The following is a 72089-nucleotide window of genomic DNA, read 5'->3' as shown; positions in this document are numbered from 1 at the left end:
CTTATGGGGATTTCTTTGTATATTATTTTTTGTTCTTCCCTTGCTGTTTTTAATATTTTTTTCTTTGAATTTAATTTTTGTTAGTTTGATTAATATGTGTCTTGTGTGTTTTTCCTAGGGTTTATCCTGTATGGGACTCTCTGTGCTTCCTGCACTTGGGTGACTATTTCCTTTCCCATGTTAGAGAAGTTTTCAACTATGATCTCTTCAAATATTTTCTCAGAACCTTTCTTTTTCTCTTCTTCTTCTGGGACCCTTATAATTTGAATGTTGGTGCATTTAGTGTTGTCCTAGAGGTCTCTGAGACTGTCCTCAGTTCTTTTCATTCTTTTTTCTTTATTCTGCCCCTCAGCAGTTATTTCCACCATTTTGTCTTCCAGCTCACTTATTCCTTCTTCTGCCTCAGTTATTCTGTTATTGATTCCTTCTAGTGTAGTTTTCATTTCAGTTATTGTGTTGTTCATCTCTGTTTGTTTGTTCTTTGGTTCTTCTAGATCTTTGTTAAACATTTCTTGTGTTTTCTCAATCCATGCCTCCATTCTATTTTTGAGATTCTGGATCATCTTTACTATCTTTACTCTGAATTCTTTTTCAGGTAGATTGCCTATTTCCCTTTCATTTATTTGGTGTTGTAGGTTTTTACCTTGCTCCTTCATTTGTGACCTATTGTTTTGCTCTCTCTTTTTTAGTTTTTTTTATGAGTGGGATTGTGTTCCTGTCTTACTGGTTGTTTGGCCTGAGGCTTCCAACACTGGAGTTTGTAGGCTGTTGGGTAGAGCTGGATCTTGGTGCTGTGATGAGGACCTCTGGGAGACCTCACTTCGATGAATATTCCCTGAGATCTGAGGTTCTCTGTTAGTCCAGTGGTTTGGACTCAGAGCTCCCACTGCAGGAGCTTCACTCAACCCCTGGTTCATGAACCAAGATCCCCCAAGCCATGTGGGGTGGCAAAAAAAAAAAAGAAAGAAAAAGAGAACAATAACAAAGTAAAAAATAAAATTAGACTAGGAAACTAAGATATATATTGGAAAGCGTATAAAAATAAAAATATAGATAAATCACTAACTGGGAGGTACAGCAGTACCACAATAGTAAAAAAAAAAAGAAAGAAGAAAAGGGGGGGAAGGCCTTGGCTGTGGAGGGTGGGGCCTAAGCAAGGGTGAGGTTTGGGTGGTGGGCGGAGCCTATGTTTAGGGCCCACAGGGCTGGAAAAGGCCCTGGGTGCTGTGGGGGGTGGGGCTTAGGCTCAAGGAACAGAGGGCCCCAGGTGTGCCCCCCACCCCTGTCTCAGAGAGCAGGGGAATCTCACCTGGGAACCCAGCAGGCTTCCTGGGCTCAAGTGGGTGGGGTAAACGCCCTCTTCTCCTCTTCTGCTCCTCCTGGAGGGCCTTTCCCACCTGCCTCTCCTGATCTCCCTGGCCTCAGGGGTGCCGATCCTGTCTGCCCTCTACTTGTCCTCCCCCCTCAGTCCCCCCATGTCCTACTGGTTCACTTGGGGGTTCCCCCATCTCCTTGGGCATCAGGGTCCCCCACCAGAGGCCGGCAAGCACCCTAGCCATGGGGAGATGCTAACTCGGTGTCTTCCCACACCGCCATCTTGACTCTGCCCCGTTCTCCTATGTTTTTTTTAATTTTAATCTTTGTACCTGGGAAAAATTAAGGAAAGATATTCGAGGGAAAAGAAAACAGAAAAGGGGCTCTGAAGGGAGTGCATCAAGGTGGAGCCATACAAGGAGTTAAGTGGTGGTGATGATGATAATGGTGATGGTGATGGAGACTTAGAGAATAATTGTCTGGATATTTTCTGCAGGACCTTTGTACCAAGAGTAAATAGTTCTGTCACCTGGCTCCCGATTCACTGCCAAGTGCCAGGATTGAATTGGTAAGTAAAGGTAATAAAACGTGGAGGGTATGGGTATTAAGACTGGTGAATGAACAAAGTAAAATAGGAAAAAAGGCAAAGCTACAATCCTGGGTGAGTGTGGGTGAGAGAGATGGGCATTTCATGGAGTCAGTGTTCTAGAGGACTTATGTCTTATTTTAGAAAAATAAGAATACATTCATAGGTTCCTTATGAAATTAATTTATTTCAAGAGCAGATGTCTACAGCGCAAGCTTTGTGGCTAGGATTTCTACATCTTAAAAGTTCACTATATCGCAATCATCACATAAGTAGCAATCTAGTAAGAGCCTAAACTTATTTTCTCTCAAGTCCTCAGGCACTTTAAATCTTAAACTGATTATCATCAATTTTCAAAATAGGATAGCTATATAACTAGGCCTTCTAAAACTGAATGACACCTAGTGAAGGAAAAACAAAACAAACCCTGATCTAAGGTTAGTTTTTAAAGCAGATGCTAGATTTTGGCCAAACTCCTCCACAATGGGAGATTTTAAAAGGCTATATGTTGTTAACACAAAGGAATTCTCTTAGAATCTCCAAACACAAGAGAGTGTCCTACCAGTTTAACACAGAGGAGAGAATTTGAGTTTCATGTGAATATTACACCTGGGCTAATTTCACTGTTTAGTTTTATACAGAGATCTAAACATCTGAAAAGAAGGAAAAATCAGGACTTTCTTCAGTTTATTTTATATGGATGTGTGAGCAAACATTGACACTATGGAGGATTTGGTTTGGCTCGCTAACAAGCCCAAATGGAACCACTCCCTTAAAGGGGACATGTCAGCTAATGGTTTCCACCAAATCAGGTTACTCATAACAGCAGAAGGATCAAGAAGATAGGAGAGAAAACAGTGGGTAACTCAACTCAGGGAAATTCCTCTATGTTACTAGTTCAATCAACCGTTAAATCAATACTTAGTGAACGTGTATAAAAGATGCTGTGGAAGGATTCTAAGGAGAATACTCACTGTCCATACCCAGGCAACGTCAGTCAGGACTTTAGTCTTTAATTTTAGTAATGGCTTTAATAATTTTAATAACAATTTAAATCCCTTGCCAACTGCAACATAAATTGCTTATATTCTTGGAAGAAGTGTGCTACTCTTTACTCTGGTCATGATGGGGAGATTCATAATTCCCTTCCATCTTTAATATACTATCTTATCCTATACTACAATATAATTCAATGATTCTAATTCTTATAGAGCATTAAGTGGGCCGGCCCACTTTTAAATCTCTCCAAGTGTATTTCTCTGCTAAAATACATCTTGTTAAAGAAGGCCTATGTTTTTAGTGTATCATAATTTGTTTCATTGTTTATTGAACAAATACATATTGGGTACTCATTTTACATTAGATACTGTGTTAGGTGCTGGGGATTTGACACCTAGGGCTCATGGATCTTACAGTTGAGTGGTCTTTATTACAGCAATTCACTTGACAAAGTTTGGGAGGCTTCACCACGGAATTCAGATTTAGAGAACTATGCTCTCAAGAAGCTAGTTCCACTTTTCTTAAAAATTTTTTTTAAATTTCTTTAACTTATAAAAAGAGCCGATACTCTTCATTTAGCCTCAGCAGTACACTAAGGTGCTGAGAATGTCATCAGGAGAAGTAAAACTATGGTGAGTGATACACAGTAACTCAAGCAACTACATTGGGTTAAAAAAACAAGAACTATGAGACAGTGAGAAAAAAGCAGGGAGGATGAAAAATTACAGGTACGCGAGCCAGAAAAAAGTCACTACTGTGTAATTATCTGTTACTTAAGGATGTGGTCCCTGTGGTTTCAGATAGACTTGTTTGAGGCATGTTTTTCTTCAGGGTTGGCAGGGTTATAGGCAGAGATTGGAGGACAAAGAAAGAGAAATCTTTTAGGGGAACAAACACAGAAGAAACTGTACTATGAAGTCTCCTAGCTCCTGAACATTGCCACCTGTCTCCTGGACTAACTTGTTGGCAGCTGTAGAAGTTACATGCATTTTGAAGAAACAAACCAAAAACGTCTTGATGATATTTTCCCATGAGAACAATGGCAGAATTTTACTAGCAGAGGATATGGCATCACCCAAAAGGCTGGGCATTGAAGTAAGCATGAGCCATTTTCATGTCTCTTAATCTTTATTCATGTGTGTACAGTTGACCCCTGAACCCTCAGGGGTTGGGAGTCATGTTAGGGGTGCCCACCACCTGAGACAAAAATCCTGAATAACTTAACAGTTGACCCTCCCTATCTTAGTTCCACATCTGCAGATTCAACCAACTGCACACCTTGTAGCACTATAGCAATTTACTGAAAAACAAACAAACAAAAACTGCATATATGTAGATCCACACAGTTAAAATCCATGCTGTTCAAGAGTCAACTATATTCATGCTTTTAATTATTCATTCATCAACCTAAATTTATTGAGCATTTATTAGGTTCCAAGTGCTGAACTAGGTAAGGACACACATTAACCAAAGAATTATAGACAAAAATATAAGTTTACAGCTGTGATTAGTGCTAAGAAGGAGGGGCACACGGTGCTATGAGAGTGTGTGATGGGGAAAGTGGCATTGTTGCCAGGGTTAAGAAGAGCTTTCCTGATACAGTGCTAATCATGCAAAGATCTAAGAGAAGTAGATGAATAAGCTCTAGAGATCAACATTGTACCTCTAGTCAACAGTACTACATTGTAGACCTAAAGATGTGGTAAGAAGTGAATCTCATCCTAAGTGTTCATTTCACAATAAAAGAGAAAGAAAAGAGAAGAAAGAAAGAAAGAAGAGGAAGGAAGAAAAGTAAGATATTTTTGGCAAACCTATGTTTAGGTATTATTATATCCCTCTCCTAGGAGAGAGAATTGAGTCTCAGCTATATCTAGCAATGCAGAAGTGGATGAGCCAAGATTTGAACCTGAGTCTCTGTGAATATCTACGACACTGAGGTGCATATGCTGAGCTCATGATGCCACCAATCATGATGCTGAGGGTTAGAAGAGATCTTGCTGTGGGAAGTCTTCATCAGCCTCCCCTCCAGACAGGTGGAAGCTTGTTTGAGGACTCCAGTGCTTCCCTCAATGTCTTTCTGATACTGTTTCCCATTAGCAAGTTCTTCTTTGAAGCAAAGTATAATCTAATTACATTTTCTGTTAGCTTCTATTATTTATTTCCTAAGCAAAAATGAAAAATGTTGACCACACTGTCTCACAGTTGAATAATAACAGCAGAGCAACAAAGCTGAATTCCATGAACCACCTTTGAAAAGCAAGTCTTGTTACTTCATTTTCTTATCCTGAAATGACATGGATTACTTGAAAGCAGTAATGAGGTTACTTTTCATATTTAGAATATTCTCATTTTTCTTAGGTTTATTTTATAATGAGGTCTACTCTGGGCCCTTCTACTCACTCTTCTGTTTGAGAGGCCTGATTCCAGTGTCAAGTTTTGCATTGTCCCTCTGAAAATGTAGTGCAAGGTGAGGTCAGTTTTCCTGAAGACTTTCTTCCTTATTGTTACCTCCCACTCCAAGACTGAATATATTTTCTTAAACATAATTGCTTACTTTTTTCACGTATTCACTTGGGGTCATATTAAAAATGTCCTAGATTCTTTTCTTATTTTCTCAAATACAGTTAATTATGTTCTATATTCTATTTTTATAGTTTTCCATCCTTCCCTCCCCAGCTCTATGTTTAACTCAGCACATGTTCCTGTTAATTTTAATCTCTTGGCTTTAGATGAGCATAGTCCTCATTTGTTCTCTTCCTTTCTCCTGGGGTGGGCTAGTATCAGCAGAGAAAATATGGAATGTTAATTTTGCAGTTCATTCAATAAACACATATTTATTGAAAGCCTATTGTGTGTCAGAAATCAGCCCAGATGTTTGGTTAAAGTGATGAGTAAGACAGATATGACCCCCTTATACTGTGATACATCCTATGATACAGGAAGTGTCATAGATCCAGATAACAGGAACATCTAACCCAACTTGTAATGTCAATGGGAATATACGTGGATCAGTAATATCAGAGTTGAGACTTGAAGGGTCAGAACGAATTTGCCAGACAACTGTGGCCATCCATGGAAAGAGAGAAGAGTCTTTCTGGCAGAAGGAGCAGCATATGTGAAAGTCAGAGAATATAACAGTGACATGCTTCTTTTCTTTTTTCCTAATTTTCATGCAAACTAAAGAATGCAGAAGATCATACATTAATAATTTACTATTTTGTTTGGGAGAAAAAAAGCTTATATCTTATATATATATAGTATTATATAAATAATTTCCTTGTAGAATTATTGCCTATAAGCTTTGGGATCAGATTATGACCCATTTGGAGGGTCCATTTTGAGGGACAACTCGTCCATGGACTGTGACAGTCATTGATTTAGGAGAATTTAAAAAAGATCCTTAACACTGGAACAGACCACAGGAGGGGAGGGAACCAGTGTCTGGGAAGAGAGCAAATGTCCTAAAAAATGAGACTCAATGGATGAGCCAGGAGCAACAGGGGCTGGACCTTATAAGCTATGTAAAGATAGCAGAATATGATCATAAAAGTAATGGGGAGCCACAGTTTCAAGCTGATTTCTGTTGTTTCACCAGGGAGGGTAGCACGCATTGTATTCTCTCCATCCCTTCTTCTCCCATAGCTTCCTTTGCTCTCCATTAAACTAGATATAGTAGAAATAAAAATAAATTAAAATGATACTTTCTCCTATCCCAGTTTTATGAGAAACGACACCATTGATAAATTTAGAAGGGGAGGTTTGATTAGAATAGACCCATATTTAAATTATCACCGAAAGGATTTCTAATTGTGGGCAGCCCTTAAATGGAGTAACACATACAAAAAAGCAGAGATCTGGGGTCTGCTGTCTAGAAGCTTACTATGTACTACTCTGCCTGTGGTCTCTCACAAACTACTATTATTTCTCTACCTTTCTTCAACCTGTTTTGTGTCGTTAGGGAACTGGAAATCCAACCCAATTTTTCTCTTGAGTGATGTCAAGAGATGCCAAGGAAATTGACAACATTCTATCCAGAAAGCTATTTTCTTCCCACCTTGGCAGGACATCAGAGAGTGATAAAAGTAACCATGATATGAAAGGGCCACCTAAGTTTTGGTTCCTCTTGGCTGACAGCTTCGTTTCAGAATCTTGCTTTGCCAACAATATCCCAACCCGTGCAGCTGAAAGATTTACTTCAATGAATCTAGATAATTCTTTAAGAATAGAGGCAACCTATTCCTTTTCTTCCAGACACCCATTTCTTTATAATTAAGTCAACATTATAGGTATTTCCCACCATCTTCCACTTAAAGCTGTGGAGAGAATGAGTAACTCCTGCCTAAGTTGGGTTTAACAGACCCTGGGGTGAGCATTTTGAGAGTCTCCCACAGAAAAATGGCTTGGTATGAGAAGGAAAGATGGCACTTTCATTATCCCTTATTATGGACTTAAGGATTTGGATTTGGATTTGAACTGCTGAATTCTGTTCTTTAGGACAGCTCAGCTGTTATTGCTGTTCTGCTCTTGAAGTTAATTGGTCCTACCGTATATATCAGTATTCCTCTTTGTCTAGAGACACACTCACACCATAGTGCTTATGTCTTTATTAAGAAAACATGTCACTCCTTTTATTACTGATTATGAAAAAGAAATACCCTCCATCTTCTGCACATGAGATCAGGAGAACACCTGAGCCTTCTCCCTTTTAATTTCAGGAAACGTATGAGTTTGCATGTGGAGGACAAATAGAGACATTGCCTTCACTGACAGAACTGGACTCGTTGTTCTCCATCGAGTTACAGAGAGAAAAAATAGCAACCATTTGCAATGTGATCTCTTCTTTTTTGTCCTCTAATACTTCTCAGACTCTGTCTTTGAGATTTAGGACGTGAGCAGAGGACTTCAATAACAATAATAATTACGGAGAGAGAAGACTGTTTATACTTCCCCAAAGTTACTTATCACTCTGAATTGTGGTTTTATTTGTCTTTGACTTTCTCACCCACTAGACTGGCATTCATAAGGACAAGGACAGGGTCTAATTCACCCTTCTCTATGCCCAACACAGAACTCAGTGTCTGACACATGGAAAGTACTGAAAAATTATTTGCTGACAACATCAATGACTGGGTCCACAAAAGCAAAGGGCATCACTTAAACAGTGATCTCCATTGTACTAGTTTTCACTCTTGGAGAAGTTCTGTTGCATTTGCCAGCAGTGCCACAACTGGATTTGGAAGAAACCATATACTCTAGTTCAACCAAATGGGAGATTCACAGTGGCTGGGCCTCCTCATGCAATGGTCTGCTCACTGGTCAAGGTCTGGGAGAACAGCCACTCAGGAGGCCCGCTGGTCTCTGCCATTAGCCTCTTTCTAGTGCAAGTCCCTGAGTGTAGCTGGTCTTCCATTTCTCTTGTTTGTAGACCAGAGGAGTTGGACACAGGAACTTCTAAACTGGAGAGCACAGATTCACGGATGAATAAATACCATGGCAAGCCTGCAAGCTTCCTGAGATTGTGTGTGACATATTATGGTTTTATGGATATGTGTACTTACACATATTTTTTGAGAGAAAGGGTTGATAGCGTTCATCAAGTATTTTTTAAGAAAAATAACTTTTATGAAAGGTTAATTAAAAAAAAATAAAATTTAAAAAAAGGTTAAGGGCTTCCCTGGTGGCGCAGTGGTTGAGAGTCCGCCTGCCGATGCAGGGGACACGGGTTCGTGCCCCGGTCTGGGAAGATCCCACATGCCGCAGAGCGGCTAGGCCCGTGAGCCATGGCTGCTGAGCCTGCGCATCCGGAGCCTGTGCTCTGCAAGGGGAGAGGCCACAACAGTGAGAGGCCCGCCTACCGCAAAAAAAAAAAAAAAAAAAAAAAAAAAAAAAAGGTTAAGAAACTCCTGAATAGCTAACTTTTGATATCCCTTTCCCCTATACAATTTCTATACTTCTAAGAAAACTTCTAAAATTCCTTCAGCCACAGCATTTTTTTCCCCTCTGATTGTCCATTTGCCCCTAATCATTCACTGCCTCATGATACTTTAACTATCTACGTATGTCCAGGTTAAACTTCATCTACATTGTTTGAATCTGGCGCTCAGTCTTTTATTTCTCCAAATGCCCACAATAAATGGTGATTGAAAATTTTTGTAAATTTATTTTATCCCCGAACACTGACTATTTCTCCTCAAATCCTCTATGTCTTCCAGGATCAGGGCTATAAGTATCATCATCCAAAAGGAGTTCAAGAGAGAGTAGAGGGATTGTTTGCTAAGACTGTCCACATAAGAGGCTAGGGGGGTGAGATCCTAGTCCAGGAACTTCTGGAGACACTGAGTGAAGAGAGAGTGAAGATTTCTGACACTCACTAGGAATGGCAAGTAGGCAATTCCTAAAAGGAGTAGTTTGGGTCTGTGGTAGCAACTCCGTGAGCCAAGGCCATCGCCTCGTCATCTAAAGAAGTCAAATGTAATGCATGAAGGAAGAGGACAGTTTTGGTTAGCCTACCTGTGTCAGTTTCCGATTGCTTCTGTAACAAATTGCCACAGACTTAGTGGCTTAAAACAACATAGATTTATTATCTTATAGTTCTTGAGGTGAGAAGTCTATTATATGTCTTCAGGGCTGCATTCCTTCTGGAGGCTCCAGGGAAGAATCCCTTACCTTGACCTTTCCAGCTTCCAGAGGCCAACTATATCCTTTGGCTAATGGCCCACTTCCTGTGTTCAAGGCCAGCAGCACAACATCTTCAAATTTCTTTCTCTGACCCTCTGCTGAGTCTTTCATCATGTTGCCACTGTCTGACTCTGAGTCCTCCTGCATCCCTCTCACAAAGATTAGTAATTACCTGGGGCCCACCTGGATAAGCGAAAACAATCTCCCCATCTCAAGATCTTTAACTGATCACAAAGGCAAAGCCCCTTTGATAAGGTACCAGATAAGGTAACATTCACAGTTACTGGAGATTAAGAGGGAGCCATTATTTAGCCCATCATTATACCTTATGTTTGCTTGCATCTATTTGTTTATTATGCTACAGTTTTGTAGGAAGAGTCATGTTCACGGATATTATGTGCAAAGGGAAAGAAATTACTTGGCTAAGTACATGAACAAGCAGTAAGAAAAGAGGGAAGAACTATGTGCCTGGAGCTGAAGGGAACCTAAAATTTTTAACAAAGGAAATTAAGGAATGAAGGAGTCTTCTCTCACCAGCAATTTGCCGTATCTTCCACTTCTATATCATTCATGTGGAAGACTGGTAAATTGGGAGGATTTAAAAATAATAATTATAGTATTAAATATATACAATTATAGTATTTTATATGTATATATATATATATATATATATATTTTTTTTTTAATTTTTGGCTGCATTGGGTCCTTGATTCTGCGGCAGACTCTCTCCAGTTGTGGTGAGCCGGGGCCACCCTTCGCTGCGGTGTGCGGGCTTCTCACTGAGGTGGCTTCTCTTGCTGAGGAGCAGAGGCTCCAGGCACGCGGGCCTCAGCAGTTGTGGCACGTGGGCTCAGTAGCTGTGGCTTGCAGGCTCTAGAGTGCAGGCTCAGCAGTTGTGGCGCACAGGCTCAGCCACTCCACGGCGTGTGGGATCCTCCCGGACCAGGGCTCGAACCTGTGTCCCCTGCATTAGCAGGCGGACTTCTAACCACTGCGCCACCAGGGAAGTCCCTATATTTTATACTGTAATAATATTATAATACAGTTGACCTTTGAACAGTGTGGAGGGTGGAGCTCCCATCCTTGGTGCAGTTGAAAAATCAAATACAACTAACTCATAGTTGGCTCTCGACATCCACGGCTCCCCCATACCTGTGGTTCCATATCTTTGGATTCAACCAACCATGGATTGTATAGTAATGTAGTCCCCTTTTGGACTTCTAACCAAGCACAAAGATCTGAAGTCCTTATACAAATTCTACATTGATGATGGGCATCCATCATTCACATTCACATTGCTCTTCCATAGTCACCGTAAATGGACCTCAGCCATTAGGATGCACTTGAAAATTCCTTTTGCACCACCATATCATAGCATTCTAAGTGTGGTGTAACATGTGGCTATTTCATTGGTACCTGGTTACATATTGGAATGTTTTCCACCAGCCACTATCTATGACTCAGTTAATATCCATGGAGGTCTCACCTGGACATGGTGCATCATGGTTTGTTTGTGACTGTCTCTCTCTAATCTATTATAAACTCCCTGGAACAGAGATTTTGCTTTGGTCATGATTATGGGCCAAGCCTAGAAATGTGGCAGGCAAATAGTAGGCACTCAATAAATATGTGGCCAATGAAAGGACAAAAATAAAAACTAGGAGATTTAGAACAGAATGCTAATGTCAAAATAACCCATAAAAAAGGACATGCAGGGCTTCCCTGGTGGCACAGTGGTTGAGAATCCACCTGCCAATGCAGGGGACATGGGTTCGAGCCCTGGTCTGGGAAGATCCCACGTGCCGCGGAGCAACTGGGCCCGTGAGCCACAATTACTGAGCCTGCGCGTCTGGAGTCTGTGCTCCGCAACAAGAAAGGCCGCGACAGTGAGAGGCCTGCGCACCGCGATGAAGAGTGGCCCCCACTTGCCACAACTAGAGAAAGCCCTCGCACAGAAACGAAGACCCAACACAGCCATAAATAAATAAATAAAATAAAATAATAAAAAAAAAATAAAAAGACAATATTTAAAAAAAAAAAAAAAAAAAAAAAAAAAAAAGGACATGCAGCTTTAAGAGTTTCAGGAGTCATAACGGATGAGGCGATTCTTTTTTTATTCCTTCTAATACAAAATAACTCCCTGGGTTATTTCTAAATTTGCAGTTAAGGCACATTTAGAAATAACCAGAATCTTCTAAGCAGCTATTCCTGTTCCTGAAAAAGATTAATAGAAGAGAGGCACAATTAAACTCTTACTCAGAATTTGAAAATCACTTTTTGGTATTTAAAGAGGCATTAATCATGATCATTAATCAATAGAAAAGAATGTTCACAGAATGCCTAGAAGAAATGTTTGCTGAAGCAAAAAGTCAGAGGAGAAAAGGAAGGCATACATGCCTAGGGCTGAAGACCAACTTTTTTCTTTTTGGTTTAACAAATTAAAGCTGCTGGAAAAGAACAATTCACCAGAGGGAAACATTACTGTACAACCTATAAAATACCGCCAAGGTCAGCAGAAACTCAGCTGTTGGTTTTTTTCTCCTGTGTCGGTCATTGTTGAGAGACGAGTTTCTTGCAAGTCTGATTTAGATATTATGCCTAAGAAGTTACTCAACATCAAAGATTAAGAAGGTACTTTTATTTCCTTTACTACATGCCGGCAAGAATGAGTTACAAATATTTTCAGTAATTCTGTGCTTTTTAAAATTTTTTATAAGACTATCCATAATGTCAATGTTCTTTAACTCATTCACTTGTGCTAGATCCTCGGTTTTCCCTCTGCTTTGTGTTTCTGAGAATTATTCCCAAGCAAGTCACTGTACCTCAGACTTTGAAAGCCATTTAAAAAAAAGCAAGGATGCAGTTTTTATATGAAGGGACTTAGCTGTGTAGAAGTAGCTGAGTTTTTCTGAATAGCTGCGAGATACTCCACGTGGAGTACCTTTGGACATTTCTGTAAAACTTGTGTGTAAGTGTCTTAGCTAAAGACTGGGTTTATGGGCACCCAGGCCTCTCTTGATCCTAAGCTATTCCATGCTGACTTTATAGCTTTCAGGCCACTGGGGAAGCCTGTATTGTATTGTCCTGTGTTATTTAGAGATGCTGCTACAATAAACAAGGTCATTTTTGCTTTCCTTTTTCTTGTGCTGCTTTCCCTTAATTGTGGCAATAGCTGGGTCCTGGGTCACCTATACAATAGGCTTCTGCGAACAACAGCATGCGTTGCAAGGTGGATGCTGGTTTAGGAAGTGTGGCTTGAGGCTCCGGCAGGCAGGCTCATCATCAGAATTAAACCTGTGACCTGAGACTGCACCATACTGTTTTATTACTTAAGTGTTGAAGGAAAGTTCCACATTTTCTACAAATTAATCCTAGGCAATGTCGTGGCTCTTTTCTGTTTACGGTCAAATCCCTTAGTCTAATTACACTCCATTTCCTTCTTGGGACCTGAAATCATCATGAAAACCTTTTATATACACAGATTTATCTTCCCCTAAGAAACTCTGACTTCTGCCAGAAATCAAAAAATTCCAAGGCCTTGGGCTTCCTTGGTGGCGCAGTGGTTGGGAGTCCGCCTGCCAATGCAGGGGACACGGGTTCGTGCCCTGGTCCAGGAGGATCCCACATGCCGTGGAGCAGCTGGGCCAGTGAGCCATGGCCACTGAGCCTGCAGGTCTGGGAGCCTGTGCTCCGCAGCGGGAGAGACCACAACAGTGAGAGGCCCATGTACCGCAAAAAAAAAAAAAAAAAAATTCTAAGGCCTACTCACCCAGGAAATGTTAGGTCAGATCTTGCAATCATCTCTATTAAAGAAAACTAAACAGCTACATCAGGAAGTAGGTAATAAAAGGCAGATCACATTTAGACAAAGACATGGTTACTTTTTTATTTGAAGAAAAAAAAAGTATGTTTTAATAAATACTGCAGAAACATTGACCAAACAAACATACAAAGTGACTTCAACATTTAAAAAACTGCAACGAAAGTTCTGCTTTATAACAGTTATAACTTATTTTCTTTTTACAATATTTAAATACAGAAAGCACTTGCCAGCTATTTCGTAATACTGCCCAAAGCATAATGCTGCATCAATCAAAGCATAGCATGTTGGTAAAATATCTGTATTTCGTGGGAAATGACTGGAATGGTATTTTCTTGCAGAGACAAAACAAAGTGCTCGTAAGACACAGACTGAATGTTGTAATTACCTTAATCTCCTTCCTGCCACAATTGAATGGGAGCACAGCTTCAAACACTTCAAAAATGAAGCTTTATCATTGGAAAGAAAGCTCGTTTCAACAAGCGCCAACAATAAAAAGGTCAGATCTGGTTTCTTCTCTGAAAGAAGCTCTAAAAGTAACTGGTCAAAAAATATCTGTAAACTATTTTAAATGCTGACTCTTTTATGCAACGATAGTGATAAAGTATCAAACACGGGCCTTGGTGGAATCTGGTTAAGTGAGGTTTAGCAATCACTCTCTAGAAATACCCTAGGATAGTGTCAGGACTGACATTACATAATTTTCCTCTAAGGATTCTCGAAAGCTTGGATCAGAGGGTCCTTCTGCATCATGTTCATTGAAAGAAAGTGAAATAAACAAACAGATCATCAGATATTGCCAACTTCGGAGCTTCATCCCAAAAGAGGTTTTTTGCTTTGTACTTTTGGTATCTTAATTCCAGACGGCTTAACTCACAAACTGTGCTTTCTGCTACTATCCTTCATTCGTTATCTCTTCAGGTGAAAATAGTACCTACATTTTTTCCCCCTTGGACCATTCCTTGACGTCAAACCAAGACACCTTTTATTTGACTTTGCATTTTTATCAACGATGGCAAAAAAAAAAAAAAAAATCACACACCCTCTTTTCTAAACAGCACACAAAAATATCACATTGAGCAATTTACCACTTTTTAATGACAATCACAAGGATGAACAGAACCATCAGACTGAATAAAAATTGACACTTTTTTTCTAGCTGACCTATTCGATCTTGGTAGTGCTGGTCTGCATATCTTGCAAGACTGCAAAAGCCTTTCTTGAGAACCATCTCGCTCAGCTATCTTCAGGATGGCAAGATTTCAAAGCCTCACCAACTTTTCCTCTGGATATCCCATGGGTCCTGATACAATTTCCATTTTAATGATGAGCTAGGAGGAAATTAGATCACATCCTCTAGAAAACTAAATGCTAAGGTCACAGTGCCAGTTCCCCAATGAGGACGGTGTATTAATATATACTTTTTGTAAAGGAGATTAAAACACTTAAAAATTAAATCAAAGTAGAGATCCATGAATAGATTGTAACAAAGAAAACAAAAACGCAAGCACCAATCAGAGCGTGGTTTTTCTTCTTGGAGGTACTCGCATTCCTCCTCCTCACCCTCTAGCCCATCTGAATCTCTCTTTTTTGGCATATTTTTCAAGTCACACTTCAAAACTCTTCAATGAACTCACTTCTCACCGCTTGTTCTACATGCCGAACCTAAGGACAGGATTCCAAAAAGATGAGCATCCTTCCAAATGCCTCCTAAGCCTCCAGAATACGTGACTTTGGCTGTGCACTTTGCTCAGACTTCACCTTTTTTTGTTGTTGGTGGTGTTTTCCACACTAGGTTTCCTTGTCCTCATTAAAGATAACCAGAGATTCACATCACAGTGCAACTCTTGGCTTTGTCCTTTCGTAAGTCCGTAGCCACTGCGGAGAGTTCTGGTCTGCTGGGCATGTGTGAAATCCGCTTTGTCGCCCTCTGCGATTTGTTCCGCTTAACGTTTTTATTTGTCTTGTTTACACATGCCAAGGTGGCCACATGAAAAATGTCTCTGACACTGTTTTCTGACTGTAGAGCTGAGCATTCGATGTAAGTAGCTGCTCCGATCTGTTTGGCCATATTTGCCCCCTGAGAAGCAAAAAAAGGGCCTGTGATCAGCAATAAGTCTTTGGGGAAGTGTGTCTTCTAACACCATGAAATAATGCAGAGCAAAATGTTTCTAATGTTAACTGAATTTTCTAAGTATTCACGAAAAACAATTTTTTACATTTGAACTGCCTTATTTATTATTTCATAAATATTTGCAGCCAAGACCCAATCCTAAGATGTCCAATTATCATCACTCAGTAGACACTGCTTGACTTCCCAGAGGTGCTAAAGGCTGATCTAATGTCATTGGGTCATCAATAAGCAAGGGCCATGATCATCAAATAGTTAGTATGGGTGATTCTAAGAATTACCCAGAGAATCTTACTATTGGAAGAGAGTAAAAAAGCTGAAGACCATGAATGTAAATGCTCTGGCAGGGTGATCTGGTCCCTTGAGCCTGTTCCAGCACCTCATGGGGCACTCAGTTTCTCTTTTCTTGAGTGTAAATGGCACCCAAGACTAATAGACAAGCTGTACAAAAAACAGGGGTAAGAGAATTTAGAATCAATTTTGAAACATATATGATTATGTCTTAGGGACAAAATAAATTGAGGAAAGGAATAATACTGTTCTAGCATCTACAACTTACTTAGGAGACACAAAATATGTAATTTCTAAATGTGGACCAGACAGCCAGTGGACACAATAATAAGCATGTGTGCATCAAAATGACTTATTTACATAGCCAGATTTTTGTTAATTGGAATGAAGGACAAAGAAGACCACAGTATGAATGGTCAAGCGATGAATACTAAATAAAATTCTAGCTGTTTCAACATGAACTCTCTTTAGAATCTGGTTGTAAGTTTTAAGAGAATGAACTTCTGAAACCAATTCTCCTCCTTTCTAAATGCTTTGAGGGAAATGCGTGCAGAAATGATGAAACTCTAAAAGACAGTTTTCTGGAGTCCTGTATTTTACTGACAATGGCCTTTTTAAAGTATTGTATTGTGTTGCTGAGTGTAAAATAAGATTAACTTTAAGAGTAATACTTTAAGCGTATTACTGATTTTGACCACATTCTCTCTTAAATCTATTTCACTTTAAACCCAGTGAGAGTTGCAGAGATACAGAGGGTTGACTATGAGCCATTGTTTCTGCACTCAAGTGATCAAATATCATGTGAGTCCCCTACCGAATGACAGAGCATTTCACATTTTAAAGGATTTTTTTCCCAAACGCGTCTTATGTATACACACACACACACACACACACACACACACAATGAATCCTTACACAGTCAACTGCTAAATAAATACTGGAAAGCTTTTTGAGAGAGTCCAGAATCAAAGTATCACCACAATTTCAGCCAAACCTTTTCCCAGATCACTTTGGTGCTCACTTGGCAGTTTTTACATTAATCTGAGCAATGGGCTGCCAGGAAGGGGCTGGGATAGTTGCTGTGAAGGCAGAGGCACAGAAACACCAGCCCTTCTCATCTGTGTTTACAGATGGTCACGACCTGGACACATGGTGCTCAACTGCATCTTAGGAAAAAAAGGGGCTAGCGCCTGGCCTTGACCCCTGGGTTGAGCCTTTAGAAAAGCAGCTACTTTTTATTTTATTTACTATGAATGATGTTCCATTTCTGACATTCTAAAATCTATGTGTGCCCACTGACTACATACGTACCTGGTCATAGGACACTGGGGTCTGCCTGTGGTTTGAGAGCTCTACTAATGTACTGACATCTGTCCGAAGATCAGATTTGCAGCCGACCAAGAGCATCTTGGTGTTGGGACAAAACTCCTGGATTTCACCTTTCCACTATGGGGGGAAAAAAAGAAGATGAAAAATTAACAAAGTGCTGGCATCCATAAAGTGGAAAACAAGTTCTCCACTGGCAGGCATTGGAAATGGGACTCAAAAAGGACATTTAAAAGAAATTGTCACTTCAAATGCAGAAGCAAACTTGCATTTATCTTCTACGTAGACATTAAATGTTACTGCTTTTTAAAGTGGATCCATTAGGGAACCATATTCTTCTTCTGTGTGACTCATTAACTGTCCCTACTGCAAGAGACCTGTTGGGTGTTGTGAGAAAGTAAATAAGGCAATTTCTTAATTATTGTGGTATCTCTGAAAGATAAAAGTGCCTTAAGAATAATTATATATTCTAACAAGTGACTACATCCTCAGATATGTTGAGCTGGTACTTCCCAGCATGGAAGACTGGGAATAAGGCAGAGCCAGCACAAGCACAGATGTACATTCACTAACCCCACCTAGAAAGACTGAGCAGCCACCATGTGCTGAAATCTCTACTGAGATTTCAGAGACTGGAGATGGAGTTACTACAACAGAATGTCCTGCCTTTAAGGAGCTTCCATTGGTGTGGCTGAATCAACAAACACCATGACATTTGCAAAGGCCCATCTCAGGTTATCAGGGAGGCATCTGGTCCCATGGCTCATATGTCCTTGAGTTAGTCTTAAATTACGTAAGTTATTAATTTAGTCTACTTTGGCTAGTTGTTTCATGACTCAACAAGAACTCTTAGAACCTCCAGAAATGCCCGGCAGGGAATTCCAATTGTCCTCTTAAAGAGCAAATGGATGACTTTTTGTGGTTTCACTTCCTCAAGCTTGAGATGACCATCAGGGTGAGAGTCAGGAGTTCAGAGTGTTCACAGGAGAGCTCGGCTCAGGGGCTGAGATCGGGAGTCCGCACCTGCCTCTCCCTGCCCACATTCACAGATACGTACTCAGTGCTCTACTAAATACTGTGGTGGTTACAGAGATGACGGAGATGTAGCTGAGTCTTCTGGAAAGGAATTCACGAGAGAGTGGGGGTGATGAAGTCATGTCTATAATACTAGATAAAAGTGACATCCTGCAGGAGGTATTTAAAAGACCTCCAGAGGAGACATCTCCAGATCTAGAACTGTGGGCAATGAACTCTAGTCCAAAGTACACCCGTGGGTTGAAGGGAATAATGCATACTTTCCAAAAGAGCCTAATCTATCCACCAACTCCTCCCTCCCGCCCTCCCCCTCCCTCTCCCGCCCTCCCTCCCTTCCTTCCAGCACTATTTAGAGGCGTCTATCATGTGCTAGATGACATTGGAGTAAGAATTAGAAGGTGAATTGAAAAAAAGAATAAGATCTCTCCAGCTCTAAGTCACCGTAACCTCTTTGATATTCAAGGACTTAAAGGATTCAATTAATCAAGACAAACCATAGCAGGGATTATCATGAGCCTTAAACTTCACACAAATGTAAAACACACTCAGTAATATCTCTAAGGCCAAAGTCACTACACATTTGGTCTTAGCAGACAAAAGCAAAATAAAACAGGAGCGAGGCTTCTCATCATAAATTATGCATAACCCGATACTACAGCAAGTAAGAACTCCAGTAAATAAGCAGTCTCTTTTATCTACAGACAAGCAAGAGACAAGTTGTTATGTTGTTCTTCAGCTGTGTGATGGCTCTGGCCTGCCCCATGTCTAGCAATTATTCACAAGCACCGAAGGCAGGAAAGGTGTATTCCTGCCAGAATCTGACAGTCGCATTATTTGTGTTAGATACAAACATTACTCAAAATTGAAAGCTAAAAAGAGCCTTTAATCTTTTAAGAAATTCATATTTCATTGAACTAACTATATTTGTCATGTTTAGTAAAAAGACGGGGTAGGGGGATGTTTAACCTTCAAATCCTAATTTCATAATGACACACAAGCCCAGCAGTCAAACATGATAGGGAAAAATAAACCAGTAAAAACACACAAAATACGAGGACACTGCCTTGCTCTTAAGCACATCCTCTGACTAAGCCTGAGTGCATGGAGAAGAAGGGGGCTCTAGGGAAGGTCTGATTCCAAAACCCCACAGCACTCAGGCCAGGACTGAGAAGTCACATAGAGGCTAATACACGCTGGTCCTTGGACGGGCATATGCCTTTCTCTACCTACGCGGAGGCTTAGTCCTAGGTTGGCGGAGCCCGAGGAATTCTCCCCCCGCACCGCCCCCCCCGCCCAGCCTCCCCAGGACCTGTGACCCACCTGCCATAGGGTGCCTTCCTCCTGACCTCCCCTGGGTTCCATCCAGAGCTTCCTCAGTTTCCTTCCCCACCTACAGAACCTCACTACCTTTGCCTCCAGAAACTAGCTATGTGATATCATCTGTGACACGTGTACACGACTGTGTTTACTAGTATCTGACATCACCTGGTCTAATGTCTGTAAACACACCCCTATTCCTCCCCTATTTATTCTATTTCTGTTTCTAATAAATAACATCACTACTGAAATACAGCTTCTTTACTAAAACAGCTATTACTGCATTCATTTCAATCCCTGAATTGAGGTCAAAACTAAACCTGTAAAGTAAAGCACAAGCTACAGGGTGAATGAAGGGTGGAAAGGAGGAAGACACACTTAGCAGTAACGGAGCATCAGGATTTTTAGCTGCCCCAATGCCACCCAAAGGATGAACGCAGAGGCTCTTCAAAGGGTATTTCGTTTCTTAAAATGAAATAAAATGTTGAGCAGGTTCATCATCAAAACTTGGGACACATAGGAGTGGAAACCCTGTTATAATGTGAGAGTGTCCTTTTCAGTGTTTTAATTACAAAACATACAGCAGGGAATTAACTGCAGTGTTTGAGCTCCCAGCCAACCACATGTTTCTACTTGATATCTGGGCCAGTACTGATCTGCGTCATCACTCCCCAGCACTTGCCTTTTTCAGGACACTGTCCAGAGTCTCTGGTCTACTGATGTCAAAGCAAATCAGCACGGCATCTGAATCTGGGTAAGAGAGGGGCCGGACGTTGTCATAGTACGGAGAACCTGAGAAGAAACAAAGAAACACACGTTTTCAGATGAATATCCCCTTTGCCTGTCATGCATGAACTCTGCCCTTTTGAGTTGAATCCTTGGATGGTCACATGGCTCCCATCCCTTCTAATTCTTGGAAAAGAAAGCAAACAGAAGCCGAGTAGTACTATATTCATTTCTACTAGAAGACAAGGAAACCTCACTTGTATCTGACTTAAATTCGAGGGGAGGAGCCAGGATCTTAAGTTGAAATCTGCACAGTTCAAAGAGTAGAGCCCAAAGGCACCTAGGTGAAGGGTAGAAGCATCTGGGACCAGATGGTCTGCAGTGCAAATCCACCTCCACCACTGCAAGACGGGGGCAGGTGGCTTCAGGTCTCTGTGCCTGCGATTCTTCACTCATGAAAGGAAGATGATAACAGTACCTACCTGGGATTCAATAAACCTGGGCAGTGCCTGTCACTTAGTAACGGATCAAGAAGTCTTAACTATGGCTATGGCTGTGCTATTGCTATCGAAAGCAAGCACAGTCACCGGAGCTACTTCTTGGGAAAGAGCCTGATATTCAAGATCACTCTGTTAGTACAATGGAGAATGGGGGAGGGAGGAAAAGGGTGGGTTCAGCCACACAAAGAGAACCATCGTGAACCTCATCAGCACCACCCTATCTCCAAGTTACAAGTTTGTATAAGCCATGACCTTTGAGCTTGCTTACTTAAACTTATCCCCAAACTCTGTATAGACTCTCTTCCTGTTACAACCAAAAAATGTAATAAATGCCATACTGGATCCTGTCACCTTTTTACACTTTCCCATCTCTGGGAGTGACATCAAGGCATGATCCAAGGATCTGAGCCTGAGTTAAATCCAGAGTTCCCTAAAGGTTCAAGTTACCAGCCAATTAATTTAACCACAGAACCCCCTCTGGTCGTTTAGGAAATTTCTTCCATTCTTTTAAAAATCCCAAAGGATGGGCAATTGCATGAGGCCAGTTATAAAATGGTGTGCCTATAAAATTAAATAACAGCCTGCTATGCTATTTATTTTTTGAAAAATCATTTTCAGTATACTGACATTTCACAAGCACAACATGAAATCATTTTACTAGGAATGTATATATATATATATATATGTATATATATATATATATATATATATATATATATATATATAATTTGACTCCAGAATAGAGGGAAAAAAATCTAAGCCACCAGACTTTTTGAAAACCAATTTCATTTTGACATCACCTTCCATTTCTAGCAGAAAAACATGACATGTTGTCCCCTGATAAGTCAAAACCTCAAAAGTCAAAGTCAGGGAAAGAGAAAGAACTAAAGAAGCTTTTCAAATAATCTTTTATATTTCTATCAAAACAAAATTTTTCAGGAGGCTGTTCTTGAGATCTCAAAATTACTGTCCGTAGTTAGGGTTCATCATCCTCTTTTCACAGGATATTGTGGGTTTCTAGCATTCACTTAGCAACTCCAGGAATGCTGTGGCCTTTTCACCAGCTGCTTTAGGGATGGAAAGTGACAACTTCAAGCCAGGTGTGTCTACCAAGCAAGAAGGAAGGGAAATGTTCTAGGAATCAGGAAGAAAAGTGTGAATAAATATAGACCAACTAAGCCAGAATCTGTCCTGAGCTACAGCAGCTCCCTGCCCACATCTGGAATCAGGACCCTGATGGGGTAGAGACCGACAACAAAAAGATACTTTCCAAAAGCTTAAAGGGTTTAAAGTTAAAAAAAAAAAAAAAAAAAGCCATTTTAAATAGTAAGGCCTATAAGAATAGGCTGTTTCTGAAAATGACACACTGTGGTTGCTGCCTTCTCAGCCACTCAAAAAAAAAAAAAAAACCTGAGGTTACAAGAAAAATTCACAAATAGTTCATTAACTTCAACATTTTTGAGAGGATCAGAAATGAGATGGCTTATCACTATACATGGATACACTGGCATTTCCATATTTGTTCTGTGAAGTTCAGACTTTCTGAATTGCAGCTTCTGTTTCCGTGTCCAAAATCTAACCTGGACACAGCTTCTGCTGTAATAATTGGGGAATCTCCTTTTCCAAACATGGAATCAGAAAATTCCAGACCATAGAGTGGAAATCCAAATACCAGACAGATACACGAGGATTTCCTCCGCTCTTCCAAGTTAGCAGGAGATGACCTGACCCCAAATCTAGAAAGTCACAGTGTTCCAACAATTCAGGATGTCAGAAGCCTAACTAGGCTTCAGAGATCTCCCTTCTTGGAAATCACTCCCATTGGGAAGAAAACTATCTCGCTGTGGATATTTTCCAGTCTCCAGCAGACCTGAAATTTGGAGGACAGGCTTCTCCAGGTGCCTTATTCCTTCAGGACATAATCTTTGACTAAGATGAAAGTAAGTACACACTGCTGATCTCTGATCTAAGACTACTCTATGTAACAGTGAAAACCATCTTTTCCAGACACAAAATTCAGGAAAGACAGTTGGAGAATTACAAGGGTGCTAAAATAGAGTAATTAAAATTCGAACTACTGGGAAAATCCAGAGGAATGGTTTTAACTTCCAAGCCACCACGTGGCTGCAGAGAAAACCCCTCCCTTTGTGTACTGGGCTTCTCTCCCCCTCCCATTTTATGGCCACAAAGGGCATGTGGCTTTGTCTTCTTCAGCCCTCTGTCACTGCTGGAGACTCCTGCTTCCTGGAATCAAGGGAACTGCCTTCTGTACTTAGTGGGTGTACCCAAATATCTGCAAAATGTAGGTACTGGCCTGACTTTTAAAATGAAGTGGAGTTTGCAACTGAAACCAAATTCTTATGGAGGTTTGATCCTGCTTTTGTTTTTATTTGGTTCAATGTTTTGAATGAAAATACATATTAAATATATATATATTAAGGTTCATGAGAAATATGCCACCTTGCTTGTTGAGGTACATAAGTAATTTTTAAGAGCTTTAACAAGATCTAATTAGGAGTGACACTTTGATCTGTCCTATTACTTTTGCTAATGAACAGCGCTTTTAGATCCACAAGTGTCCAAAGGTAGTAATAAAACTGATCTCCACATTTATTAGTTATAAGCATAATTTGCCCAACCACTAACCACAAGAGTAATTTGTCATTAAACGAACAAGACCACTTATTCATTATATATATATATATATATATATATATATATATATATATATTTTTTTTTTTTTTTTGCGGTACGTGGGCCTCTCACTGTTGTGGCCTCTCCCGTTGTGGAGCACAGGCTCCGGACGCGCAGCCTCAGCGGCCATGGCTCACGGGCCCAGCCGCTCCGCGGCATGTGGGATCTTCCTGGACCGGGGCACGAACCCGTGTCCCCTGAATCGGCAGGTGGACTCCCAACCACTGTGCCACCAGGGACGCCCCATTATATTTTTTGATAGGGCATGGTTAAAACTTTGAATAGAAAAATCCATGGTCTGTATTTTTTCAGAGTAAAAAAAGAAAACTGATAGAGAATGATAAAAGAACTGTCCTCCCAGGAAGAATCTAACAATCCATCGGCTAAGCATGACCTTCGGGCGGGGTGTGGGAGGGTGTGGGACCCGGGGTGGTGGGGGGGAGGGTGAATCCAGTGTAACTTGCAAGTGTTTACTCTGCATTTAAGGGCTTGGACTTCTTGCCTATAAAGCCCAAGCTACCACACAAAGCAAGGAAGCAAAGCAAAGCTTGAGGGTGCATGGTGTGATCACAGGCATGCAGGGCTAACTTGTCACCCAAGAAAAAATAAAGAGGAATTCCAGGAATGCCCCTATAAAGTGAGAAGCAATACAGGGAGGGAGAAGTGACACCAAAGGAAGAAGCAGAAAGCAAGTCGATGAGACAGGAACAATACCTGCCCCTCACTCCTCCATCCCTCCAGAAAAGCCTTACAGCATTCTGTTAAGTCAAACAGTAAAATATTAACTTCTACAGATTTTTTTTAAAGATGCATGTGAAAAGCTTCCAAGGTAACTAAACACAAGGCAAGAAAGAACACTGAATAACTGTGTATTATGTAGAAAAGAACTGAACTTTAACTGCAGTATCTAGTAGGTACTGACATACATATAGTATGTACTCTAGTACCCAAGAAAGTACTAGATCTAAAGTCAGTTAGTCTAGATACTGAGCTTTGCTTGTCAAATAAAACTTTCTCACCATGTGGAATAGGCTTTCTTGCACATGGTAGTTCTCAGATGCAGCATTTCTCTTATACTTTGTGTAACTTTAAGCACCCAGCACTATTCCAAGGTCCTTTCTATTTAACCATCAGATCATCAAAAGGAAAATTTCAAGAAGTTCCACACTGTAAAGAAACGATGACACCACATATGCAAAATGTGTGCTCCCAAACCCCACAAAGAACAAGCTTTGCTTGGGTGGAGACTGCAATAGTGCCATGTGAGGTTCTTTGAGTCCTTTGAGTTTGGCAAACATCAGCAAAGTTCCAAAAGGCTTCTGAAACTGTTCAGGTCTACCCATCTTTGTCTTCAAGATCATTAATTCTGTGTGAGAGCAGTCTTTCCAGCCCAAGAATGGTCACAAAGTGCCTCACCCAGAAACTACTTCTGCAGACACATACCTGTCTGCTTAAGTCATCTCTTCACAAAGACAGAGAACACACCATATATGTACATAATTAAATGTAAGAAGATTCATGCCCAAAAGGGAGGCTTTAGGGAACCTTTTGCAAAACGAGTTCAAACACTGGGAGGCTTTATAGGAGCTTCAGAACTGAAAACTCTAGTTGACTATTTCATAAATACAACTTCTTTTACTTGAACCTTAAATTGAACAACTTCTCTTTCTCCCATAAGAAATTCTTACCTAGAACAATAAAATCAGGGATACTGCATATTTTGGGGAGAGAAAATATATTAACTTTTGGTATTTTTAGTGATCACCAAGAGAACACCTGTACCCAACAGCAGTTACCATGTGGATGATCTGCCCAGTTATTACAAGATTCCATCTCGTCATGCCATCTCCACTCAGAGTGAAAGCTCCAAATCAGCAATCATCTCAGGAATGTGAATCAAGTCCAGGCAGAACTTCGGGTCTGGCTCAGTATAAGACTGTTGAACTCTTTTTCCAAGCAGTCTGCACTACAGGCACCAGGCCCTCAAATATGCAACAAGTATTGCCAAGAAGGATATTTTATTTGTTTCTTCTATAGGTTCAGCTTAACAGAAATTATAAACAGATTTTATGAAAATTTGGGGTCATTTCTCTGTTGCTACTAAGAAAAGAATCAATGTTTTCAATTTCCGGGAACAATGCAGATACGTAGTTGTACAGAAAGTCAAAGAGGTAGAAATAAGACTATTTTTGAGCTTTAAATAAAGGTTTAGGGTTAAACTCCCAATCTTACTGAGATACTTTAAAAATATAAGAATCAAAACATTTTACTTAAAGTGGAACTATAGTAAGTCACAGAATTTCAGGGATAAGAGTAGACATGTATACATCTAAAGAAATTACATTATCATTCAGTAATAACCCATGAGTGAATCTGCCCTGCCACATACTATGTCATCAGGCTCATGTTTCAAAGCTAATGTGCACAACACCTGGTTGGACTTCTGAGGCAGCTTACGTTCATGCCAGTGAAATTTCTGTTATGTCAAGGGGGTCTCTGAGTAAAGCTGGCAATATAGAGTAACTGAGGAGACATTTAAAGGGCATCAGAAAATGGTTGAGACACAAGTAATTCATTTGGCATGGACCACCAGACACCATGAGCTAGCTGGAGGAACTATTGGTCCTTGGTGTCACATCTACATGCAAAAGAACTGGATTAATGAGAAAACATCTGGTTATTTCAGGTGGCATCAGAATGATCAATCTGGATGCCTCACTGAAAATGTGCAACTTAGCAAGAAACCAGATTGGAAAAAACCTGGCACTAAATGGGGTTTAAATTAAAGAGAGACAGAGATCTAGACACAGATATAAACTTAGAAAGGGAATTTATATCTTCCTCCTTTTTGTGATCTACAGTTTCAACGGAAATCATTGCACAGTGGACAATTCTCCAAATGCAGTTTTATGTATTTCTTCCTAGAAATCACTATCCAAACTCAGGGCTGTTTTGCCTTTAACCCACATCTCTTACAGAGTTTCAGGGAGAAAACTCAAGAGTTGAACCTGGCTTTGGAACTCTAAGCTCCTAGAGCTCATTACTACCTTACGATCTAACTGGTTTTGTGAAATTTTGCCCTTGATATTCATAACACAAGCACCCATGCTTCTTTGGCTTCTTCTTAAATTCTTGCTCTCCCCCTTTCTCTAACAAGGTTAAGTTAAAATTCTTCAACTTTCAGAATCTTGTTCTCCCTGAGAGTCATTCAATGTAAGCATGTTTCCAAGTGGGAGGGATGTTAAAGAGTTCTTAAGAACTGAGTCAACTTTGAGAGATGAGGAAGAAATTGTGGTGGGCTTCGATGAGTCACAAGTCAGGGGGCTTGGGCTGGCCCTGCAGCCTTCAACAGTTTTTTTGGATCTTCTTGCTAAGTGAATCCAGCTTTAGAACCTCCAGGCCCAGCCTCCTATAAACAAGTACTAGACAGTGAGTACCTTGAGGGCAGGCACTGTCCTAGCCAGGCTTGTCCCTTCACCCACAGCCTTTAGCAGAGTTCATGCACACCGAATGCCCTAAAAAATGTTTACTGGTTTCAATCATTTCTATAAGTCTTGCCTTGATGTGTTAATTTACATCTTAAATCACAAAAAAGGGACGAGTGATCCTTCTGATGCTGCTTTTCTGGATTAATTATTTACTAACCTCCACATTGCTGAAACATTTCCATCCCTGTTAAGAAATATTTCAAGAGTGCTTGTCACTGAGACTATTCTTCAAACCTGATGTATGATCTATAAATATAACAATATATTGATAGGTAGACTTACGGCTATAGAGGAGTTTGTCCTCAAAGTCAGGCCATGAGTAATTAAGATTTTCCTCTCTTCTCTAAGAATACTACATCCTCTGTTAATACTGCTAAAAACTAGTACAGGAAGTGCTAACTTCAGCACTCGTGGCCTAAAAGAACCTTGTATCAGGACAGGATTCAAAAGAATGTTTATGAGGCAACAGCGTAGTTATTGTGGGCGAATATTAGCAGCTGAATTGAGTATTTTGAAACTAACAATATGCCTTAAATAAAATGTGCATTAACTTGCCCTAGTTAAAAGCTGAATGAATGATTATTACTCCCTAAATCACATGTGCTGAAATTAAACTGCAATCAAATCACTTAGGAAAAGATATGGCGATCCTTAAATGACAGAGTTTCTATTATTAGTAGACACTGGCTTCATGCTACAAATTGCCTCCATGCTTGGCAAATCTGGCAGATTCTGAAGCACAAGACTACTTTGGTCTCACTTATCACTTCAAAATGTTGAAACCATTACCCATTGTTTTGCAGAAACTCACTGAGTGAATTTGAAAAATCAACAGGAGCATTTCTGCAACTTTTAATCAAAATGCTCATCTTATTATCAATGAAAGGGAATAGGAAATATTTCTCATTAAAATCAAGAAATCATAGACCTGCATCCAAAGACTACCTTTCAGAGGTAGTCAAAACTCCTCCCTTTTACAAGAGTCACAGTGCCGTTATTTATAAGAGGGTTTTGTTTCCTTTTTTTTTTTTTTTTAATTTTTATTGGAGTGTAGTTATTTATAATGCTGTGTTAGTTTCAGGTGTACAGCAAAGTGAACCAGTTGCATATATACATATACCCACTCTTTTAGATCCTTTTCCCACATAGGCCATTACAGAGTATTGAGTAGAGTTCCCTGTGCTATACAGTAGGTCCTTGTTGATTATCTATTTTATATATAGTAGTGTGTATATGTCAATCCCAATCTCCCAATTTATCCCTCCCCATCCCACTTTCCCCCACGTAACCATAAGTTTGTTTTCTACATCTGTGACTCTATTTCTGCTTTGTAAATAAGTTCATTTGTACCATTTTTTTAGATTCCACACATACATGATATCATATGATATTTGTCTATCTCTGACTTCACTCAGTATGACAATCTCTAGGTCCATCCATGTTGCTGCAAATGGCATTATTTCGTTCTTTTTTATGGCTGAGTAATATTCCATTGTATACATGTACATCTTCTTTAGCCATTCCACTGTCGATGGACTCTTAGGTTGTTTCCATGTCCTGGCTATGGTAAACAGTGCTGCAATGAACATTGGGGTGCATGTATCTTTTCAAACTGTGTTTCCTTTTCGGGGGGCTGGAATAACTTTTAGCAGCCATAAGAAATCGACTGGCAAAGTGCCATTTGTGGCTGCTTCTTTAATTGGTGTGTGCCTTGGGGGCAGCGGGAAAAGTTTCCTGCCTGAGGATCTAGAAGATCTATCAGCATTAGGGATGCCTAACAAGGGAAATCCACAGCAATCAGGTGGAAAGGGCACTTGGGTTCAAGAATCTGACAAAATTGGCTCATCATAGGTTGCATGTGAGCTACACTAAGTGGGGAGAGCTTCCTTCCCCCCACTCTCTGCCTTACCTGGACTGTATGTGTCTTAGGGGCAGGACCATATTTTAATGAACTCTGTATCTCTAAGGCCTGAGAGAAGCCCTGCACATAGCAGACGCAGAAAGGAAGAGGGAAAGAGAGAGAGAGAAAATGAGACTATACATTACTGTGCCTCAGAAAGTAGGGAATGAATTATCTTTTCTCTTGGTGCAACGAGGCCCCACAAATCCTAATTCCACTTGATGTTCTTTCCTACACCCAGCAGAGATCTGCCTGTACATAATCGTATGCTGCTGGGGGGAAAAGGAGACCCCCTTATGAGAAGCTGTCCAAGTACAGAAACCGGATATGAGAACAGCTTCCATCTCCTAATGTCTGCTAGGAGGCTAAGCAGGATGTGAATGCCATTCAAAGGACAAAGTTTATGCCATCTCTCTCCCTATGTAGGAGAAGTTACATGCCTCATTTTCCCTCTAACTTTCACATAGTTCTAGAAGGGGAAAAAGCAATCTGACATTTAGGACTTTAGACACTTGGCTTGGATCTCTTCTCCAGAGTTAAAGTGATAGCAGTTGGAAAAAATAAATGTATCAAGAGGCATCAGGCATACACAATTATTTTCACAACCCAAACTAAATAAATGTCTTAGTGGGCAAAGAAAATGTCAAATGTTTGTCAAAAAATAATCCTGTTCAGAAATTTGCCATGAAAAGCTTGAGATGAAATGAAAAATGGTTAAAGATACTTGAAATGATTAGTTGCTGATGCAACAGTTCTTGCTAGATGTATTTCACTCATTTTTGGTGGAAACAGTCTATTCCTAGAATCCAGGCAATGCTTCATGACTGTGTTTAATTAACTCACATTTCACCTCACAAACAACATAATGGGATTCTAAATAATACCTTTATGCCTTTTTTCCATTATGTATAAAACTCAATCTAAATTTGAACTAAGATTTCATTACTGGATAATTTTGCTGTGTGTTATTTTCTTAATCACAGTCTTTTCAAACCTTTATATTTGAGTTAAATATGCATAGGTTTTGTTTCATTAAACAAAAATAGAAGTGATTATTTCACTACAGACTTCATTTCAGGTGATTATCTTTAATTTGATGAAAGGCAATATTTATAAAGCTGCCATTCTTTGTGCACAGGTAATTCAGTGGTAATAAATGTCAGGGAATCTCATCTCCTTGGAAACGATGCATATGATTATTCATTTGTTCATTCAACAGATTTTATTGGGTGACTACTGTGCGCAAGGCATGATGCTATGTGTGCAGAGACCACAAACTGTAGTTTGGATTAAATACTTGAAATTATACGAAGTGTATTTATCTGCACGTGAAGCAGAGCCTCCAACTATAAACTGCCCACATTTTGTTTTCTAGGCTTTGTTAAACATGTGCCTTTTCTCTTCTTTCAAAAAAAAAAAGTCAATTTGGCTCTTTGGGCACCTAATTTAAAATCACCATTGGTGGTCCTGTGACTGTTGAAGCTTGAGATGGGATGCACAACCCAATATTCCTATAAGCCCACCCATGCCCCCCCCCTGCCCAAATGTGTCTCCTTCGTAAATCCACCAGAAAGCAGTGGCTCTGTTCAGAGCCTGGCTTGCTTTGTAGGTCGTGAAAACTGCAGGATGGGATGGTAGATCCACTGGGGCCAAGAGCTGAAGCCAACCAACAACCCTGGAAACAAAAAGACTTTGCCTGTCTGGTGATCTAAAGCCAAGAAGTATACAGCTGGGAGAGACCCTGCACATTATGTGGTTCTGTGTCCTTTTTTTTTTAGATGATGAAATGAGACTCAGGGAGGTAGAGAATCTGCATACAGAAGTCTGTGGTAACCAGTAGCTAAATCTAAACATAGCTTTGTATCAACGACTGGATCAGACTCACAGACCCCATACCTAAATAATTCTTATCACGCATTAGGTCCAAACAGGCTGGGGGAGGGGGCTGAGAATCGGTGTTAATTATTGGTACCAAACCAGCTGTCCTGCCCACTAGGCGTAACAAATACCATGATATGTCTGGGAATTTGAGCCCATTTAAGTACTAGGCTGTGTACAAATCTGATGATGGAAACTACTGAAATAAGAAAATACTAGAATTCCGTCTATCACCACCTTCCCTATAGTTTCGAGTGTGCAATCCTCAGTACAAAACACGGTGAGGTCCCGGTTCTGCTACCCTTGGCGAGGCTCCAGGAAGAGCCTGACTCTCCAGGGAGAAACAAAATCTGCATATCTTACGGCAGCCCTCGGAGCATCTGGCACCAACCGTGAGAGGCGCTCGAGCGAGACTTCTCACTTGCCTTTGTGCCGGCACTGCCTCCGGCGACCCTGTCAGTCAAGGTCTCTTCCTTGTGCTCTCTAATCCCCTGCGTCCCTCGGGGGCTCCAGAGGTTAAAGTCGGGGGCTGTGGGAAGCTCGCAAAGCCCAGAAGCACCTCCACGAGGCCACTCCCAACTGAGCGCAGGTTCACCTCGCGGGCCTCCCCGCTCAACAGCAAAGCCTGCGTGCTGGCACTCGCGTGCTTCTCCTCCCTAGTTTCACCCGGGATTTGGCTCGGTTCACCCGCGGCAGCCCAGCTCCCTGCTAAACTCCCAGACCTAAGCTCAGGGGCCTTCACCCGGCCTTCCCACTGGCTCGTCCTCCTCCTCCAGAGGCTACGCCCTTCCTGGGAATGGCCCTCCGCCGCCAGGCACCGCAGGCTGGGGCGGCGGGTGCCTGGCTTCCAGCCGGAGGTTCCCGGGGATGCTCCCGCCCCCACCGCGCCTGGCCCAGCCCGAACCCCTAACGGCCGCGCGGGGAAGCCTTCCCCTCCGTGCTGTAACTGGCCCTCCCTTCCATCGCGCGCCACGTTGGTGGGTGGGCCCGTGGGAAGGCGATAACCCGGCCTTGAACCCCAGACCCTTGAAAATAATTCACCATACCAATAATTCAACTGGACGGGAAGGTCAAAGGCGAATAGGACGGCCCGCCTTGTAGACTGGAGGAGGGTGATGCAATGGGTCAGGAGGGAATGGCGTGGGCCGGGGGACACCAAGGGATCACGGGGGTGGGGGAGGCTCGGATCTGCCGGTCGGCACCGAAGCGGCGCGGGCGGCCGGCCGGCAGCTCGGAGAGGAGGCCCGGCGACCGCCCGCCGGGTGCTGCCCGCGCCGCCAGCGCATTCCAGGCAGTAGGCGTCACGAGCGCCGCGGCTGCTTGCGCTCACTTTACTCTCTCCCCAAGTGCGGAATCCGCCTGTAACTGCGTTGCTTTGGGGATTTTCTCCCACCTCCCACCACCCTCTCCGCGCTCCCCGCCTACACACCAAGCAGCACGCTAGATCCTGGAGGGGCGCGCTCGCATCCGAGAGCCAGTTGATTCCAAGGCGGCACACGCATGCCCCCAACATTTGGCCTTCCCGGCCGCCCCGAGACGACTCGGGCACAGCTCCGCGGCCACCCGGCTACAAGCATTTTCTACCACTGGGTCACCCCTCGGGCAAAGAGCGCCCTTCTCTTCCCACAGCTTTCCCCCGACCCAATGTCGTTCCCCCACCCCCACTCAGAAGGGACACAATTTTCACCCAGCAGGGAATCCCTCGTAAGAAGCAAAGTTAAAGGAGCGGCGCAGAGCGAGCGCTGGCCCGTGCTGAGAGCGTGCCAGGCGCGGAGTCCCGCTACCCGCCGCGCACCCCTGAGAGGCTGGAAACCCGCCCGAGCGCCACGCGGTCCGATGACTCTCTTACCCGAAGTGTCCCACAGGCTCAACTCTATTCTTTGTGTGTCGATTTCAAAACTGGCCGTGTAATTCTCAAACACCGTAGGGACGTAATTCTGGACAAGATGGACAGGGGAAAAAAAGAGGGCAAAGAGGTTATCTTAAAATGCACGACACCCGCAGAACACCCTCTGATAATCGCCTCCCCACTCTCCAACTGAAAAACGAAACCCCAAAACCCGCACCCACCGGATCTCACACTGAACACGCGGACCCTTTCCGAAACCCCTAACTTCCCTCTCGCCCCACCCGGATCCTCCAAGACCCGAGGATCCAAATCTCCCAACCCCAGATTCTGCACACAGGACCGAACAAGTTTCAGAAGCTAGCAGCAGAGCGTGCAGGCGCATCCCAACCCCTCAACGCTTCCAGCCCACTTTCCCTTTCCGGGCAAAAGGAAAGTAGTAAATGGTGAGAAAGACGGCCGAAAAAAAGAAAAACGGGTGAAGGGGGGAAAGTCAGGGGACACCCACCTCGACGCGGGGATCCCCCGGGCCGCCCCCCTCCTCGCAGCCACGGCGGGCCACACTCACCTCGGGGAAGCAGTCTTTGGCGAAGACGTGCAGCAGCGCGGTTTTCCCACACTGACTGTCTCCCACCACTACTATCTTGCATTTCACGTTCTGATTAGGATCCATGATAGATTTACTGGATAATTTCTGGCTGGCTCTTCTCTCCTTCATTGATCTTGCCTTATTTTCTCTCGAAACAGAAATTTTCACTCAAGAGGAAAAAATATATATATTTCTCTTTCTATAAAAAGCAGATATATAAAAATAAATCGCAAGGCTGGTGGGAACCCCTGAAGCGCCGCGCAGACGAGGAGAGCTAGAGGAGCAGGCTCATTCCTCTCCTCCGACAAGTTTTATGCCTGACTCCGCACGGCGCTTCCCAAGTCCAATTCCGATCCGACTGCTTTGTTTCACGCTCTCTGCGCGGCTTTATACGCCCGGCCTTCCAATCCTCTTTCTCAATGAGAGAAGGAAACTGATCCGCCTCCTCCCCTTTTATGGAGCCTGGGAGCGAGCGCCGTCTGGCTCCTCGCAGAACACGTAGACAATGCGCCCTCTAGGGTGACCATGCGGGATCGATTTCCAGACCAAGGCTCTGCGACGACTTGAAGACCCCAATGGCGCTTTGCTGAAAGATGGGACTGTACAAGTGAAGGGGGAGGTGGGAAACTGAATTTCTGTGCATATCGATTTTTATCAGAATTTCTTGAAAAAACGTTTTCATAGGGGCTGATCTACGGAAGCCTCATGAACATTTATGAAAGCAAAAACATTTCCTGCCCAACACAGAAGGGTGGGGAAGGGTTAAGTGGCTGTATTTTCTTAGAAAGTGTTTTGTATCAGGTATATAGGCCATGGAACAATAGCTAAGCTGGGTTACTTCCGATGCCGGAACTGGCTTGCCTGGGTCACAGCAAGAGTGGCTTCTGAAACCGGTGAGTTCCAGTGACTCAGGAGGAGAGAGAAAGGTTTTGAGGAGAGGGAAGGGGAGGTGGGAGGGGAGAAGAAAGAAAAGTGGAAGATGCTCATAACTGAGTGACCAAAGCCATTGGAAACTCAGTCCTACTGCACTAGGGACCTAAACACACAAGGTCAGCCATTGCCCCTGTCGGTGAGAAGAGGGGGTAGGAGGGATTCTGATCCTGCCCTTTAATTCCTTTATCTGTAGCTTCCCTTTCTCTGAAATCAAAGCACCCTAGGCTGGACCCAGAAAATAGAAATTTGCTTAGCTGAAAAATGCAGGTACATCCCTTCACTCCCTCTCCACCTTGTCTCCACATCCACCCCCTACCCACCCACCTGAAAGTCTCAGAGAGGACTAAAAATGGCCACACGTTTGTTCTCTCTTCCCTATAAAAAGTCCTTCTTTTTTCATCTTCATTTCCTGTGCTTCAAGTGATCAGGAGGTTTCACCTATTTTTAAAATTTTTATTGAGGTATAGTTGATCTACAGTATCATATGTTTCAGGTGTACAATATAGTAAATCACAATTTTTAAAGATTATACTCCATTTATAGTTACTATAAAATATTGGCTATATTCCCTGTGCTGTGCAGTGCATCCTTGTAGCTTATTCATTTTATACATATAGGTTGTACCTCTTAATCCCCTACCCTTGTATTGCCCCTCACCACTTCCCTCTCCCCACTGGTAACCATTAGTTCGTCCTCTATATCTGTGGGTCTGTTTCTTAAGTTATATTTACTAGTTTGCTTTATTTTTTAGATTTCACATATAAGTGATATCACAGAGTATTTGTCTTTCTCTCTGACTTATTTCACTCAGCATAATGCCCTCCAAGTCCATCCATGTTGTTGCAAATGACAAAATTTGCAGAGGTTTCACCTATTAAATTGTATTAAGGACATTGGCCAAAAAAAAAAACCAACCGTATAGATTCCCCCATGGACACTTCTAGGTTTGTAAATGAGAAGAAGATGAGGTGAAAAACCAGAAAGTTCAGTATGGGGAGTGAAAAGACACAATGATAGATGGTTAAAAGCATACATGTAAGTATCAACCCTAGGACCATGATGACTCAGGGATCTAAGGATGGTCTCCTCTTCTTTTCAGAGTAGAGAAAACTGGAGCCGCTCAAAGGAAGACTGACTCAGTGTGTAGGGCTGTGTTCATATACACACAGGGCTGACTCATAGAAAAAGGGATCGCTGGCCCTGCTCATGTTACTAAAGCAGCACTGGCCAAAGTTTGCTCTGCAGAAAGTGTGCACACAAAAAGCGTCCTGCATCCTAATTAGTGATTGAGACACTGTGCCCGTATCACCCCTTGAAGATGTGCCAAGCACTTTGACATGTTACAAACAGTAAAAAGCTCTATAGAAAGGTAGCATACCTAACGTAGGTTAACCCAGCATTCCTCAAAACTACTTAAGCACAGGAAACTTTGATCTAATTATTTACTTGTTTGAGAAGCAATAGTGGTTGGGGGCAGGAAATCACAAAGAAGTGTATCTGTGTGACCTTGGATAAGTTACTTAACCTCTCTAAGCCTCAATTTCATCATCTGTCAAATGAGAGTCATAATAGTAATGATGAGGAAATGCAAGTGAAGTTTGCAGGATAGTTTCTGGCACATTAAAGAATCCTCCACCTACTTTATATTTCACACGTAACTCTTATTTTCACTTCCCAGAACTGTTGAACATATCTTGGGAAATTCTGGCCTCATTAGTGGACTCATTAATTGGAGCGAAGAGAATAGATCCACCCTTTTTTTTTTTCCTCAGATTTTTAACTTAGGAAGTTGCTCCTTTCTGGAAATATGATTTGACCTTCCACATTCCTGAATTGATATAGTTTATGTGGTTAAGCTGCTCTAACTAGCAATAGTTATGAATTATTAGTATTTGGCTGACAATGAATAAGATGACCATGTAATTTATCATATAAGCTGGGACACTTTTGAGAGCAAAAGGGGGTACCACTAATGGTCAGAACAACAGTTGTAAACAAGGTCTGGCCCAGGCAAAATGAGAGACCTAATCACTTTAATGAATAATCTGGAATCATAGACTATTTTTGGAAATCAGGTGACCTGAATCTCCAGGAATCTGCCAGTTGCTGAGTGAAATTTTTTTAACTTTTAATTAATTTTATTTATTTATTTAAGAAATTATATTTATTTATTTATTTTATAAAAAATTTATTTTATTTATTTAAATAAATTTATTTTATTTTTGGCTGCATTGGTTCTTCCTTGCTGTGCACAGGCTTTCTCTAATTGCGGCGAGTGGGGGCTACTCTTCGTTGTGGTGCGTGGGCTTCTCATTGCGGTGGCTTATCTCGTTGTGGATCACCAGCTCTAGAGTGCAGGTTCAGTAGTTGTGGCGTGCGGGCTTATTTGCTCCTCAACATGTGGGGTCTTCCCGGACCAGGGATCGAACCCGTGTCCCCTGCATGGGCAGGCAGAGTCTTAACTACTGCACCACCAGGGAAGTCCCTGCTGAGTGCAATTTAATGGCTGTGTAATAGGGTAGAAAACCAACTGCCTGAAGTCACCAGGCTTTGAATCCCTTTAGGGTAAGAATTCTTTCCTTGTCTTCTTTGAGTCTGTACTACTCACTGTGTAGTAGATACTCAATATATTTAAAAAATTCGGGCTTCCCTGGTGGCGCAGTGGTTGAGAATCTGCCTGCTAATGCACGGGACACGGGTTTGAGCCCTGGTCTGGGAAGATCCCACATGCTGCAGAGCAACTAAGCCCGTAAGCCACAGCTACTGAGCCTGCGAGTCTGGAGCCTGTGCTCTGCAACGGAGAGGCCGCGATAGTGAGAGGCCCGAGCACCGCGATGAAGAGTGGCCCCCGCTCGCCGCAACGAGAGAAAGCCCTCGCACAGCAACGAAGACCCAACGCAGCCAAAACTTAAAAAAAACTTAAATAAATAAATAAATAAATTTATAAAAAAAAAAAATTCATTTAGCATTTAGTTCAACAAATATTTATTAAGCACCTGCTATATTCCAAGCACTGTTCTAGAAACTGTAGATATAACAGTAAACAAGCCAGCCTGCTTGCTGCTCTCACAGAGTACATATGCCAGACAAGAGATAGACAATAAAGAAGTAAGCAAGTACACAAATAAGAATGAATGTGCCAAGTTCTATGAAGACAAAACAGGATGGCATGATGAAGCGTAGGAAGGTGGGGATTAGACCCAGTGGCCTGGCAATGCCTCTCTAAGGAGGATGAGTCTTCAATGGTGAGAACAAATCAAGCTTGAGAAGGTCCACTGGAAGGTAAGGGAACAGACAGTGAAAAAGTTATATGCAGAGAACTCAGCAGGTGGAAGGAACAGAAGGAAGGCTGGAGTCAGTAGGCCCACTGAAGGAGGGAGAAAATAGATAGGAGAGCAGAAGAAAGAGGGCAGGAGCTAATAAGTGGGCCTTGGAGATAGGTTCATAGAATTTGGACCTCATTCTAAGGGCAATATGTAGTCAGACACAGGAAGGCTTGAAGCAGGGTAAGGACCTGATTATTTGAATGAATGGCTCCAGTTCTAAGTTTGCAGTTGTCACTCCACTAACTATGACTTTGGTGAAACTGCTTATCTTCAATGAGATTTGCAGATCTAAATGATACCTAAAGTCCTAGAAAAGACTAAAATTTTAGATTGCAATGAAAGGTTTTCCCTAAGGCAAACATTCATTTGGAAGGAGTGCAGCCCCATCTAGGGGATCATACATTACCTAATGTCCCATCTTTTGTTATTCTTCTTGCTTCCCATTACTCTCTCCTTTCTCTAATTACCCCTAAGTTCAAGAGAAGAGAAAAAATAGCAAACATTTCCATATGGATTGGTTACTAACTACATCGTGTGCATTCAGCATTCAGCTGCCCTAAGAAGTCTGAACTTAAAAATTCTTTCCTCTGTGGCTAACAACCCTCTACTTACCAGAGGGAAGCACCCCCTCCCATAGAAACTGCATCCCCTCTGACACAAAACAGGTTGATTCCAGGCCTGGAGAGAGGGCTAACTGAGAGAGAAAAGCCATCTAGGGATGGCACAGACCTGGTAAACAACAACAGCTCTGTGTTCTTTCTATGAGCACTGGCCTACAAGTCAGGACACTGGCTTTTAGTCCCAGCTAAACTAAAGCACTGTCTGACCTTGGGCAAACACTGACTGAATTCTTTTCCTTAGTTTCATCCTTACAAGACAATGATAATATCTGCTTCCTTTAAGTCCCACAATAAGGCTGCTTAGAAGATCACATGCCCTCTACTTTCAAACATTCTTCTTTAGAAACACAGGTCAGGCATCCCCTCCCCATCCCTTTTCAGGTTCAGTGTATTTAGGGAGGTCTGGGCTCACAGTGGAATATTTAAGGCATAATCCTAATTGTTTATTCATGGTTGCCTGCCTCTCCTCAGACGCCAGCAGAAGCGTTTGAAGGAGCAAGTGTGCCTTGAGGAGAAAGCCCTGGTCTCTTATAAGCATCGTCAACGGAGCAGAGATAACATTAAAAACAGAGAATGTGCATGATGCTTTCATAGACGTTATGTCAGAAAATATGGATATGAGTCATAGGCATTCTCTTTGAGAATTTAAGAGATGGTGCCTATGAAGTAGCTTCAAATACATGAAGTTCAATATAAAATAACAGCAGGAAAAAATAAATAAATAAAATAAAATAACAGCAGGGTGTAAACTTGTGACCTGCTCTGTAGTGAAGGGTGCCACTTTCACAACTGTCCCTTTTTTGAGATGGTTAACTCAGCTGGCCTTACATAACATCAACCAAACAGGAGGCGATTTTTTTTTTGGAGAAAGAGGAATTGAGGAAAGAAGGCTCATAAAAGTCAATGGATTGAACTTGTTGTTTGGGAAGAATCTGTTCTCTTGGAGAGGAATTTTTTCTTTTATTTTCTTTTAAAATTATGGCTGATTGTCCTGTCAAGGGCATTGCAATAAGCTGTGTAGGCTGTTTGGTAAGGGTACTTCAGTCTGGGTTGCAGAATTTGGTCCTGTTTTTCCTCATTAATGCTGACTGCTAATATGATTTACCGCTGCTGTGTGGACTTAGCCCTCACCCTTTAGCTGACAGGAAATGACACAGCTGTGTGAATGTGGAATAATAAGTCATTGCCCAACTGATCATCCTTTTCTCTGTTTACAGCAAATTTGACAAAGAATTTGTTGCATACTTTAGAAACGCAGGTCTGTAATTTTGGTTCTGTATATCAAAGGGTACATATAACCATTTCCAACTGCCTCTTCCAAAGTTCAGTGTCACTGATTCCTAATGACATTTCTTTTATAATTCAGGATTTCCTAGGGGGTAGAACAAACAAACAAACAAAAGACTAACATTTGAAGAATTAATACAGGATAATAAGACTTACTGATACTACTAAACATCCAAATATACTCTATATCAATTTGTCAGTGCAATATGAAAACTATTTAAGGAACTTCCCTAAGAAAAAACTTTAAAGAATGAGTTCTTTGGAAATTGTTGTCTTTGAAAAACATTAGTACATTCAAAAGATACACCATTTTCAGTGTTTTAGGAGTAGTCAAGGAAAAGCAAAGATTATTACTGAACGTTAATCAGGCCATCTTTCAGAGACTAACAGAGCTTCACTGCCAATCTGATGAAATATACAGAGCTGAGTTACTTATGGCAATGTCTATGGTCAAGGGGCATTCAATATTTTATTTTATTTTACGTTTTAAATTAATTTTTATTGGAGTATAGTTGCTTTACAATGTTGTGTTAGCTTCTACTGGCATTCAGTATTTTAATCCAAGACTTAAAAGATGGAGTCACAGGTGCCCTATCAAATTTCTGGAAAAATCCTTTGTGAAAAGTCTTGTCACTTATGTTGAAATACTTTAAGAAAGAAAATGTGAAAACTTCTTTGAGGTTAGCATTTGTTTACTGAAAAGGCAGTAGTTGTTAGATCAAATGTATAAACAAAACACTCAGTAACCACTACTTTATTATTTCTGAACTCAAAATGAGGAAAGAGGAAATAATTGACTAGAACAACTTGAAATGAGTCATTAGCTTAGGCAAAGACAAAGACAGACAGTAGATTTTAAAGTTAAATAACCTCAGTTTGCTGATATTACTCTTAAGACCAGCAGCTCTCAATTTATGTTTAGGCAGAAGGCTACTATTTTGGTAAATAAAACCAACCAACCAACAAAAAAATTCACAGATGTTCCCTGGAGGACTGTGCCCAGAACTAGAAGTCAAGTTGCAACAATTTTGATAACAAATCTATAAAGAGATGTCTAGGTCTGGTACTCTGTATATAATATTCACTTAAAAATTGAGTGCCTTAGACGGGATTACATTAGACCTTGAATCATGCATGATCCATGAACAAGGACTATAATGGATCACTAGTGATTCCAGATCCAGAATTTGAGAATCACTGCTCCAGACCAGTTTTTAGGGTTAAAAGATGTTTCCTTTTGACAACTGATTTGACTTCAGCAGAGTGGATTTAGTACTTCAGATCATAAGCTCAACTGGAGAGGTAGTGCTTACAGAAGAGTTTATGACTTTGTTAAAGACTGTAAAAAATATGACAATATCAATTCTCTCTTCTTTTTTGTTGCAGAAATGAGAGCAAAATTATTTCATTTGCTTTCATTGAATTACTTGGTATGTCTTATGTTCTTATCATAGAAGATCCTTTCAGTTAAATAGTCTTTATTTCCAGGGTGTAAGTTAAAACCCCAAATCTTCTTCTTTCCTTTGAAGGAAACCTCTTTGAGGGAAGAGGGCATCCTGGAAAATATACCCCAAATGCTCAAAACAGTACTCAAGAATATCTAAGATAATGCAGATCCGGATAAGGTCTTGCAACCACCGATTTTTGAAAACATATATAAGGGAGAAGAAAATCATTCTTTTATCCCTAGCCAACAAGAATCTTGCCTTCTATAAACATCTTCTAGTCTTGAGGGTCCTCTGGGTCCTCCTTCTCGCCTCTAACTTTCAAGGAACCCTCTCTGAAAGGCACCGCTTTTTACCAATGCTGGCTATTACACACTGAGTGCTTTGAATGTGATTATGAACTGACTGTTAGCGCCTTCAAACTGTCCACATAAGTAGAGGTCAAATGACTCACCACAATCTGATCCTGGCCCTTATCCAAGACTTTTCTGTAGGTCACATCATTGTCACCAAACCACTACAGACTGGCTATAGGTTAAAAGAAGGTGTAAGCATTACGATGCAAAGTCTGGTAACTAGCAAGATATGTAAGTCGTGTGTGAAAGAAAACAAAAAACAAAAAGAGAAACAAACCCCTGTCCTGTCCTTTAAAGGCATAGAGGAGGTCCTAATTCATCGATAATATCATTCACCTTAATTTTAACTCAGAGCAGAAAGCTACCATCAGCACACTGTCTGTAGCCATTGATCTTAATACATATTTACTGAGGATTTATGCCAGGACACTTTGTTTTGGCTTATAGCCTCTGTGCTGCTTCTGAAAATGCCCCATGGTGCTTCCACACTGTCACAGCAACGCTATGGAATCAATCCAATGACTGCTCTCAGGAGTACACCATGTCATCGAGTGCCACATATAGATGTCTAGATTCATGTTAGATGAGGTCGCTAAAGGCTCTTAACACATTGGCACCAGGGCACTTAACGGTGGTTCATATATAATTAAAACAGACACTTGGAACCAAATTTTGAAGTACATCATAAATCTTGGCATGATGAGAAAAGAAGAAAATTAGGGAAAATATGAATGTATTTCTTTTTATTAAAAAACATGAATTAGAAAGAAAGGCTAATATTAGCATCCTAAAGAGAGGCTTATTTATTATAATGTACAATGGAAGGCATTCAACTTTGACTCATTTTCCAAAACAGCTGACTAGCTGTTGCCCAATTAGTACATTTTGGAAACTTTGCAGAAATGATCCTTTCCATATACATTTACGAATTCACAGTTTTACTCCCCGCCTCCCGGCCGAGTTCTCAGTTTGTATTTTCAGCAGTCTTGGTGAGTGCTACCTGGCTTACACTTCTCAGTCTGAGGGCCTGGGAAGTCAGGTCAAAAGAGTTGGAGAAAAGAGAATCAGCAGACTTTGCAGTTCTCTGGAGCTTACCTACTGAGCCATCCATGGACTTCAAGACCTCTTGGGGCCTCCCAAATTGACTGGTGCTGACAGGATTTCTCACAGCACTCTGAAACACACCAAGGTGAATGACTAGAGACTATGAGAACAGCAACTCTAACCATGAAAATCTCTTTCTGTAATAGTCCAAAATGTCTGGGTGCAAGGATAAAAGAGGAAGTCTTTCTGAGGGTCAATGATTTGGGTAATTCCAGGCCCCCAATATCCACTGTTCCCACACACACAGCCCTGCAAAGCTTTTACTACCATGAGGAAAGTCAGTTTGTATTAAAATATAAACAGAGCATTAGACAGCAGACCCAGTCTCCAAAGGAAATGTGGGAGACAAGCATGGTCTCTAGGTTTTCTAAAATTACACAGGAGTAAAAACAATGAGGTTATAGTTTGGAGGGCAAAATTTTGCTTACATCGTGAAAATATAAATGACCCTCACATTTATTTTTAAAGCCCAATAAAATTACTATGTTTAAACTCAATGCAAATGAACAGTTGTGTTCACCTCATGGTTCAATTCAATGATGCACTGCATTCCCCTCTCTGGTCTTAAAACCTCTATGGAGAAGTGGCTGGAAGAAACTGAAATGCAGTTCCTTGCGATGAAACTCTTTCTCAGTTGTGAGCCAGCCCTAGAGGCTTATGGGCTCAGGCACAGTTACTCACTCTTTCCTTTCTGGTCTAAATCTGGTTCGAGTATCTATCAGAGAAAGTCTTAAAGGGACTGAGGGAGACTGAAGAGTGTAAGCACTGATGGGCCACTGACTTTGACTTTGAAAATGGTGGGTAATTGTAAGTGTGAGAGGCATCCAGATATAATGACTTCATACGGTGTTGGGAATATGGATATTTTGGTTACCACTAAGTAGCTTGGTGATCATGGGCAAATATTTAACCTCTCTGAGTGTCAAGTTCTCCACCTGTAAAATTAGAGAGCTGACCTAGATGATGTCTGAGATCTTGGACAGCTTTAAGGTGCATGGCCTATGACTCAGATTGTTTTTTAGATCAGTGGGAAGAACTATGTCCCCATTGCCTGCCTTCCTTTCCATCAGCCTACAGTACTTGGCTCCCAATGTAGGGCTACAAATTCAATTTCTTTAACATAGATACTCTTATTCAGGTTATATATTTCTCCTTGTATCCATTTTGGAAATAATGTTTCTCAAGGAATTTGTCCATTTCATCTATGTTGTCAAAATTGTTGGCACAGAGCTGTCCATAGTATTTTCTTCTTCTTCTTCTCCTGTTCTTCTATAGGATCTTCTATAGGATCTATGGTGAAAGTCCATCTTTCATTCTTGATTTTGGTATTTTCTTTTTTCTACCTTGTGTTTTTGATTAGTTTTGATAGAGGCTTCACTTGTATTCACTTTTCAGAAGAACCAACTTTTGATTCTTCCAAATGTTAATTTTATTATTATTTGAGATTCATTTCATTGACTTCTGTTCTCTTTATTGTTTTTTAATTTAAAAATATTGATTTTTATTTATTATTATTACTTTCTTGGCTGCATTGGGTCTTCATTGCTGTGTGCATGCTTCTCATTGCAGTGGCTTCTCTTGTTGCTGAGCACAAGCTCTAGGCACGCAGGCTCAGTAGTTGTGGCTCATGGGCTCTAGAGCGCAGGCTCAGTAGTTGTGGTACATGGGCTTAGTTGCTCTGTGGCACGTGGGATCTACACGGACCAGGGATCGAACCCATGCCTTCTGCACTGGGAGCGTGGAGTCTTAACCACTGGACCGCCAAGGAAGTCCCTTAATGTGCTTTTATTTTTCTAGAATTTTAAGGTGGAAGGGTAGATAATTAATTTTAGAGGTTTCTTGTTTTTCTAATATAAATATTTAAAGCTATGGATTTCCTTTTAAACATTCTTTCAGCTGCATTTTACAAATTTCAATATGTTGTATCTTTTATTGTTCCATTCAAAATATTTTCTAACTTTTCTTGTGACTTCTTCTTTGGCCAATGGGTCATTTAAAAGTATTGCCTAAAATCCAAATATTTGGAGGAATTTATTGATATCTTTTTGTTATTGATTTCTAACATAATTCTGTTGGGATCAGATAAAATACTCTGTGATTTCAATCCTTTTAAATATATTGAAAGTTTTTAATAGACTAGCATATTGTCTTTTTTGTTTAATATTTCATGTGTGCTTGAAGAGAATGTATATTCTGCATCTGTCAGATGTAGTATTCTATAAAAGTCTATTAGGTGACTTGTTGTTAGTGTCATTCAAATCTTCTGTATTGCTATTGACTTTTAAAAAATTTATTTGTTCTCTCAATTACTGAGAGTTGGCCGTTAAAGTCTCCTGTGATGATTGTGAATTTATCTATTTCCCTATTTAGTTTTGTCAATTTTTGTTTCATGTACTTTGAAGCTTTTTTATTAGCTGTATTACATTCAAAATTGTCATGTTTTTGATAAATTCAGTTTTTTATATTATAAAATATCTCTCTTTATCTTGGATAATACTTATTATTTGAAGCTACTATGACATAAATACAGTCACACTACCTTTCTTATGATTAGTGCCTGGATAGTGTTTTATTCCCTATCTTTTTACATTTAAACTGTTTGCAACTCTATATTTAAAGTGTGCTTCAGGACTTCCCTGGTGGTCCAATGGTTAAGAATCTGCCTTCCAATACAGGGGATGTGGGTTCCATCTCTGGTCGGGGAAATAAGATCCCACATGCTGCAGGGCAACTAATCCCGCGCACCACAACGAAGAGCCCGCGTGCCGAAACTAAGACCTGACACAGCCAAAAAATAAAAAAAATTTAAAAATAGTAAAGTTTTACATATACATAATTTAAAAAAATAAAGTGTGCTTCATATTGGTGGCATATAGTTGGGTTTGTATTATTATCTATTCTGATAATTCCGTTTTTAATTGGAGATTATATTTAATATAATAACTGATATAGTTCAGTTGGCTATGATTTTTTGGTTGCTTTTGTTTTTTCATTTTCCTGCCATGCTAAGTTTCCTTTTGTCATACATCTTCTAAACAGGTTTCTAGGTGTCATCCTATCAACTTGGGCTGCTTTTCGATCTCTCAAAGGAAGTGGATCAATAGAACATATACACACTAAACATAGTCAAATAAATAGGGACATGGAAAATAAATCATTTGGGATCATAGGTTCTAGGATGGATCACACAACTCACAGTCATTATGCAGAAAGGACTTATTAGAGGATCAGTGTCAATACTGGTGGTAGTTGTCTGGGACCAGCACCAGGCCTGATACTGCTGACTATTTTCTTTGTTGATTTGTGAAAATAATTAAGGGAGTAAATGATGTATTGCTGGGTGGAAAGGCTGGCCAGTCCATGGCTGCCCAGATTATAATAATGAAATAATACATTGGAGGAATAATGAGTAGCAAACAAAATGAGTGTTAATCAGGTAAATCTTCAGCTGATACACTTAAAAACAAAGCTAAAAATGTTCTAAGCTAATAAGGATGAACAAGATTAGCAGGAAAAAAGTCTTGAGGTTAACATGAATAAGCAAATGATTCTTTTACCACTGAAGTCCAACAATTTAAAAATATTATTGTGAGACTAGGATTCAGAAATAACAATAAAGCAAGTCGCAGTGATGACCTAACTTCTATACTTAGCACGAGTGTGCTATGTCCAGTTCTAGATTCCCTAAATTAACCTGGGAGAACTGGATAGATTTCAGGGAACCATCAGAACTTTGGTTTTAGAACTAGACCAATAGTCAGAGGTAAATCTGTCCAAACTTCACATTTTACTGATGATGAATCTCAGAGAGGTTGAAGTGTTTTATCCAAAGGCACACACTTAGTTTGTGGAAGAATTGTAACTAGAGCCTTAACTTTTAATCCTTTGCCTATTGCTCTTTCCAGCTCTCCAATGAACTAGGGATTTTGAAATGAGAGGAGAGGAGGAAAGATGCAGGGAAGTGAGATTATTCATTATAGAGAAGAAAATGTTTAGATTGGATACAATACCTATCATCAAACCTATGAGAATTTCTTATTTAAAAGATGATGACCAGACATTCTTCATCTCCTCTAACCAGGGACTTCATTTCCACAGATGACTGAAGGAAAGGAAATGCACAATAAAGTGCTACAGGAGGAATTTAGGAAACACAGAGCGAGAACCACTACTTATTAGTATGGTAGCTCACAGTACCTGTTCCCCAGAAGTTTGATTTTTTAAAATTCAGATATGTTTCACCTATCTAAAATGGTAATTGCTACAGATGGGAGGATCTTGTTCAAGATCACTAAACTTCAATACTAGATCATTTTTATTTGCCCTTATTGTGTGCCTCTTTATCATTCTCTTGTGAGATCTTATTCCAAGAAAGAGAAATAAAACTTGAAACCAATTAAATATTCTTGTTCTTAGTACCATCCAATACCATTCCCAGAGTGAGCTGACTCCCTACTGAGCCTTTATTGTAAGATTGCCACTTTTATCTTTTACTATAAACTACAGGGTTTTGGTGTTAGGTGAGACAGTTTACCTAAGCACGCCCTTGGCTGACCAAAATGTACTCAGCAGCAAATGGAATTCTTCTTAGTTAGTATTATGGCAAAATGTTAAACTGTCAAGTTGTGAATTGTTCAAGATAACAATTTATTACCAGCTTACTGGGTAAATAAAAACCTGGATACTATAAACTGCATGAAAAACTACAATTAAAAGTAATTGCCTGTAGTGGATTTTGCTTATAAGACCAATACTTTTTAAACGGAAAGCAAGTTCAAGTAACATTAAAATCTGTATTACATAATTTCAGACATATAGCTTGGAACCACCTGCATGATCTTCTTAGAAATTCAGAGATTGATTTTTATTGTTACTTTACTCTCCTGTGCTACAGATAAAACAACATTGCATCTTTGATAGTTGAAAGTAAATTGAAATTCTTTTTTAGGCAAGTACTTTCAGTCAAGAAAAACAGCTGTATTTTAGTTTATATCAAGGTTGATTCTTTTCCATTACGCAGGAGTGTTTACAAATGATTTTGACAAAGGTCACACAACCAAATCATTATTTTTCTTTAAAGAATGCACCTCTATAAGAGACAACAAAATGAGAACCAGTCAAGGAAAGTAAATAAGTTTACTTCTCTTGAACATACATGAGGATCATTTGACTTGTCCACATCCCAGATAATATACAAAGGAAGAAAACAATTACACTATAACACCCAGTTGTTTGGAATGGCTTTGGTGTTTTTAAAAACATCTCATATTTCATGTTGTTTTCCATCGTGTAATATGCACCCATTATAGGACATTATAAAGTATTTTGCTATCCCATGGAGCCTGTGCCATACATTTTTTAGGCCCAGTCATATTCTCCATATATATAGAGAGGAGTTATGTGTAGTGGACTGGGTAAGAGCTTGAACAATGGAATCTGAGAAAGCTGGTTTCATATCTGGACTCTATTTACTTCCTCTGAATGAATACTGTGGGCAAGTCACTTAACCTTTAGCTTCTCTGTGCTTGTGGATGATTACTCAATTACACCCTTTTGATTCTAGTAACTGGGAGGGAAGGTAACATTCACATCTGACTCTGTATTATTATTATTTTTTGCTTGTCCCTATGCTTACTCACTGTGAGAGAAGGCAGAACAACCTGTAGAAGTCCGAGAAAGCTGGTAGTGATGACATTGCAGCCCTATAGGACACCCCACAGTATTCTCCATCTTGAAGGGAACACCAGTGCCTTTCTCTATCTTGGACAGAATGAATCTTAAGACATCATCTTGAGTGTCTGTAAACATCAGTAGATAGACTTTGCCACTGTTTCGTTTAAAATTACACATGTGGTATACATTACCTGAATATTAATTAGAGTGATACCAGAGTCAGACCTTCCCTTTTGCAACCCAATAGGGAGTTAGAGTTAGATGCCATGATTTCCAGAAAGCCAAGCATTCCACAAAGAATAGCACTAGAGCTATTCTGAGGACTCCCATGGACCTCTATGGCATATTTTATTCATTTCTCTGTACCTTTAATAAGTATGGAAAATGTCTTAGTTAGCTTGGGCTGCCATAACAGAAGAGCACAGACTACGTGTCTTAAGCAACAGAAATTTATTTTCTCATAGCTCTGGAGGCTGGAAAGTTCAAGATCAAGGTTCGAATGGGTTCCGTTTCTGGTGAGACCTCTCTTCCTAGTTTGTAGATGGCCATCTTCTTGCTGTATCCTCACAAGGCCTTTCCTTTGTGTGCATAGAGAGAGAGAGAAACAGAGACAGAGAGACAGAGACAGAGAGAGAGAGAGAAAGACAGAGAGACCTCTTCCTCTTCTTCTAAGGTCCTCAGCCCTATCAGACTAGGGACCCATCCTTGTGACCTCATTTAACTTTAATTACCTCCTTAGGGGCCTGTCTCCAAAGACAGTCACATTGGGAGTTAGGGTTCAACATGTGAATTTGGGGGCACAATTGAGTCCAAAGTAGACAATAAATAGGGAGATTTACTGGCATTGTCTTAATTTCTTAAAGCATTTTTATGAAAAAGGCAATTATTTAAATGTATAAGTAAATGTGATTTGATTTTTTTTTACCTTTGCTAGATTTTTTAAAGGTAAAATACGTATCTTTGCTTGACTTTGCTAGACTTTTATATTTATGTAATATATTTCAGATATTTCCTAAATCTGAAAATGACCTTGTTATATCACTAGCTGTTGGGTTCAGATGATCACCATAGTTTTATAAAGTGTCTTGAGAAAAACCATGTGGAGAGCAAAAGACGTTAACGTCATATTATAAGGCTAGAGAGATTGAGTACAGCGCCTCCAATGTAAAACTCATAAAACTGAGGTCTAAAGAAAATCACAAATAAGTAACTGAGTCACCTGTGCAACCTTGACCAGCCTTCTGACCTCACTGATCTTTGCTTTCCTCATTAACTCATCCACAATCCTTCTTGCTCCCATCCCGGTTCTTTTAAAGTCCAGGATCAAATGTAAAACTCTTCTGTGGATCCAAGGTGTAACCCGAACCTATAGCTGAAGAAATTCTTGTGCCTGTGTAGTGGTGGCATAACTTTGACCTTACAAATTGATCCAATAAATCTGAATTTCAAAGTGAGTAAAGATTCCTAGGAATTTTGTAGGTCAGAAGATGACCTTATTTAGGAGAATAAATAATGTAGTAATATACAGCCACGAAGAGAAAGACATCAACTCCGGACTGAAGCAATTTATTTAACACTTGGAAGTTGTTGGCATATTTAACAATCATCAGATAGACCATAATACGGATAAAGCATTATATGGGTTAATTTATAAAATGTATTCTTAGCAGTTATCTAATAAACAACATTTGTCATTGATTGAGTACCTACTGGCATAATTGCTTTGCTTTCCAAATTGAGACAATCTTCCAATGTCACATAAAGTATTTTAAACTACTATGAAACATATATTCATTCACTCATAAACTGAAGATCTTATAACAAGGGCAAAATAATTAAAATTTTAAAATCAAAATCATAGTTTTTAAAATATTTATTTATTTATTTGGCTGCGTCAGGTCTTAGTTGTGGCATGCGGGATCTTTTTTTTTTTTTTTAATTGCAGCATGTGGGATCTTTCAGTCACGGCATGCTAACTCCTAGCTGCAGCATGCCAACTCTCAGCTGCGGCATGCGGGATCCAGTTCCCTGACCAGGGATGGAACCTGAGCCCCACGAACTGGGAGCATGGAGTCCTAGCCACTGGACCACCAGGGAAGTCCCCCAATTATAGTTTTTTTAAAGGTAGTAAATATTTTATTATATCCAAAATTATTGAGTTCCAGTGTAGTGAAAGCTGTCAATTCACTCCTTAGTACAGATCAGACATGGGGGTGAGGAGATACCAAACGGAAAGGAGAGTCCTAAATAAAAGCTTGTCCTTGCAGAGAGTCACTCAGGCCTCCCTTGGCAGTGCTGAAATCCACCTGACCTCAGCACATTAGTTCACTTAACTTCCACTTCTCTCTTGCCCCAGCCTGAGTGCCTCAAAGGGCAGAGAGAAGGAACTTCTCAAAGGGCAGAGAGGAGGAACTCTCCATGTGAGCAGTGAGTTGTGAAATACTTTTGCTAATAACAGTGTAGGTGAACACCTGGCTCAGAGGGGTTTAAATCAAGGGCATGGAGCATCCTTATTTTGGGTGGAAGAATCTCAGCAATGTGACTGAGCCCAAGTGTAATGCAAACTGCCGAAAAGCAATAATTAATCTTACACCTTTAACTTTGTTAAATGAATGATCTAAAAGCTCCATCCCTCTGAAAAAAATAAATTAAGCAGTGTGAATCTGCTGTAGGCAACTGCAGTGATTACATGGGACATGTAGTTTGGGATAATTTGGATTAGGAACAAATTATACGTGTGGACTGTTCAACACTCAGGAAGTATTATGACTGTCCTAGGACATGTTCATTATTATATGGTATCAACATATATCAAAGAAAGCCAAAATCTCCACAGGAGGAAATCAATTCACAATTCATAGGTCCACGTGTCCAAATAAAATGAGAAAAATTTAAACATGCTTTCTTTTAGGTCTTATAATAATAAAGTTCTCCATTATAAAATTTCCCTAAATGCTACTTATAAGGAAAATATTGCCCTATAGGCCAAGTGGAGGAGATAAAATGAACTATACTGAAAAAAAATCAAGATTTTCATGATACAACGGCAACAAACCTCAAGAAACTGAAGAAACAGAGATCTCATTTAATCTAACGAGAGAGAAGACTGATGGCTAAAAACAACCAGGTGCTAAATTCAGCATTCCTGTTGTGGTTATGAAGATTGTAAAGAAGAATCTATAATCTCATGCTTTTTTAAAATTTGGCTAATAAGCATGCATGCATGTTTGTGTACGTTTCAAGTCTTCCTTTTTATTAAGCCTCAGATTCAGCTCCTGCCTCTTTTCTTTATGTGGATTTGTCTTGTAACGTGGATTATAAGACTCTCTCTGGCAGACACCATACAACTATGTCTGCTGTGGCACACATCTATCTTGAGCAGTCAGCATACCAGACCAGCCTATCAATGAGGAACCTTCTCTCTGGAAGCCAGAGTGCCCTTTACTAATTGATTTTTACTAGAGAACTGAAGGGTAATCTTCCTGGGAGAATTGATTCTTCTCACCTAGGAGAGATGACTCTTCTGGAGAAGAGTTTGCTTTCTCTGGGCTGCTCTTCTGACTTTGAACTAATAGAATTATTTGAAGAAGCCCAAAGCATCACCAGTTTCCACTCACATCCAGTTCTGAAGATACACCACACAATCACCTAGAGGCATCGCAACTAAGTGAGCATGACTGTCCCAATTAGGCAAGAGTTATTAAATATTATTAGACTTAAATATTATTAGACTTAATTTGGTGCCCTAGAAAATTCTCGATGAAGTCCATCCCACTAAGGGCAGGGCATTGTAAAACCATAGCAACACACTCAGAAAACACTTCTACGGTAATGTTTATTAAGTCCCAAACTATACCATTTGGCGACATAGTCTCTAGGGTTATAGAAACACCAACCATTAAAGTTGAAAAGAACTCTGGAAATGTCACTGTCTCTGACCCTGTCACTTTACAGATGAGGAAATAAAAATCCTTGGTGGTGTGGTTGATTAGTAAGGAGAAATAAGACTAGATTTTAGGCCTCCTGACTCTCCCAGCCAAGAGCTCTTTACATGATACCATTGTACATCCTAAAATATGCCAGTGACTGAAAGCACATCTTGAAAGCTGTGATCTCTCACTGTGGTTGTATTGGTGGTGGTGGGATTACAGTACTTAGTTTTGCATTTCTAGTGTTTTAACCTTGAGGAAATCAATCTTACTGCATCTGATTTTTGTTAACTATAAATCAGGGATAATTTTGTCTATCTCATGAAGCTGTGGTGAAGATTTAATAAATAGTGAATGACAAGGTGCTTTCTGCGAATACAATGTTAAAATGGAGATGACAGTGTTTCTCTAGAAGTTTATCTGTGACAGATGGTGGATGTACATGTGTTTATCTCTACCCTACTACCCACCATGAAACCCTGTTAAAATAATAGTAGAGAATAAGGAAGATAAAATCCTGTAACAATAAGAAAATGGTGGCCAGGGAGAGGGGAGGTGAGCATCAATAGACGAGGTTTTCACAGATTTCTAGGGGACAAACATGGAATGAGGCCTGGTGGGCAATGAAGCTGACCAGTGGACAGCCAGACGTAAGTTCATGTGGAGAGACTTATGGCTCTGGCTGGAGATGACTTCCCTTGAAGAACCCTGAAAAGGATTAGGACTCAGAAATGGCAGGTACTATTGAAGGTAAAGAAAGGTGTGGGACTAACAACAGAGAAATTAAATTCTGAGCACAACCCGACTGATCTTCACTAACAAAACACCTGGCATCAAGGTATCTACTCACCACCACTACCCCTGCTACCGCAACCACTGGAACCAAAGGGCTCTTCTCTAAAGAAACTGAAGGAAGTGGTAGAAGTTAGGGCAGATGGCGTGGCAGTTGACAGTCCACACCAAACGCTCTCTGTATTCTGCTGTTTAGGGGCACCAAACTATGAGGGTCCCTTGCCTGCCAGTTCCCCCTAGGTGAACATTGCTTGTAGAGAATCCCTATCTCTATACCAGAGCTCAGAGTGAACTTGGGTGTTGCTTTTTTCATTAATATGATAAGGCAACAGAGAAACAGAGGCATTTGTAGAAAGCCTGCAACATGAAAGAGAAAGAAGTAAAGAGAAAAATTAACTTTAGAGAAAAATAAGAGAATTCAGGAAACAGAGAGAATGAAAAGTCTCTAAATGGCATCCTTAGATAGACTCAAGAGGATATTACGTCCATGAAAAGTAAAACAATATGAAAAAAGGACAGAGGAAAAAAAAGAGCTCCTGGAATTAAAAATTATTGCTGAAATTAAAAAAAAATAGAATGTTTATAAGAAAAGGTAAACAATAAAATCTTTCAGAAAATAGACTCAAAAGAATACAAGGAGGAAAATATGTGAAAAGATTTTTAAAAATAATAAATCTAGCAAATATATTGTCCAAATAATGAGTTTCAAAAAGAAAGAAAATTAAAATCGGATGAAAAGATATATTATCAAAAAATAACAGGAGAAAATTTCTTGTAGCAGGACATGGACATTAAGATTGAAAGAGCTAGGGCTTCCCTGGTGGCGCAGTGGTTGAGAGTCCGCCTGCCGATGCAGAGGACATGGGTTCGTTCCCTGGTCCGGGAAGATCCCACACGCCGCGGAGCGGCTGGGCCCGTGAGCCATGGCCGCTGAGCCTGCGCGTCCGGAGCCTGTGCTCCGCAACGGGAGAGGCCACAACAGTGAGAGGCCCGCGTACCGAAAAAAAAAAAAAAAAAAAAAAAAAAGAAAGATTGAAAGAGCTTAATAACATCTATACAAAATGAATGAAAAACACATAATCAGGAACATCAGTGTGAAATTTCAGAACACTGAAGATAAAGAGAAGTCACTAAAACTTCCAGAGAAAATACATGTGTATGTATATATATTTCATGCTCAAAGTCAAGAAGAAAACTCACATACACTTTTTCAACAGCTACTCTGAGCGCTAAACAACAAAACAAAGCCTTCGAAGCTGGGAATATGATATACAACCCAGCCTAACTATCAAAGAAACATGGTATCAGAATAAACTCTTCTCAGAGACTCAGCCTCCCAAGCTTTCTCAGAAGTTTTTGAGGATATTTGTCAGCAAAGTGAGGGAAGGGACCCAGAAAGGAGAGAAGCATAAGCTCAAATAAATTGTGTATCCACGCCAGGAGAACAGTTGAAGGAGGTCTCAGAACGCCAGCTGCCCGACAGTCCCACAGAGCAACCAGGACAGATGGGGAGAGGAAGGAGGTCGTGGAGGGATCACTGCGAGGGGGGCAGCCATGATCCTACAGAGAATAAATGATAAAGGGAGAATATGATAAAAATTGAGAATATACTAAAGGCAAATGAATCAAGAACAAAAAAAAGCACTTACACAAAAGGAAACGCCAGTGAACAATATTTATATAATTGCACTAAGAGAAACACTATTATGGATTTTCAACCTTTTCAAGTAATCTATAGCCAAAGTACAGAAAACTTAGCTATGCTAATAAAATGTAAACTTACCTATGCTTATAGAATATTATGAGCATGTCAGTGTAACAATCGAATTACAAATGATAGAAATTGTAGTCAGGGGGAAAAGCTGTAGGAAATGGGTAATACCTCAGATGAGAAAGTATGGAGCCATATGATATTGCCTTTGGATGACTAAGAAATAAACAATTTTAATATATTTTTTTCTTAGAGTTACAGAGGTTATGTTTGGAGGAAGCAAAAATAATGACATAATTATGTTTGGTAGGAGACTGGCATTAGTGATGGAGAATGTAGATAAGTTGTTGTTAACTTCTATAGATAAACCCTAAAATTCAGAAATCAAAATATAGCAGTACAGGTAAATTGTTTAGAGATACAGGGATAATTATCCAAAGAATAAAGGAGTTAAAAGTGGTTGCTAGGAGAGGGACTAGAGAAGGATGAGTGATGGAGTCAGGAAGGGCTTAATCCCTTTCATACTACACTGTAATTGACATTGTTGGTTGACTATCCCAAATCCATTTGCCCTTTCTTCCTTCTTGAGACTACCCTGATTTTGTCTGTATTCACTTGTACCTAAACTCCAAAGATAATCACATTTCCTTTGCTTGGGATCTGCCCAGCAGAATGGGAAAGGAAGGCTCATGGGGTGGAGGAGGGGTGTTTTTGAGAAAAGTGCCCCTCATTCCTTAGAGGGAACTGTAAGGACATATGCTGTATCCTCTTCCTGATGATGTTGCCATATGTGGATGAGACACTTAGGGCCAGTGAAGCCATTTGAGTGTGAGATGAATTGGAAAGAACACAGGTTCTTCATGACAACTGTGAGTGGCTGGATTAACCAGCCTTGAAGCCTACCTTCCCTTTGTCATACTGTAATATCAGATAATACTCCCCTTATTTTTTCAGTCAGTTGATTCAAGGCTTTTGTTACTTGCAGCCAAAAGTATCCAAACGGATACATAAAGCCCTCCTGTATTATTTGATCTTATAAAGCATAAGAAAGTATTATATTAATTAGAAATAAAGATAAAAACCAGTGTATTTAACATTACAAGCTTTACTCTAAACACAAAAAGTCCTCCCTCAGCATTGTATAGTTTTATTTTATTTATTTTTTATACAGCAGGTTCTTATTAGTTATCCATTTTATACATATTAGTGTATACATGTCAATCCCAATCTCCCAGTTCATCCCACCACTACCACCAACCCCCGCCACCATGCATCGCATAGTTTTAAAACATGTGTTTTTAAAAATTATCCAGTCGCAACATCAGCCAATGCAAAAGTGTGTAAAAGTAAAATGGAAGTCTACATGCCCAGGAGTCATTAACCATCAGCACTATGCATCTTCTCAAACTGTACTATGCATAGTTTTTACTGTGATTATGTATTTTACCAAAAAAAAAAGTTCATACTATATATACTCTTTCACCACTTGCTTTTTCACACATACTATGTCACAGATACAGTTCCCTGTTATGAACTTTTTTCTGACTGTAGAGATCTCTGCAGATGGACAGACCACAATTTATTTAACCTGTACCTTATTAATAGATATTTAGATTGCCTTCAGTTTTTACTAATACAACAAATGCTGCCAGAAACATTCAGACACATGCTTCTTTGTACCAGTATTTTTCTAAGATAAATTCCAAGATGTGAAATTGCTGGTTCAAAGGACACATATGTTTTAAATTTTAATAGATTAGAAATTGAAAACCCCCTTCCCCCCAAATGGGCTGTACTATTTTACACTCCCACTAAAAATATATGAGAAGTCATTTTGCCACATTTTTACCAACCACTGATATTATTAACCTTTTAAAATTTTAGCTCACTATTGTTTCAATTTGACTTTTTCTGATAAGTAGTGGAGTTTATCTTCTTTTCATATGTTTATTAGCCATGCATATTTTTATTCATATATTTACATTTTATTATCTTCCTACTTAGCTATTTGTGTTTTTCTTGTTATTTTGTGTTCTTTGTCTCTTACAAATATTCCCTTTATTATATATAATGCAAGTATTTTCTCCCAAACTGTTGTTTGTCGGTCTTTTAAGTTTTTTATTGATAAGTGTCGCAATGTTATGAGCCAGGGCTTTAAAGACTTGGGTAATAATATTTATTTGTTTGACCTTTCTTATTGTCTGCATTAAAAATAAATTAAAGCAATACCAAACTATTGAGCAAATTCTTATTGAATGCCCACTGTGTCCAGTAATCTCAGAAGACACTAAGGTAGAAAGACAATCTCTGATTATAAACATCATCCAATACACGGAAGAGATAGGCCTGTTAGAATAAATAATTCTACTGCGGTAGGTTTTTTTTTTTTTTTTTTTTTTTTTTTGGTGGTACGCGGGCCTCTCACTGTTGTGGCCTCTCCCGTTGCGGAGCACAGGCTCCGGATGCGCAAGGCTCAGCGGCCATGGCTCACGGACCCAACCACTCCGCGGCATGTGGGATCCTCCCAGACTGGGACACGAACCCGTGTCCCCTGCATCGGCAGGCGGACTCTCAACCACTGCGCCACCAGGGAAGCCCCTACTGCGGTAGGTTTTTAACATAACAGATGTTGGAGACAGGGGAGAAAGAATGCCTAAAACTACCTATGGATTGTCAGATAAGAACTCATAGAGGGGGAAGAATGAGTTTGCTATTTCTATGAGTTCTTAACTTTTTATACTGTTGAATTCTTATTATATACTAATAGTGTATGAATCAAATAAAATTTTCAACTTTTTAGATTTTAAAAATTGTTTATTCTCAAATTTTTAATAAATAAATTCTTCAAAATTTATGTATCTTATTGCCATTAAATCATGTGTTTTTAAAGAACAATTGAATAATGAGTCACGTGAATGTGAAACACACAAAACTATTTCCTTTTTTAAGCATTCATTCTAATATTTCAATTCCTATTTTTAATAATCTGAAATCCTTTATACTTATAGAAATATGAACTATCTAGCATTACTTTCTAGAAACAATTTATAAATGCATGTTAAAGGAAAATTAACAGTTCCTCCCAATACCCTACACAGCCTCTCCACACACGTTTAATGGAGGAGACGTTAGAATGCTTCTTTTCAATCTTTGAAATCTTCCTTTGATACCCCTACCCCTACCCCCTTCAACTTTGACATCTGTCTAGTCTTGCATCAGCTATCCCACAACAAACTCAAGATAAAATGGTGAATGCAACTGCTCATAATATCTCAATACCTCTTTCATCAGTTAGGGTGTTAAGTACATTGGAAGGCTAGTCTACCATCAACAAGGAACCATGAGGTATTGAAATCGTTTTCACATGCCAGTCCGTAGCCCAGTTCTGTTCCTATGACCTTTATAGCATTTCTGATCCTTCTCCACCCCATCCCCTTCTCCCCTTATGGAAAAGTTCAGTCTTTTTTCAATATTCATCTGAAAACCACAACTTTCATCTCCAATGTATCTCTGGTACTCCATCCCAAGAAAGACAGAGCATAACCTCTGAATACGTTGAATTTTTTAATAATAATAATAAAAAGTCAAGGTAACTTGGCTCTACCTGTAGTTCTAAGCAATCAGAGATTTGTTTCTAAATAGCTCTGGGGGATTTCACCATATGACTCCTATTAATGGAAATTGCTGAGCTAATCTCTCCGTGTGACATTACAAATATTAGCTTCCCGTCCAACTTTGTTTGAAGCTTTTCTGTTATTTCTTTTGCTGTTAGAACAAGAACTGTAAATCTGGAAAGGATTTTTAAGATCAATCAAGTCAGCCTTCTAATTTTACAGATGAAGAAATAAGTTTCAGAGGTTGTTACTGACCATTAAATGGCTGTGTGATTTTGAGCAGTTTGATCCACTGACTTTAAAGACTGGCTTGGAATTTAGGAAAGATGTTTTTAGGCATTATCTATATAAAAGGTAAGGGGAAGTGAGGAAACGAAGCATAAGCTAGGTTATCTGAATTCAGTGTTGCAAGGGTTTTCTTTTATCCTACAAGCATTATTATTAATGGTTGTGTCCATATTTGGAAGTTGTCCACTTAAAAGATTATATTAGGGCCTCCCTGGTGGCGCAGTGGTTGAGAGTCCGCCTGCCGATGCAGGGGATACGGGTTCGTGCCCCGGTCTGGGAGGATCCCATATGCCGCGGAGCGGCTGGGCCCGTGAGCCATGGCCTCTGGGCCTGCGCATCCGGAGCCTGTGCTCCGCAACGGGAGAGGCCACAAGAGTGAGAGGCCCGCATACCGCAAAAAGAAAAAAAAAAAAAAAAAAGATTATATTATAGAGAACATAAGGGTCACCAGATCAGCCAGCTAAAGGTTTGTCATTATTTTATTTTTTTGCGCCACTGCGCCACCAGGGAAGCCCAGGTTTGTCATTATTAATAGGGGCTTATATGGCAGGACAATTTCTCTAGAGTATATTTTGTTATGGCTCCTTGAATAAAAACCCTGCAAGTTGCAGCAGCATCATAAAAATTAGATTTTAATAAGTTTTGGTTGAGTGGGTTTCCACTGTACAGATCACTGTAAACTCCTCTTGGACTTTCAGTGAAGTTAAACAATTCTGAATAGCTTTTGAATGAGTGATGAACAAGTCACAAGATGGGACAAAAAGCCCTGCTTGTATTTGGCATGCCAAAAATTCTTTCTCAATAACATTGCAATCCTTGCAATTTGCAGAAACTGAAATTCTTCTGCATTTGTAGGTTTAGTCCATTTATTTCAATCAAATGAAATACCTGTTTTTCTTTTATGATATCATGTTTTTTGCTTTTTTACTTTAGTTTTTTAGGATAGAAGAAATAGGTTCTTTTTTATCTTTTGGTGATTTTTTCACAATTAAATATTTTAACATATTACTAGGATTACACAAGCATATGGTGTAATTTACAAGCTATTATCCTTTCAAATATCTTCTCAGGTGGAGAAAAAACATTCGGCATTCATTCATGTATGATTCATGATCTTCTGACTTCGTATTTGTGGTGGCCATAGTGACCCAAGGCTTAAAAAAGCACAAACTATTTCAAGTCAAATCTGACTTTTATCTTTGTCTCTTAAGCTTCTATTCCAATTAAGGTGGAATACAGTGAAAAACAACAGTTCATACAGTTTGTTTTTCCTTAGGGAGGGGCAAATGTGTGACTAATTAAAAGAAAGCCAATCACTATTGCTGTTATAATTTCAAACCTAAAATTTTCTAGAAAAGAGATCCTTTCTCATGTATATATTTCTATCTGGAAAAGCGATTTTTCATCGAACTATTTTTTTGAGAAATGAGTGACCACTTACTTAAAGCCACAAATATGACAATTTCACATGTGGGAGGTTTTTTTTTTTTTAAGATCTTAATTTCTCTCACTGCATAGAGAACAGATGACTCTCATTTCACCATATACTGGATTTTATCATGGTGAAAGATGATTTAATAATTGCAGCCTAACTATTCATGTTACTTCTACTTTGTACTTCCTAAGGAATAGCTCATTACATGACATCAAAGCCAAATCCTGCAATTAGGAAAGAGTTTATATTAACTGGATTTTGGAAAGAGGAAACAACAAAACCACGCCAAATTCTTGAAACAACAAAAGAGAAAACACAGCAAGAAAACAAGCCTTGGCATTTGCCCATCTCTTTTAACCCTTGCTCCTTCATAAAATAAAAACAGGTTGTAGGGATTGTGTACAAAGGGTCTTAATTGCAAAAAAATTTTTAGGAGTGTTTGAAAGGAAATGACAGAGTACATTCATTGAGCCTGGACCAAGCATGCTTGTCTCATGTTTTTAGTTTTGTTCTCTTTAAATACTCATTTAGAATCTGAATTTAGTAATGACACTATGGGATTCTTTCAGTTATGTTGTATAGAGAATAGTGGTGAACTCAGGACAACCAACCAACCAAAGAAACAGAAGCATATTTGGAAAAATAAGCCGTGAGGCACAGCTCATGCAAAGAAATCTCATCCCTGGGTTCATGTAAGCTTGGCGGGAAGAATCAACACGCTAAAGCTGGAGCCCCTGTGCTGTTAGGGATGAGCTTGGCTTCCGGCAGTGCCTGTTTCAAAGGTACAGAGATTTGTGGAGAGAAATGCATAGATGACAGGTGGGCTCTTCCCTGCTAAGTGGGATGGACAGAGGGGGTTGGCACAATAGCTTGCAATATTCGAGTACAATGATTTTTGTTTCTTATAAAGACGGAAGCTATTCTTTTTAAGTATGTGGTTTCAACGGTGCATGTTTGATTCATGACTAAGAATTCTTTTCCTCCATGACATATTAGCACCCTTGTATAATTAAAAGTTTCCCTCCTGAAACTTATATTGGGCTGAATTCTGTTTTACCAAGGTAGTGAATATGGCATGGACCATTTAGGTTTAAAACTCATCAAAAATGTGGAAATTTGAGATGTTTTCTCCAACTGTTTGTGGGTGGACAAAACAATTACATCTTGAATTTAATACAGTAAAAATCTCTGTCCTTCCTCTACAGTTTGCAGGCATTAGATATAATACTGGTGTGAACAACTTAGAGAATTCTTAGTTTCATCTCCACCTCAATCTTGTCAGAATGACAGGGGTGTGTAAGCTTAGTCGGATTTAACTGGATATGAACCTGAGCACATATTACACATGCAAGTCGAGTCTCCTTTAACCATAAAAGGCATGAAGATAAATTCCAAAGCTGATTCCACAGTAAATGACGTGGGATGACAATATTTCTTCCCTTTGTGGACCTGTTTCTCCTGCTGTAAGACAGAAAACTTTACCTCTCTTGAGGCTTGTCCTTGCAAGCCCATAAACATTTACCTGTCTAAACTTATAATTAAAAAATATATCCTAATCCTTTAGCAAGTAATTATATTGAGTATTATTTACCCTTCGTAAGAAATCCCTTAAAGATCTAAAGGGTGATAGCCTCATCAACTTTTTTTTTTTTTTTTTTTTTTGTGGTACGCGGGCCTCTCACTGTTGTGGCCTCTCCCGCTGCGGAGCACAGGCTCCGGACGTGCAGGCTCAGCAGCCATGGCTCACGGGCCCAGCCGCTCCGCGGCATGTGGGATCTTCCCGGACAGGGGCACGAACCCGTGTCCCCTGCATCAGCAGGCGGACTCTCAACCACTGCGCCACCAGGGAAGCCCATCATCAACTTTTTATTGCCTCCCTTGATGCATTTCCATTTTTGGAAGTCTCCCCTTACTTTCTGCTTTGACATACAGGAACACAAAAAGAAATTCAAAGGAAGGTACCTTGAAAGAAGAACTTCATTAACTCATTATCAAATTAGAAAAATTACATACTCAAATACCCCACACATGTATAATAAGATAAGAGATACATGTGTTTGCATGTTTGAATGAGATATACAGTCTTGGCAAGTGTAAATATGTATAGTTTTCTCATACAACATAATTCGAGAAAATTACATATTTAGCCAATTATTCTTCAGAATAATTTTCGTCATAGTTTCCTTCTCCTGAGCTACAATGGCCTTGAGGACCCACTGCTGCCTTCCTTTTCTGCAGTCTCACCCTCGCCCACTCCCCCCTTCTGCTCTGCTCTACCATCCTTCACATTTTATGCCTTTATGCAGAGCCACCTCTTTCCTCCTCCTCCGGTTCTGTTCATTTTCCCAGATCCTTCCAAGTCTCAGATACTGGGCAAGACTCCAACTGTTTGTGGGTGGACAATACAATTACATAGAAACTCTAATAGAAACACAGAAGACTCCCTGTCTGATGTCATGGATGGCCCCAGACCTCTGCTGGTTCTCTGCATCTGTTTGTCCCTCGGTCACAAAGAAGAGAATATGTTATCACTCTAGACCAGAATTTGGTTGGCAAAGAGTCCTTCCATTCCAATCCACTGGCTTACGGGAAGCCCGGTGTAGCCAAACCACTTCCTTCTAGAGTAAGTCCATATCCTTGCAGGCTTTGGAGAGACACATTTAAGGCTAAGCTTGTCTTGCATGTCTGCCCTTAAGTGTAGAGCAATATGGGGAAGCTCAGCTCTGTTGGTACAAGCCTGAGCTCTAATGCAGGCCCTGGGAAATCCCAGGGAGTGTGCCTTTAATTTGCAAGTTAAAGGCACACACCTAAGCGGCAGAGCCTGCTTCTGCCCCAGCAGCTACTCAGCAGGCTCTCTCTGCAGCCTGGCAAGACCTGGGAATTTCAAATTCTGCCATCAGTTCTCTAAATACCTACCTCAGCCTTGTTCGAGTAGATACTGAGTATGCAGACAGCTCTGCTTTGGCTCAGAAGATAGAGTCAAGGTGGGGATTTCTCACAGATTTCCCTGTCTCTCCCTGTTTCCACTTCCCTGTGAACCCACAGGGGCAAGGTTGAGGCTCCTATGCCCCTATGACGAGGTTTCAGCCATTTTTAAAAAATCATTGCTCTCCTGAGGAGCCTTTTAAGACATGTTTTTCCTAATAAATTAGTAAGTTAATAAAATTTCCCCCATGACAATTTAATACCATAGATATACCATATATCCGTTTATGTACTGTATGTATCTCTGTGTTTGATACCTAACACAACTTAGATGCTTTTACTCCCTGAGAATCAATCTTCACCTTTTGGAGGTGATACTCTCCCTATCCAAATGTGTGCTCTTTGGATTTTCTGTATCGCTGACATAGGGCTGACAGCTAACCAAGGTCTCTTTAGCCTTTAGGTCATCTACCTGTGATAGCTGCCTGTGTACAACATTCCACTTCATTCTCTCAGCGGTAGTTTATTTCATGAGTATCCTGCCAACATTAGGAAGAACCAGCAATCTGCGTAAGGCTGTTTCGGCCAGAGGTTGGGCCTTTGTGGAGATGGGGGTGGTCCAAAAATGAAGTCTGTATAACATTCCTGTGGAGTTAACCACTGCACTAGCCAGAAAGCATTCCCCTGATCTCAGGCTGATTGTTGCCTGGTTCTTTATCTAAATACCCAGAGATACAGAGGTGATGCACAGCACATGCATTGTTTATGAAATATTCCCAGTGGAATAAGGATTGATGCTGGAGGGGGGCTGGTCTGCGTGTCTCACACAGGAATGCTGGCTGGGGGCCTGGGGTGGGAGGGTGAAAAAAGAAATGGTATAGGTCAGCCCTAGTGAAGAGTAAAGTGATGGTTGCCTCTGCACAGTGGTCCTTCTGAAGACCAAGGACTACGCCTCCTCTTAAACCTCCACTTTGCACTTGCTCTATACAATGCTTCTTATTTTCGAGACACAATATGGTCAGGGCTGCATTTTAGGAAGCTCAATCATTACTCTTTAGAAGTACATTTAATGATTTTCAATTATCCACAGATTGAAATGCATTATTAAACTAGCATTTCAGGCCCTCGGTTGAATGACCATACTCATTTATCTGCTACTTTTCTCTGACCTGCAGTCTACATCCTCTGTAACACCAGCTTTAAACTCATTATGACCCAAATGCCCACTTACATGCCTTTACTGTTGCTACGATCTCTTTGTAATAGGCTCCCCTCCTCTTGCCACCTACTCAAATCCTGCCCTTCCTACACCTTCAAGGTCAGCTTCTAGAAAACAATTTCTGTTTTTTCCAAACAGATATTTGGAAATTTGGAGGATATTAATTCTTCCTGCTTCAAACTCTTACTTCATTCCCTTGCATCATCACCAAAGAGGAAGTTAAATGACAATAAAAGGGAGAATAAGGTGTTTAGCCCCTCTACTAACCTGTAAGTCCACTGGGAACAAGGATTCAATTATATCCATCTTTGAATCTTATACAGTGACTAGTGCACGTACTGAGAACACAACAAAAGCAATGAATGTCCTGTGTTGATTCTGTTGTGTTGTTGCTTCTGGGCCAGAATAGGGAAGCAACATTCCCCTCATGTCATCTCCTCTGTAATGGATAATGAGACCTGAGCTGGCTCCAACGGTAAAGAGACACAGATTCATTTAGGTAAGCAGAGAGGAGGGATGTTGCTGTCGTCAGTCTTTTTGTTTTGTTTGTTTGCTTTACTTTTTAATGTTTTCATTGAGGAAAAAAGAATTGACATGACCAATGGACCATATAACCTAGATGGTTTTCCCCCTTGTAGCTTAATATCTCCTGTTAATTGCAAAGCTAAAAATAGTCCCTTTAACTGGAGCTGATGGAGATCATTCACATGGTGTGCTGGTTCCAACAACCCAACTCAAGGAATCATTCATTTCATTTGCTTTTATTATTTTTTCTCAGATCATCTTTTTTTGGGTGGTCTCCCTGTTGCTCAATCCCCTCAGATTATTGAAAGGTAAACAATGTAGCTAGATGCAAAAATCTAGCTTTTATTATTATGTGTGTAGAGGATACATGTTGTTTGTGATATTTTTTTCATTCTTTTCAAAGACAAGTCATATCCAGAATCCAATGAAAAAATTGAAACAGACCAGAAGACATTGTTGAGGTGAAAGTCATTGTGTGCTTGGGATTCAACAGCAAAGCAGTTGAAATTTGAAGTATAGCGGGTTTTTTCTACACTTCTGGTAACCATGGGGTTAGCAGAGTATCTTATATACGGAGCTTGTGGGAAGGAAAAACCTTGGAAATTCTTCTACTGAAGAGTGACTTAAGCCTTGTTCTGACACATGAATCATGGGGTGGTGTTTTCTGTCAACACTCTTTGCTGTCTTCAGAACCAGAAAAGCCAGTATCTGCCTGGTTACTGGTGCTGCCACCTCTGCTGGAGAAGAGCATTGTGACAGTGGAATTTTTCTGAAATCATTTTTATTTTATTTATGTATTTATTTATTTTTTTGCAGTATGCGGGCCTCTCACTGTTGTGGCCTCTCCTGTTGCGGAGCACAGGCCCCAGACGTGCAGGCTCAGCGGCCATGGCTCACGGGCCCAGCTGCTCCGCGGAATGTGGGATCTTCCCGGACCGGGGCACGAACCCGCGTCCCCTGCATCGGCAGGCGGACTCTCAACCACTGCGCCACCAGGGAAGCCCCTGAAATCATTTTTAAATAGTGGCATGTGCCCAGGAACACTCAAATGATATTTTCATCACAGGCATCTTTTGGACATATTATTGATATCCTGCACTATATAAAACGACATTTGGAACAACTTAATTTTTATTCTTAACTGAGAGAAGGAGAAAATATTCCGAGACATTCTTTTAGCATCTGAAAATGTCTAGGTGTTGTGTATGATGGAACTAATGTGCTTCTTTTGTTAATTTTAATTCAATATTATCTTCAATATTCAAATCTTAAAGTAGCTATGTATAGTTATATATTATATATGTTAATTCAAATGATTTGTATTGTCCTTTTTCTCTTTTGTGGAAATCATCATTTTAGATCACTCTTTTTCTTAGAAAAGCAAAAGTAAACATTTTAGTATACTAAAAACATTCTAGAAATTACTAAATTAGCTCTCTTTAATGGTTTTTAATCCATTCAAAAGGAAGAGGGTATCAGAGAAAAGTATATGGCTAGATCGTGCCAACCAAACTACTTTTTTATTTACTTATCTGAACATTTTATCAGAAATCATTTTGTGTTTTCTTTGCTCGCTATAGTTCTTTGAACAACTGCTTCTACATTTATTAACACAACTTCACTATACTTCACTCCCCCATAAAAATCAAACAAAATTAATTTATAAAAGTCTTCTTGGGACCTCCCTGGTGGTCCAGTGGTAAAGAATCTGCCTTCCAATGAAGGAGACATGGGTTCGATCCCTGGTCGTGGAACTAAGATCCCACATGCCAGGGGACAACTAATCCCACGCGCCACAACTACTGAGCCTGGCACCTCAACTACAGAGAGAAAAACCCACATGCCACAACTAGAGACAACCCCACGTGCTGCAACAAAAGATCCCCTATGCCACAACCAAGACCCGATGCAGCCCCAAAATAAAAAATAAAAAAAGTTAAGCAGAAAAAAAGAATTTCTTTTGTCTTCTTTTCATGTATCAATAGATTCCATTAGATTTTTTCCTTCACTGGCTCTTCCCTTTCCATCATACCTTGACCAGTTTTCTTTGTTGCAACACAAATACATGTTCGTCTAGGACACCGTAATGATGTGTCCTCACAGGGCATCTTAAGTCCACTTTTCCCATCCCCCAAGTGAAGGTTCCATACATGACAGTCTTGTGTTACCATGCAGAGACAGGGGAAATCTACTAGTTTTCTTAATCCACCGGGCTTATTCTCCCTCCTCTCAATCTCCCCCCCACCATACATATACAGCTAATATATACAATATAAATATCTAAAATATATATAGCTAAAATTATAGTATATTATATATTAGTAATATATTATATATATTAGCAATATATAATAAAATAGTATATATTTTATATAACATATACTATAATATAGTGTATATATATATTTTATAATATATACTATATTTTACATGTATATATAAAATATATATAGCTAATACTGGTTCCAGTCTCTTGCCTTCTACATGGCTTGTTTTATTCTCATATCCAGTCCCCTTTAGCTCGGACTGTCTCTTTTGTCCATTTTGCCCCTGCATAGTGGGCATACTTTTATTCAGGGGCTGGGCTAGTTGACTCTGGTACCCAGTCTAGGATCCTACACATAACCAGGGAGGGAAGGCAGGCATTTCTTGCTACTGATTCTTCTACATTGTCTTCCACTCTCACTAGTCACTCACTGCCACACCACTGGACTCTATGAATCCACTCTGCCTGTGAACATTGAATATTAGAAATAGCTCCACCACCCCCATAATTTTTAATTGGCCCTGCTTCCTTGTGACATTCACACCAGACTGCAACGATGTCCATAATACCTTTAAACACCCAATTGTCTTCATAATCTATATTCATCTTCCCAGCAAGACTGCGATTTCCTTGAGGACAGAGAAAACAACTGATTCATCTTTGTCTGCTGCCCAGCGCTTCACTCGGTGCACGGCATGCATATCACCTATGTCCAACAATGGATGAATGCTGAGAGTTTCCTCTCCTTTTCCCCACTCAGTAAAAAAGCCTACTATTGTTATCACATTGAAACCACTGTGGGCTTATTATAGGAAGTCTTTAACTTATAAATTGGTTCTATTCCAGAAAGGCTGTATGACACAGAAACCCATTGACCATCTCTGGAGGTATTAGTCACCAAGATGCTGTGCTGCATAGGGTCCTATGACTGTGGTGAAAGGACTGTGTAGAACTGCCTTCTGGGAGCTGGCGGCCATGGAACAGTGAAGGAAGGAAAAAGGGAATGAAGACAGATTTCTGCCTCCAGGTGTGGCTTTGTCCAAATTCTAAAGTAGATAAAGGGCATTTGAGATATTCTTCCACATTTTATTTTTTATTATTTGCAACAGTCTCCCAAATCGTGCTGTGCTTTCCTTACTCACCCCTGCATCCCACCTCCACTGTGACTTACTCACCCCTACTTCCCACCTGCAGAGTCACTTTTTGCTGGTCTATACCTTCCCTGTAAAAGCTCTGTAGGAGTGGGTAATGAGAAAGACTAGAAGAGGAAGCTATTTTTAATGAGAATGACATCAGCTTTGATTAAACTAATATCCACTAAGGTTGGAATATCTAATGGCATTTTTAATTCTTCTGTTATTCGCATTTTGATGTCTTGCCCCACAGCAAAGTATATCAGTTCCTGCTTTTCTCCAAGTTCATACCTTGCAACTTTCTCACAGCTCTGCTTGCTTGTTTATTGCTGTGGTCAGTGCGTGTGTGTGTGTGTGTGTGTGTGTGTGTGTGTGTGTGGCGGGGGTGGTGGTGTCTGTGTGTTTGTTTTGGCAGAATCAGCAGGGTCTTTAGCAGGCGGGAAAAGACAATACTGAAGAGGGAAGATCGTACTGGTTCTAAGTGTAGGTCATTTGTAAATCAGGTGTTTATCACCGAACAACTGCTTATACATCTAAATATCCTTCATAACAGCTATGTTATGAATCAACATTTTTGTATAAGAGTGAATGGGGGGTTCTGTGGAATTAGTGAGCTTGGAATTCCGTGACCCTGAAACTCTGATCTATGACTTTGTGCTGGGAAGTCAGGAATGCATAGTATGTGGGAAGTGCTGTTGAGGCTCCGGACCCCTTTGGGGCTCCATTTCATAGTCTTTGCAGCTTGAAAAAATAATCCACTGAAAATCTTTGGTGGGGAATGTAGCCTTCAGACAAGTTTTCTTTATTCTTTTGTGATTCTAGAAATTTGATTATATCAATTAGGGAGAGTTCATATTTCCTAAATGTCCCCAGGGAGTTTCATGTTTTATGCTTTGGTTATTCACATACAGCTACGAGTGTGAACAAGCCTCAACCATCAGAGAACATCCCCAGCTTCTTTGAAGAGTCTGTAAGAAAAGAATACTCTTCGGGTCAATAATATTTGATGTAAAAGGAATCAATGAACTGCAATGGTGGTGGCCTCCATTGTTCTCCTTTATAAATAATGTAAATCTCTATGTATAGAGAAATTTATATAACATATGAATATATATATATATGTTATACACAAATTTATATGTAGGATGAAAAGTATATACAGCTGAACAAATATATCAACAATCACAAATATCTGTGTTATAGTGTTGTGTATATTTACACACATAATATATATATATATATAGTTCTATGTAGACAAACTGAAATATGGCTAATGTCTGAAGCACAATGATTATGTTAACATTAGAAGTTTGAATATAAAATAATTTACAGCCCTGTAACCAACTCCAGCTCCTAGCTCCTCTTCCCAACAAAGGAATGTGCTGGGAAGTGGCTGATCCGAGCAGCTGTGTGACTGAGAGAATTCCCGGGACCCTCGTGCCCTCAGCCCTGTACCTTTAATCCATTTGAAGTTGGATTAAAGTACGGGTTGGTGTATTATCGTATCCTGTTGACATATTCCTCCTTGCTCAGATGACAGCCCTCTGTGGTCTAAAATGGCAGACCCCTTCTGTAACTATGTTTCTCACTGTTGTTTTTAATCACATTTTCTTTGGTTAACAAATATTTATCGAAGGTCTACTATGTTCAGATACCACGACGGGGAGATGTTCCTCTTGCCTTTAGGGAGCCCATCATCTAGAGAGAGTTATTGCCTTGTATATGTGTCTATAACTTTGTATGATTACTGTGTGTTCAGGTTTACAGATTTAGGGGCTTTTTGTAAAGGGTATTTATGTGCAGATGTAGTGAAATATAAGAGAGTTATATTACATAGTTATTTGCAATGAATTGTAAGTGCAGATCTAGGAAACAAATTAAGGAAAAAGTCACTGCAATGAGAAGATAAAGTGTATCTTATAAACAAAAAAATAAGAGTTTTAGTCTGTGAAGAAAATAAAAAGCCAATAATGTGCATTTTTCTGACAGTGATTGATGAGTTCCCAAATATCTCTAGCCTAAGTTATTAAAGTTAAATAGTAAAACAATATATCTTCATAAATCCTTGTGTAACTTTGACTTTATAACTAACTATGTTATTGATCAAATGTGGTCTCCCTTTTCTAAGGAAAAAAAGCCTTTAAAAAACCTCATATAGCTTATAGGTGTTCAAATACTTTGTAGAGGGTAACATTTTGATGAAGAAAGTGAGAATAAACCAGGAACATATGGATTACATTTACCTGAAAATGTGTAGACTATTTAAAAGGTTATAAGGGAAATTTCTGGCAAAAAATCTCCCATGATTTGGAGTACGAAATATATCTGAAAAAGACACAAAAAGGTGGGTAACAGGAATATTTAATATACAGAGTCTGCAAGAAGTTGAATTGCTTTCCAATTCAAAAATGTCTAAGTCTATTCTGGAAATACACAGCCAAGTCCTGTAATGACTGGTCCATGCTAAAAACTCAATTGTGTGTGAAATTTGGGGAGTGACCCAAAGAGCAGCCAGTTGCAGAATCTTGCAAATATCACCCTGAATAATACAGGATTTCCAACATGTGACTTGGAAAACCTCTTACTAGTAGCTGGGGAGTATATACATTGCATGTGTGCATGCGTTTGTGTGTGTGTTAAACATCTTCTAGCAACATGTTTTTGGAAATGGAGCATTTGTATCCCAATAATTCATTGTCCTATCACTTTTTATGATGCATTTGCATGAATTTCATTCGCAAGTGTAAGGTTACCTACCGTTTGTACCTAGGTCACACGTATAATAACTTTCCTGAGAGATTGGTGCAGGTGTGCACAACTGAGCCTTTGAAGGGGATGAGGGAGGAGACTTGGGCACGCTCTTCCTCCCGTGTGGGGACGGTGGCATTGTTTGTGGTTATTCTCTCATCTCTGCTCTACTCTCATTCACCAAAAGCCCATGTAGGAGAGATTCCAGGGTTTCTGAAACCAACTTTTCACCAGCCAACTGCTGGAAAGTTCCTCACAGCAGGATGATTATACATGCTCTGCAAATCTTCATCGAACCGAAATGCATCCCCTTCTGTCTGCCATTTCCTCCTAGACAGGAGGAGGACACTGATAAGTTCCAGCAGTGACTGGAAAAGAGAACTATTCAGAAAACAGACCAAAAGTAGAGTGGCACCACAGTGCTGAGTGGTCCTCAAGCCTGAAGTGGTTTGTGGGTACAACCAGGGAAGATCAGGTAATCGGGGGGTGGCTCAACACATGGGCCTCCTGACTGAAGTCTTCCATAACTTCCAAATGTTTCACACTTCAGCACTGTACCCACGTCTGGCCCTAGACCTCAAGGGATTGCTCTTGTGGTCTTAGCATTGAACCGAAGCCAAATGGAACTTGGAATCTCCCAATTTGTTGCCTCCATGACCCCCGAGAGCCAGCAGCCTCCCTCCGTGCCCCGGCTCCTCTGAGAGCCACAGCTTCCGGGAGCTCATGATGTGCAGAGTGGCTTGCTGACCATGAGGAATAGAGCTGTTTCCACACTCCAGTCGAAGCCTCTACATGCAAATTCTTCATTCGTGTGAGTATTTCTCTTTTGTTAAGTACAATTTGACCTTCTTGAATGATAATGATAACCAGGACATTTTTTTGACAATGCCAAGCATGAATCTCTTTCTGTTTTTCAGAAATTGTACATTCTTTCCCCAGAACACCGTAAGCTTTCTGATCTTATAACACAGTTTTGGAATTTACGAAACATCTGTCTTGTTCTTTTTGCAGCCAGAAAGTACGGAGAGGGCCTGATTGTTGCTTTGGCTCCATGGTGGAGCTGGCACCATAGCCCTTGAAGTGCAGGTGAGAGCAAAGCATAACTTTGCTCCCCACGCACAGATCTAGATCTTTCTTCACCCCAGCGTCACTGGTGGCATGTGCAAATCCTGACAGAGGAGTCTGGTAGGTAAATCCCAGAGTTTCATGGCAACCACATCAAGGGCAGGATCTCTATAAGCACCAGGCAGTCGGGCCACCCTTCCCAAACGCTCCTGGGCATGTGGGCACGTGTATGGCCAGGGAATTCCTGGGCCCTGAGCTTTGGCACCACCTAGAGCACTGCATCTAAGGTGATTCTCTCCCCATTCTCCCTGACGGTCAGCCCCAGAAATGCCTGCAGGGGGACAGACTCTTGGCCTTGGAACGGCCTGGTCTACCAGTCTCATAAAAAGGGCAATGCTGGAAGGGTCACACGATTCTGTGAGATTCTAGACCCATCTTCCAAGCCCGCCACTTCTCCACCCCATTCTCTATCCATGGCTCTCAAAGTTTTTTGACTTGGTTCCATAGAAATCTCAGCCCAGCCCAAATACACCCATATGCACTGATACATACACTATATGTAATAGAAACAATAATT

At 40.3% G+C, this 72089-nt stretch overlaps 1 protein-coding gene across 1 annotated transcript; it reads right to left on the bottom strand.

The window, feature by feature from the left end:
* Positions 1 to 13437: 13437 nt before the first annotated feature.
* On the bottom strand, positions 13438 to 33495 carry RND3 (Rho family GTPase 3). Its single transcript, XM_081242095.1, has 5 exons — positions 33098 to 33495; positions 32533 to 32620; positions 20180 to 20289; positions 17131 to 17265; positions 13438 to 15477 (listed from the first exon to the last, which is right to left on the bottom strand). The coding sequence occupies exons 1-5, from the start codon at positions 33245 to 33247 to the stop codon at positions 15226 to 15228; spliced, it is 735 nt and encodes a 244-aa protein (XP_081098221.1). The 5' UTR covers positions 33248 to 33495; the 3' UTR covers positions 13438 to 15225.
* Positions 33496 to 72089: the final 38594 nt, after the last annotated feature.

This window comes from Mesoplodon bidens, assembly GCF_964165515.1.
Source record: "Mesoplodon bidens genome assembly, chromosome: 8".
In the NCBI taxonomy this organism is placed as follows: Eukaryota; Metazoa; Chordata; class Mammalia; order Artiodactyla; family Ziphiidae; genus Mesoplodon; species Mesoplodon bidens.
This window is presented reverse-complemented; position numbering and strand designations above follow the sequence as displayed.

Coding starts and splice junctions, on each gene's coding strand:
- RND3 (XM_081242095.1), bottom strand. CDS start 33,247: ATGAAGGAGAGAAGAGCCAGCCAGAAATTATCCAGTAAATCTATCATG. Junction 20,290..32,532: donor GAGCCTGTGGGACACTTCGG/GTAAGAGAGTCA, acceptor GTTTCTTCTCAG/GTTCTCCGTACTATGACAAC. Junction 15,478..17,130: donor CCCCAGTGTCCTATGACCAG/GTACGTATGTAG, acceptor TTTGCTTCTCAG/GGGGCAAATATGGCCAAACA.